The sequence below is a fragment of the Mustela nigripes genome, chromosome 4 (genome assembly GCF_022355385.1).
Source record: "Mustela nigripes isolate SB6536 chromosome 4, MUSNIG.SB6536, whole genome shotgun sequence".
NCBI classification, from domain to species: domain Eukaryota; kingdom Metazoa; phylum Chordata; class Mammalia; order Carnivora; family Mustelidae; genus Mustela; species Mustela nigripes.
Genome location: NC_081560.1, coordinates 91413660 through 91485748, shown reverse-complemented (window position 1 = coordinate 91485748; position 72089 = coordinate 91413660). Strand labels below are relative to the sequence as shown.

At 38.5% G+C, this 72089-nt stretch overlaps 1 long non-coding RNA gene across 1 annotated transcript; it reads left to right on the top strand.

The window, feature by feature from the left end:
* The first annotated feature begins 29242 nt into the window (after window positions 1-29242).
* On the top strand, window positions 29243-50525 carry LOC132016058 (uncharacterized). Its single transcript, XR_009403880.1, has 3 exons — window positions 29243-29311; window positions 38919-39075; window positions 50023-50525. It is a non-coding gene; the product is annotated as an uncharacterized LOC132016058 (long non-coding RNA).
* Window positions 50526-72089: the final 21564 nt, after the last annotated feature.

The following is a 72089-nucleotide window of genomic DNA, read 5'->3' as shown; positions in this document are numbered from 1 at the left end:
TGTCACCTATTGAAGGACATCTTGGCTGCTGCCAGCTTCTGCTGATTTTTAATAAAGCTGCTATAAACATTCATGTGCACATTTTTGTATGGACATAGTTTTTAAGGACATTTTTAATTTGAATTCGATTAAATAACATATAATGTATTATTGATTATAAATGTACAGGACTGTGATTTATCAGCCTTGTATAATACATAATGCCCATTACATCACATGCCCTCCTTAATGTCCATCATTCAGTTACCTCATCTCCCCACTTCCCTCCTCTCCAGCAATCCTCAATTTGTTTTCTATGATTAAGAGTCTCTTATGATTTGTCTCCCTCTTTGGTTTTATCTTGTTTTATTTTTTTTTTCTCTCTTCCTCTATGATCCTCAGTTTTGTTTCTAAATTCCACATATCAGTGAGATTATATAATAATTGTCTTTCTCTGATTGATTTATTTCACTTAGCATACATAATAACCTCTAGTTCCACCCATGTCATTTCAAATGGAAATATTTCATTTTTGATGACTTTGTAATATTCCATTACATATATTTATATGTAATATAAATGTATCATATATATCATATCTTCTGCCACATATAATATTCATACATTATTTCCCCACATCTTCTTTATCCATTTATCTATCCATGGACATCTGGACTCTTTCCATACTTTGGCTACTGTGGACACTGCTGCTAATATTACCTCATATTGGGGTGCAGGTGCCCTTTGGTCACTACATTTGTATCTTTGGGATAAATATCCAGAAGTGCAAAGGCTTGGTTGTAGGGTAGCTCTATTTTCAACTTCTTGAGAAACCTCCATACTGTTTTCCAGAGTGCTTGCACCAGCTTGCATTCCCACCAACAATGAGGGAGGATTCCCCTTTCTCAGCATCCTCGCCAACATCTGTCATTTCCTGACATGTAGATTTTAGCCATTCTGACTGTGTGAAGTGGTATCACACTATTATTTTTATTTGTATTTTCCTGATGCCAAGTGATGTTGAGCATTTTCTCATGTATTTGTTGGTCATTTGGATGTCTTTTCAGGAGAAATGTCTGTTCATGTCTTCTGCCCATTTCTTGAATAGATTATTTGTTCTTTGGGTGTTGAGTTTGGTAAGTTCTTCATAGACTTTGGATACTAGTGTGTTATCTGATATACCATTTAAAAATATTTTCTTTTAATCTATTGGTTGTCTTTTGGTTTTGTTGACTTCCTTTGCAGTGCAAAATCTATTTGCCTTGGAGGAACTTTTCTAAAGATTGTTCAGGACAGCATTTCTGAAGCATTTGGAGGAGAATCTGTGCTGTTCAATGCAGTAGTCATGAGCCATTCATCATATGTGGTTAGCGAGCAGTAGTTCAAGCTGAGATAGGCTCCTTATGTGACATACAAGTCATATTATGGAGACTATAAAATAAGATGAAATATCTCCTACATAATTTCTATATTAATTACCATTGAAACTCTACTTTGGATATACACAGTAAATAAAAATAATCCTAGAATTTTATTTGTTTAACTTTTTTAAAAAGTAGAACAGTTAGAAAATGTGCCTCCAATTGTGACTTATATATTAATTTCTACTAAGTAGAGCTGTGACACTGGTGATTGAAGATTCTGGCCAGAACCAATGAAGAATGTAGGAATAAAATATTGTGTAAATCATTCCAGAGAGAGATTTACCATAGAATGATTAAAAACTGCGGAAGATTGGAAGTCACCTCCTGATTCTAATTTCTCAGTTGCTGCCCCACCCACTGCTAGTTACTTTTCAGTGGAGAGTCAGTGAGCAGAAATATAGCAAATATAGGGCTAACTTCTCAGCACCCCATGCACTGATATGCCTGGCATTCAATGCCTGTTGGGGGACATGATCCTCAGACAGGTTGATGCACCAAACCTAGATGAGACTGGGGCCCTTTCTTGAATGTTACTCCATCTGGGATTTTGTGACCAGGTTCCCTGGACCTTTGTTCTTTCCTCTGTAAATAAGTTGATTCGACTGCCACAATTATGGAATTGATTTCTGTAATGAAGAAAAAAATCCCAATAAGATATTCCTATGTTTACTAACTTCTTGTAAAGTTAGTCAACTTCTTGACCAGAAAGAAAGAAAAGAAAAGAAAAAAGAAAAGAAAAGCTATATTACTGATCCTCCAGCCCCAAATAGGAAAACACTTGCTGCCATATGTTGGGAAGAAGAAAAAGCTCTCTGAGGAGGTCTAAGCTGAATTAAATCCATTTTCAAGTGAAAATTCAAATTTTATGTACAACTTAATAGTATTCATAAACATGATTATTGAAAGGAAAGTCCAAATCATCTATAGGAAATTGATTCCGCAGGATCATTAATTCCTCCTCTGTCTCCCTGAATTTTTGTTTTTGCAGTATGAGAGTTTATATTTAACACATGCTTGACTGTGAAAAAGCCCAACACCCTTACTTTCTACTGAAACCGGTGTCAAGACTAAAATCTCCAGCATGTGCAGGAAGGAGGGGAGTAGGAAGGGCAGAAATTTACCTTCACTCTGTTTTGAAGATGTTTCTTCATTTGTCTTTCTCATGTCCTAATACAAATGAACCCTTTTCTCTCAGTGCCTGATTCCACAGAGGGGTGACTCTGAGATCTGATTTAATAGAGAAGTCAGCTAAATATGAAGACACTGTCATGAAAAGTCATGCCAGGTCAATGTAAATCTCAGTTTTCAACATGGGTCCATAGTGCCTTTGTGTTACAGACCGAGAGAACAGTGGTCTTGTGCATGGAGAAAATAACCCTTATGTGGAGAGAACAAGTAATATTTGGAGTCCTTCTTTTTGTGGGTAAGGTGAACTTCACCATGGACACTTCGGCCACACACAGTAAAACCAAATCAGCCAGCCACCAACCAGCCCTCTTGTCCTAAGTAAATGATTCTAATTAAATGGTTATTTAAATGGGTAATTCTAACAACATTGAAAACATCTTGTTGGAATGTACAGGACCAGTTGATGTCTGTTGAAGTGAGATTGACATTCTGACTATGAAAGGGGGCTCAAATTACCTCATGGGTTGGAGATTTTGCATAGATGGATTGTTGAAATATCCTAATGATTTGGTCTCAACTCATTTATTTCATTTCTGAGGTGAGTGAGACACAATGATTTTGACACATAGAAGCAACATTATATTATGAAATTAATTGTGAATAGTGTCTAAGAACATCTCATAAAATCATAGTTTCCATAGTTCTATTATCCATTCCCAACTGATTACACACACTAGTACTGTGGGAAAAAATCATGTCTGTCACATAAGAGTCATCTTCTAAAAATCACAATTCTGAAAATTTCTGGGCACATTTGAAAATCTATGCTGTTTTACGTTGTGTGTTCTTCGTGTTCCACCCCCAGAATGGGTTCAGGAACACAGTCTTGGGTAGAGGAAAAGGCACAACTTGGAGACGTCACTTCTAAACATTGGGAACAAGAGAGTTTTTACTATGGCACTTCCATACCCTTATTGTCTCTTAGAAAATCCTTATGACTTTTGATTATTATCTTAAAATTTATTGTTTGAAAGAATTCACATATTACCTCATATTAAAAAACATGGATATTATTGAGCATGTAGATACACCCTGTGAAATTTGATTATTACAAATTTGTGTAATAATTTGTCTTGACCATTTTTTCTCCCCTCTTCTCCATCAGCCTTTGTTTTATTTACTAAACAAAAATCTTGATTTCTCTGCTGATTCCTGCTGACTCTATCTGCCAAGTTAGAGACAAGTTTCATGCTTGGAGAGCTCAGAGTAGTCTCTTGGGTTGGGTGTGTCTTTTCCCCAGTGAAGGACAGATACCAAGTACTACAGAGAGGGCCATAAATACTTAGTCTTCCTATTTACACTATAGTATGATTTCCTTGGTTTCTTTACATCTCTTGTGTCCACATGCGGATACGGGAATGAGATAATCTCAAACAGAGTTGCATAGTATCATAGTTTTGTTCAATTAAGTTGTTTGGCACTTTGATTGCCTGAAAACATGATCTGCTACCTCTCACAGAAAGTTGCTAGAAAATCAGCCTCCTATGGTCATCTAGAGACAGAGAAGAAGGACTTAGTGCGCCCCCTACTGTAGGGACACAGATTTCTTCTCTAGGCAAAGAACAAGCATGGATGCTGAGGGACACAAAGGGTGGAATCTGTGAAATCTTCTGTTTCCTCTTCATATCAATGCTCCATTTTTCTCCTCATTGCTCTTTACCCCAGGAACCAAACCCCTTTAGATCACACTCATGGGAATCTTTGTTCTGGTTTCTAAAGGAAATTTGGCCAACGGAAACTGAAGCTCAAAGAACAATAAACTGAAAAAAGCATTTCTTCTCGGGCACTAGATTTCCAAGCTTGGAGATCCAGGGCTCTGAGAAAAAAAGAAATAAGTTTCTCCCGTGGGTTGACTGGTATAAAAGCGAATGACTTCTCCTACATGTACTTCTTGTTTCTTGAGCATGGACCTCTGGGTATGGTGGGAGCTGGCACTTTAAGTTAACACCTACAAGGATGCAGGCCCTCTTCAGGGTGGAAACCCTAAGCTCACTCTCCCCCACATCCCAGTCTCTTGCTGATGCTTCCATTGGTACTCCCAAACAGCAACCAGAGAATAAGGAAAACCATCCATGCAATCCCTGAGGGTCCACCTCGTAGTGGCCAGGGCACAGTAAAGAGAGGTAGTTGTCCATGTGGAGATGCAAAAAATGAAGTCAAGCAGAAATTCATATACGTGAATTATATTTACCCTCCCAAAATTAAAAAAAAAAAGTTTCAGAGTTGGGAAATTTTATCTAATTCCTTTCATTCCACTTTCCACAGGACCACTCTAACAGAGTAGGATGTGCTCTGTTCCTTCAGGAACAAAACAGAAAACTGGACCAGTGTTGAGAGATGGTCAGTAAATTTTGTGCTTTTCTAGTTAATTAACTTAGCAGAGGGGAACATGCAGATTATTTTTTATGTTTTTATTGTTTTGGTATATCAGGGATCCCAGGTATTTGTCAAGTTATTAAATCATCATCATCTAAGTTGAATAAAATAAAGATATCTCTGTTGACAAATGGTTATAGGGCTTTATGCACCAGTATTATGATGAATCCAGTTCTGTGTTTTTCATATTCTTTAATAAAATAAGCCAAGGTACAGTAGTGAAACAATCCTAACTCTCAAGAAAAAAAGAGAGAGAGAGAGAGAGACCTTCTTTTTTTAAATTTTATTTTATTTTTTCAGTGTTCCAAGATTCATTGTGTATGTCCCATACCTAGTGCTCCATGCAATATATACCCTCCTTAATACCCACCACCAGGCTCATCAATCCTCCCACCCCCCCCGCCCCTCAAAACTGTTTGTTTGTCAGAGTCAGTAGTCTCTCATTGTTCATTTCCCTCTCCGATTTACCCCCTTTCAGTTTTCCTTCCCTTCTCCTAATGTCCTCCTTTATTCCTTATGCTTCATAAGTAAGTGAAGCTGAATGATAATTTACTTTCTCTGCTTAACTTATTTCACTCAGCATAATCTCCTCTAGTCCTGTGCATGTTGATAAAAAAGTTGGGTATTTAGCCTTTCTGATAGCTGAGTAATATTCCATTGTTTATATGGACCACATCTCCCCCCTTCCCCAGGGGATTCTTTTTTTAAAATTAAAAAATATATATATTAACATATGATATATTATTAGCCCAGGGGTACAGGTCTGTGAATCACCAGGTTTACACACTTCACTGCACTCAAAATAGCACATACCCTCCCCAGTGTCCATAACCCAACCACCCTCTCCCTACCCACCTCCCACCAGCAACCCACAGTTTGTTTTGTGAGAGTAAGAGTCTCTTATGGCTGTCTCCCTCCCAATCCCATCTTGTCTCATTTTTTCCTTCCCTAGCCCACAAGTCCCCCACGTTGCCTCTCAAATTCTTCATATCAGGGAGATCATATGATAATTGTCTTTCTCTGACTGACTTATTTCACTCAGCATAATACCCTCTAGTTCCATCCACATCATTGTAAATGGCAAGATTTCATTTCTTTTGATGGCTGCATAGTATTCCATTGCATTTATACACATCACATCTTCTTTATCCATTCATCCATTGATGGACATCTAGATTCTTGCCATAGTTTGGCTATTGTGAACATTGCTGCTATAAACATTTGGATGCACATGCCCCTTCGGATCACTACATTTGTATCTTTATGGTAATTACTCAGTAGTGCAATTTCTGGGTCATAGCGTAGCTCTGTTTTTCAGCTTTTTGAGGAACCTCCATGCTGTTTTCCAGAGTGGTTGCACCAGCTTGCATTCCCACCAACGTGTAGGAGGGTTCCCCTTTCTCCACATCCTCGCCAGCATCTGTCATTTCCTGACTTGTTAATTTTAGCCATTCTGACTGGTGTGAGGTGGTATCTCATTGTGGTTTTGATTTGTATTTCCCTGATGCCAAGTGATGTTGAGTACTTTTTCATGTGTCTGCTGGCCATCTGGATGTCTCCTTTACAGAAATGTCTGTTCATGTCCTCTGCCCATTTCTTGATTGGATTATTTGTTCTTTGGGTGTTGAGTTTGCTAAGTTCTTTATAGATTCTGGACACTAGCCCTTTATCTGGTATGTTGTTTGCAAACATCTTCTCCCATTCTGTCAGTTTCCTTTTGGTTTTGTTGACAGTTTCCTTTGTTGGGTAAAAGTTTTTGATCTTGATGAAATCCCAATATTTCATTTTTGTCCTTGCTTCCTTTGCTTTTGGCGATGTTTCTAGGAAGAAGTTGCTGTGGCTGAGGTCAAAGAAGTTACTACCTGTGTTCCCCTCAAGAATTTTGATGGATTCCTTTCTTACATTGAGGTCTTTTATCCATTTTGAGTCTATTTTTGTGTCTGGTATAAGGAAAAGGTCCAGTTTTATTTTTCTGCACATGGCTGTCCAATTTTCCCAACACCATTTGTTGAAGAGGCTGTCTTTTTTCATTTGGACATTCTTTCTTGCTTTGTCGAAGATTAGTTGACCATAGAGTTGAAGGTCTATTTCTGGGCTCTCTTTTCTGTTCCGCTGATCTATGTGTCTGTTTTTGTGCCAGTACCATACTGTCTTGATGATGACAGCTTTGCAATAGAGCTTGAAGTCTGGAATTGTGATGCCACCAACTTTGGCTTTCTTTTTCAACATTCCTCTGGCTATTCAAAGTCCTTTCTGTTTCCATATAAATTGTATGATTATTTGTTCCATTTCTTTGAAAACAATTGATGGGATTTTGATAGAGGTTGCATTAAACATGTAGATTGCTTTAGGTAGCATAGATATTGTCACAATTTTTCTTCTTCCAATCCAGGAGCATGGAACATTTTTCCATTTCTTTGTGTCTTTCTCAATTTATTTCATGAGTCCTTTATTGTTTTCTGAGTATAGATTCCTTGCCTCTTTGGTTAGGTTTATTTCTAGGAATCTTTGGTTTGAGGTGTAATTGTAAATGAAATTGACTCCTTAATTTCTCTTTCTTCTGTCTTGTTGTTGGTGTATAGAAATGAAACTGATTTCTGTGGATTGATTTTATATCCTGACACTTTACTGAATTCCTGTATAAGTTCTAGGAGATTTGGAGTGGAGTCTTTTGGGTTTCCCACATGAAGTATCATATCATCTTCAAAGACTGGGGGTTTGACTTCTTCTTTGCCAATTCGGATGCCTTTAATTTCTTTTTATTGTCTGATTGCTGAGGCTAGGACTTCTAGTACTATGTTGAGTAGTAGTGGTGATAACGGACATCCCTGCCGTGTTTCTGACCTTAACAGAAAAGCTCAGTTTTTCTCCATTGAGAATGATATTCGCTGTGGGTTTTTCATAGATGGCTTTGATGATATTGAGGTAAGCACCCTCTACCCCTACACTTTGAAGAGTTTTGATCAGGAAAGGATGCTGTACTTTGTTTCAGCATCTATTGGGAGTATTATATTGTTCTTATTCTTTCTTTTATTAATGTATTGTATCACATTGATTGATTTGCAGATGTTAACCCAACCTTGTAGCCCAAGAATAAATCCCACTTGTTCATGGTGAATAATCATTTTCATGTACTGTTGGATCCTACTGGCTATTATTTTGGTGAGAATTTTTGCATTGTGTTCATCAAAGTTATCGGTCTGTAATTCTCTTTATTGATGGGGTCTTTGTCTGGTTTTGGGATCAAGATAATGCTGGCCTCATAAAATGAGTTTGGAAGTTTTCCTTCCATTTCTAATTTATGGAACAGTTTCAGGAGAATAGGAATTAATTCTTCTTTAAATGCTTGGTAGAATTTCCCTGGGAAACTGTCTGGCCCTGGGCTCTTGTTTGTTGGGAGAGTTTTGATGACTGTTTCAATCTCCTTACTGGTTATGGGTCTGTTCAGGTTTTCTATTTTTTCCTGGTTCAGTTATGGTACATTATATGTCTCTAAGAATGCATCCATTACTTCCAGATTGTCAAATTTGTTGGTGTATATTTGCTCATAATATGTTCTTATAAATTTTTTTTTTTTTAGTGTTGGTTGTGATCTCTCCTCTTTCATTCATGGTTTTATTTATTTGTGTCCTTTCTCTCTCTCTCTCTCTCTCTTTTTTTTTTTTTTTTTTGATAAGTCTGGCCAGGGGTCTATTGATATTATTAACTCATTCAAAGAACAAGCTCTTAGTTTCATTGATTTTTCTATTTTGTTTGTTTCTATGTCATTGATTTCTGCTCTGATCTTTATGATTTCTCTTCTCCTGATGGGTTTAGGCTTTCATTGCTGTTTAATATTACTCCTTTAGGTGTAGGGTTAAATTGTATACCTGAGACTTTTCTTGTTTCTTGAGAAAGGCTTATATGATTATATACTTTCCTCTCAGGACCACCTTTGCTGCATCCCACAGATCTTGAACAGTTTTGTTTTCATTATCATTTGTTTCCATGAATTTTTTTTCAATTTTTCTTTAATTTCCTGGTTAACCCATTCATTCTTTAGAAGGATGCTGTTTACTCTCTATGTATTTGGGTTCTTTCCAACTTTCCTCTTGTCATTGAGTTGAAGCTTCAGAGCATTGTGGTCTGAAAATATGCAGGGAATGATCCCAATCTTTTGGTACCAGTTGAAACCTGATTTGTGACCCAGGACGTGATCTATTCTGGAGAATGTTCTCTGTGCACTAGAGAAGGATATGTATTCTATTGCTTTGGGCTGGAACGTTCTGAATATATCTGTAATGTCCATCTGGTCCAGTGTGTCATTTAAAGCTTTTATTTCCTTGTTCATCTTTTTTGCCTGGATCATCTGTCCATTTCAGTGAGGGGGGTGTTAAAGACCCCTACTATTATTGTATTATTGTTGATGTGTTTCTTTGATTTTGTTTATATAGTTGGCTTCTTCCATGTTAGGGGCTTGGATATTTAAAATTGTTAGATCTTCTTGTTGGACTGACCCTTTGGGTATGATATAGTGTCCTTCCTCACCTCTAATTATAGTCTTTAGCTTAAAGTCTAATTTATCTAATAAAGTCTATATATCTAATATCTAATATTATCTAATAATATCTAAAAATAATATCTAATAATAAAGTCTATATATCTAATATCTAATAATGTCTAATTTATCTGATATAAGGAGTGCCACTCCCACTTTCTTTTGATGTCCATTAGCATGGTAAATTGTTTTTCATGCCCTCACTTTAAACCTGGAGGTGTCTTTGGGTCTAAAACGAGTTTCTTGTAGACAGCATATTGATTTTTTTTTTTTTTAAATCCATTCTGTTGTCTTTCGATTGGGGAATTTAGCCCATTTGCATTCAGAGTAACTATTGAGAGTTATGAATTTAGTGTCATTGTATTGCCTGTAAGGTGACTGTTACTGTATATTGTCTCTGTTCCTATCTGGTCTACTACTTTTAGGCTCTCTCCTTGCTTAGAGGACCCCTTTCAATATTTCCTGTAGAGCTGTTTTGGTGTTTACAAATTCTTTTAGTTTTTGTTTGTCCTGGAAGCCTTTTATCTCTCCTTCTATTTTCAATGATAGCCTAGCTGGATATAGTATTCTTGGTTGCATATTATTCTCATCTAGTGTTCTGAATATATCATGCCAATTCTTTCTGGCCAGCCAGGTCTCTTTGGATAAGTTTGCTGCCAATTTAATATTTTTGTCATTGTATATTACAGACCTCTTGTCCTGGTCTGCTTTCAGGATTTTCTGTTTGTTAGTAAGACTTGTAAGTTTTACTATTAGATGATGGGGTGTGGAACTATTCTTATTGATTTTGAGGGGGTTTCTCTGCACCTCCTGGATTTTTATGTTTGTTCCCTTTGCCACATTAGGGAAATTCTCTACAATAATTTGCTCCAATATACCTTCTGCCCCCCCCCTTTCCCTTTCTTCTTCTGGAATCCAAATTATTCTAATATTGTTTTGTCTATGGTATCATGTATCTCTCAAATTCTCCCCTCATGGTACAGTAGTTGTTTCTCTCTCTTTTGCTCAACTTCTTTATTTTCTGTCATTTGGTCTTCTATATCACTAATTCTCTCTTCTGCCTCATTTTCCTAGCAGTAAGAGGCTCCATTTTTTTATTGAACCTCATTAATAGTTTTTTAAATTTCAATTTGGTTATATTTTAGTTCTTTTATTTTCCAGAAAGGGCTTTTATTTCTCCATACAGGGCTTTTCTAATATCTTCCATGACTTTTTCGAGCCCAGTTAGCACCATGAGAATTGTCATTCTTAATTCTAGATCTGACATATTACCAATGTCTGTATTAATTAGGTCCCTAGCCTTCATTTCTGCCTCTTGTTTCTTTCTATCTTTTATTTTTTTGTGGTGAGTTTTTCCACCTTGTCATTTTATCCAGATAAGAATATATGAATGAGAGAATTAAATACTAAAAGAATGGAAAAGACCCCAGAAAAATTTGTGTTAACCAAATCAGAAGAGAACCCAAATTGTGGGGAGAAGAAGGGGTAAAAAGAAGTTAAAAAATTTTAAAAATTGGGGCACCTGGGTGGCTCAGTGGGTTAAAGCCTCTGCCTTTGGCTCAGGTCATGATCCCAGGGTCCTGAGATCAAGCCCCACATCGGGCTCTCTGCTCAGCAGGGAGCCTGCTTCCTCCTCTGTCTCCCTGCCTACCTTTTGGCCTACTTGTGATCTCTGTCAAATAAATAAATAAAGTCCTTTTAAAAAATTAAATATATATATATATATGTATATGTATATATATATATGTATATGTGTGTATATATATATATATATATATATTAGACTGGTGAATAAAAGAGAGCCACCCACTTGCTTTTTGGTGTATTTTGGTCTCTTAGAAGAAACTATCTCCCAAAATTTTAAAGAAAGAAAAACCTATATCTATCTATCTATCTATCTATACACAAAAATAAGGGTAAACACGATGAAGGTTTGGAATGTAAAGATGAAAATTTAAAAAATATCTAAACAAGGAGTTGGTACTTTGGTTGGGAAAAGAAAGAAAAAGAAAGTGGAAAGAATTTGCTCAGGCTGGAGACTAGAACAAAGCCCTGTGCTAGATTTAGGGTATATTTTGATCTATTAGAAGAAATTGTATCCCAAAAATTTTTAGAAGAAAAAACCCTATATGTATATAAAACATAAAGTTAGATACAATGAAGGGTAAAATATGACTATAGTAATGAAGGTTCAAAAAGATGTTTTTTAAGAAAGGTATTGTTAAGATAAACTAGTTAAAAATGTTAAAAAAAAAAGAAAGAGTAAAAGTTAAAAAAAAGAATAAGAAAAAATAAAATAAAACAAAAATTAATTACCTTTGCAAGACTAAAGAATCATGGGGAAAAAGCCAAGAATTCCATGCCTTGCTTTCCCCTCCTCTGGAATTCCACTGTTCTTCTTGATCAGTGAGCTTGGTCTTGACTGGATGTTCTTGCTGATCTTCTGGGCAGAGGGGCCTGTTATAGTGATTCTCAAGTGTCTTTGCTTGAGGTGGAATTGTGCCACCCTTGCCAGGGGTTGGGCTAAGTAATCTTCTCAGGTTCACTCTCAGGAGCTTTTGTTCCCTGAACGCTTTCCATAGAGCTCTGGAGGATGGGATTGAAAATGGCAGCTTCCCAGTCTCTGGCCCCTGGGAGCCAAGAGCTCAGGACCCACTCCTCAGTGCACCCTCAGAGAAAAGTGCTCAATCACTCCCATCTCCCTGGTCTCTGGCCACACTCTGAGCTCATCCAGCCTATGACCAAGCATTTCTGTCTCTGGCACGCAGCCCATTTGTGTCTCCAAACCCAGAAGATTCCTGTTGTTCTGCTCTTCTGGTGGCTCTCCCCAGATCTGCCACTTGTTGGGTCCCTGTTCAAAGAGCAGTGGCCTGATCATGGCACAGATCACAGTTTTAGGCCAGAACTGTTTCAAGTTTTAATACATGTAAACATTTAGAGAAAGACATATGGAAATCATAAAAGGCAAGCTAAAAAGCTTTGCTGAAGAGAAGATGGAGGAAAAGATGAATATGGAAAAATAAATGCAGAGAAATGAAATACTAATAATATGTGACTGGTTTTCAAGGTTACTACTTCAAAATGATCACCAAATCTTCTTCATAAGAAAAGTTGGTGTAGATAATAATAGTTGACAGTATGGGGACATTAAATTTGAGAAATGATAGTACTAGAAATCAAATGTAATTATTATAAAAATTTGCTATATTTCAGAACCTGGACTAGCAATTATTAGATTGAAATACTCTCAGTTTTTTAATATACACTAACTTCTGTGATAAGATTGTTATCACACCTATTTTCAGATGAGGATTTTGAGACAGAAAGAAATTAATAAATTTGCATAGTTTCAGGCAGCTCCTGGGTAACAGATATAAAAAATTCATAGTCTCTGGCATGAAAAAATTCTTTAGTGGCTTGGGGAGTTCCTCAGAATATGAAGTGAACTAAAACAAAAATATAAAACCCTGTTCATATGGAACTGTGACTCATCAATGTATTTGTAGTCCACAAAATAATGTTTATGTCCATTTATCTGCAAAGAAGAAATCTAGAAATCCAGACACTATAATGGAGAGAGTTCCAGCTCCTGGTGAGATGCTCATGCAGATTTTTAACTTTGTCTTTATCATTTTCTTTAACTTTCTTCAAGAATGATGTTTACTATCATGCCCTACTTAGCATGTGACTTACCTTGAATCTCATGTCACTCCTCTGTACCTCCCTGTTCTAATCTATGAAAAATGAACTAGAAGCATTCATATCATGTGATTGCTCTGAAGATAGAAAAGGTGAAGAATATTTAAGAAAAAAACCCTAACAATAAAAAATACTAATTAAATGTTAGCTCACTTCATTTTTTGGAGGAGCAGAGAGAGAGACTTTTAAGCTCCATGCTCAGTACAAGCCCAATGTGGGGCTCAGTCTTAGGACTCTAAACTGGGGTCCTAAGTTCATGAGTTGAAATTAACAGTTAAACACTTAACCAACTGAGCTACCAAGGTATCCCAAGTATTTGCTCTTCTGAAAGTTGAGGTTTTTTAAACATGAACTATTTTAAAACATTATACTGATAAATTATAAAATAGCTCCTGGCAAGTAGAAACCATTCTCATTTCCACAGAAATCAAGATTAAGCCACTAAACAAACGACTTCATCACTGCAGGACAATAAAAGGAACAAGATATTGTCTACCACAGTGTGGACAGAACCAATACTGAACATTAACTGTCACAAATCATTACAATGTGCTGCAGGACCTGAGTGATTAAGTCTCTTCAGAGACTAAATAAAATGCCAGTAAATCATCCATTGACTTTTCAATATAAAACAATAAAAAAACTCTATTTCTAATAGTAGAATCTACAGTGCAGTTCTTGTTGGAATATAGAGATCTCCTTACAACTTCCCTATGAACTCCTAACATTAATGATAAATTTCCTCACTAGCATCAATATTCATTCACTCTATCACCTACTTGAAGACCCCAGAGGCTATTCAAGTTTGAGATCTGCTGGGAGAAAGAAGGATTTGCAGGCCAGAAACATAAAAGAGATGGAATTACATATGATCCTTCAGCCCTTCTTCTTCCACTTCAGTTGGGCTCATGTTCTTTGATTGTCATTTTAACCCATGCCATTTCTGACTGTGATAGATTTCTAATAGGAGCACCACTGTCTTCTTGAGCCTGATTAGAGCCTTCCTAGTCCCATATATTTTTTATGGAAGAAAACTGGAGGCCAGAATCTAAGTGGAACATATGAATGGGTAAGATGAATCTTTTCCAAAAGAAATGAATGAAAAGTATGGATTCTGCTTCTTTTTTTTAAGATTTTATTTATTTTATTTGACAGACAGAGATTACAAGTAGGCAGAGAGGCAGGCAGAGAGAGGAGGAAGCAGGCTTCCTGCTGAGCAAAGAGCCCAATGTGGGGCTCAATCTCAGGACCCTGGGATCATGACCTGAGCCGAAGGCAGAGGCTTAACCCACTGAACCACCCAGGCACCCCAAGGTATGGATTCTGCTTCTTAACAAAGGAATATTACTCAGCAACAGAAAGGATGAATACACCCCCCCCCATTTACATCAACATAGATTGAACTGGAGGGCATTATGCTAAGTGAAATAAGTCAAGTAGAGAAAGACAATATCATTGTCTTTCACTTATATGTGGAACATAAGGAATAGAGTGGAGGACCATAGGGGAAGGGATTGAGAACTAAATGGTAAGAAATCAGAAGGAAGAAAAAATTTGACAGACTCTGGACTCTGGGAACCAAACACAGGGTTACAGAAAGAAAGGGGTAGTTAGATGGGTAACCTGGTGATGGGTATTAAGAAGGGCATGTGTTGTGATGAGCACTGGGTGTTACACTCAACTTATGAATCAATGAACATTACATCAAAAGTAATGATGTACTGTATGCTGGATAACTGAACACAATAAAAAGAAAGGAATCTTTCGTACATTACTATTTTCCTGTTCAAAATATCTTTGCTAAGTGTGGTTTTTCATGTCACTTATGGAAGAGCAGCATACTTTGCTAATATAGTATCTTTAGATAAAAGCCCTCAGGAGATAAAAGTTATATATATCAGCTTTTCAATATGAGCCCTAGAATAGCAAGTGAAAAATTTACTGGAATATTATGAAGCCATTAAAAAGACATTTTAAAATTAATTAATAAAAGTGAAAATGTTTACATCAAAAATTTTAAAAACTACATAAAGTTCATACTCATACACTAAATTTCAATCACAGAAATGTTTCTCCTGGTGGAAAGAAAATTAATAGAAATATCTAAGTTTTAAGACACCATTTTGCCTGACAGAGAGGATGGGTTTTTCTTCCTTATTCATTTATGATTTTATACATTTAAGAAAAGTAAAAACAATAATTTTCACAATGAAGATTTTTTTCACAAGGTCACTTTTTCTTCTGTTCCAATAATAATAAAAATACAACTTGAAAACTTTAGGAAGGACATAATATTGCTATTCACAAAATATAACTTGTGTTTATTATTAGGTACATATTATTTTTCATATACATTTTATATTTATTCTCATTTTTAGGTTGATAATGTAACTTTCTCAATTTTTGAAAGGTATTTATTTTGGCATTTACAGATGTAGAAACAGACAAAAAGAGATTAAATACCTTAGTTCACAGTCAAAAGGGTAAGAAGTATAGGAAGGTTTGATTTTCATAGGCCATTAATAATGATTTTCACAAAAAGTTAGTAAGGTCCTGACAAAGTTTCAGTATATGAAGGTAAGTGGGTTATATGGTAGAGGAGGCTGTTTAATTATATGTAGTCATGGAAAAATACTATTCTCATAGATTATTATATCTTGAATATTGCTCACAAAATAATTTAACCAAAAGAAGATGAAATGCAACAAATATGTGAATCTTACTTAAAAACATATAATTATATATAAAATAAAAACAAACCTATTTCTAGTCACAAATACAGAGAGAAAATTCCAAGTTAAAGTAAAAGATGGATGCCTTGTATTCTTACTTTTTATCTCATTTTACTCAGATTTTCTTGTAGAATTACTGTCTGTTGGGACATCATGATCATGAGACAGTTGCAAGGCCCCAGGCCAGTAGAAGTTGGTTTCCAGAAAGTGCTCTGACCCATGTAACACCAGTAGTTCCAGCCTAGTCCCTTCCTGGAAGTAACTAGATTATAACTGAAATTTGACTTCTCTGAGTCCTGATCGGCATGGTGACATCTCAATTAACTTTAAAAAACACAAAAATTCTAAGGGGCTTGTGCACATGGCACATTCAATAATGTCAATGAGATATTTCAGGGTCTGACTGTTGTTTTGTTGCGCTGTGTTATAGAAGAGTAAGGTCAGGTTTTGTATCTGAGTCCTGAATCATAGCACATCAGAGACAGATAGACATAGGGGCTAAATCCAGGAGGTTAGTCTTTATGCTTCTGAGCAATGTTTCTGTAGTACAGGATTCCTGGGGGAATGGCTGAGTGGGTATAAGAAACACCCAGCCTCACCCAGACAGACATATTTACCAGGAATTTCTTTCCAGATTGGGGGAGCCCTCTTACCCCATCTGCCCAGCACTCATGTGGCACAGGAAGACCCAGAACTGCTCAGATCTGTACCAACATGAACAACTCCAGGGAAATACCTAAGTCAGCACTTCTTCTGAGAAACCTGAACCAGCCCTGACCTTCTCTCCTGCCACTAGCCTGTCACGTCATGTTAAAAGGGACCTAATGCCTTATCTTGTCACTGAAGAGCCATCCAGGCCAATGGGATGCCAATGTTGGAAATGGTCATTGTCTTATACTTCTGGGCCTGTGGTTTGTCTTCCAGTCACTTCAGTCTACAGAAGAAACTCAAGAAAATTATTTGTTACCTTTTTTCTATATCACTTTTTTTTTCCCATGGGAATTTCTCTGCTTCCAGTTGGCCTTGGATGGATGAAGATGGAGCAACACACAACATCAATTTCCAGAGCAAGAGATGAGTGTGCCCATATATCTTGCAAGGTTACCATTGAGGACATTAACAAAGGAGCCATATATTGGTACTGACAGAAACCAGTCCAGGGATAGAATATCTAACATTTGCCTCAATAAATCTTATCTAGGTTTACATAAGTGGGAAGAGCAACAAACTTTCACTTCAACCTTAAAAATAAATTTCTTAAAGAAACAAGATGGGACCATGTGGCTGCTGGATTTGGACCCACAGTATCAGAGTTACCAAAATAAGCTGGACGTTCAGAACCATCTTCAGGTCTGATCCACCCATATCCTTCTCAATATGGGCAACCACAGAGACTGCACAACTGGGTGCCCAGCCTGAGTCTCTCTCTCTGTTGTATTTCCTGAGGTTAGCAGGAAAACATCTTAGATTCTATTCACACAGTGAGCCCATATGATGTCAACAATTATGATGCAAATTAAAGCAATTTTAACATATCCTATTAAATTAAGATGTCCGGTAACTCTGAAAATATATGCTGAATGGTACAAAGGAAAACCCATTTGTTTGTCAATGCACTGTAGAGAGATATTTCTAGTACCCAGAGGGTTCAAAATGAAGACAAGAAAGGGGTATACAGATTACATAATTATTTCTTATTATTACTTTTCAATTTTATTCATGGGCATTATAGACTTTTTGAGATAAAATGATGTGTGAAACATAAAAATTTCATGCCTTTATTACCATCCTGTGGCCATACTGAAGGGATATACTAATTTTTATATCCCTAAGTACATGGCAGTTGTTTGGTTTATAGGAGACACCAAGGTATAAATCCTGTATCCTAGAGGTAGAAGCAGCACCTCACACAAAATTTAGGGCCAATTATAGGACACAAGGAGCACTACTCCAATGGAACAACCCCCTGAGCACATCAGGTGTCTACAACATTGTGGTTAATACTGTAATACCAAGTTCTCCAGGGTTCTGCAAAGAACATTAAAAATACTGAATATAGATCAGATGGTTAAAAAGAAGGATAACACATGTTCCCTTTATTGGTTAAGAAAAGATGGCAAAAGTCTACCAAAAATTAATAAAATTAAAAATCATGACTGAGACTAAAATTCTATAATTAGTAGTTGGTGGTTGCCAGTTTCAACAAATAGTGATACATACAAGTAATGTGTGAAATTACAAAATCTCCTTCCCCATCTCCTTAGAGTTCACTTTTAAATGTAAAGGGTAGATCTATACTTCAGAAAAACTTGGTAGTTTTGGTAAATGGACATCTTACCACATGGTCACCATGCATACAGTTTTCTTCTGGTTCCCTGAGATCATGACAACAACTTCATTCTCTGTTTCTCCTCCTAAGAATCATATGGTGCTATCAAGTGCAGATATGCTATGAAAGCAGCATAAATTCCTGCCACAACAGTGTCAGGCCCTTCTCAGGGGCAAACAGAACTTTGTGTCCCATACTCTATCCATCATGATTCTTGACTGGTGTGGGTTCCAGGGGAAGGGACTTGAGGGCCTGGGTCTCAACAAGGCCTCACTTGTCCCCTAACAGAACTCTGGATAAAAGGTAAGAAGACCCCTGAATGAAATATGGGGTCAGAGAACAATGAACCCTTTCAAGAAAGAAGTGAATGAAAAGAGGGATTAAGCATCTCAGAATATCTGTTCTAAATATTTTACACAGGTTATTTTATTTAATCTTCAAAAGATGAGTGCAGAATGTATTAAATTGACTACATTGGGAGATGGAGCCACTGTGTCTTTTCAACACACAACAACAATGAAAGGCTACAGTGATGAATAGGAAGGAAAAGACATCTTTATCTATGTGGCTTTGAAGTGACAAGATACTATGTAGCCATTAAAAACCCATTTTTAGAAGAATTATACATAAAGTTTACATATTTATAAGGGACAGGGCAAATTTCCTCTGATTGAAAGACTCATAAGTATAAGATGTCAAAAGTCCCCCCAAAGGGTAAATATATTCAATGTAATCCCAGTGAAAATCCCAGGAGAACCTTTCTAAGAAATCAGTAAACTGGTTGCAAAATTCGTATGGAAAGGCAACGGGTATACCATTGCCAAACCAGTTTTGTAAAGCGTTTTAAGATTTACTCTTAAGCCTCAATGATCAAGAGAGTGGAGTATTGGTGAATTCATATATGCATAGATAACAGGAAAAGAATTTTGGACTAAGGCAACACTTAAGTAGTTGACTAATTTCTAACATGGTGCCAAGGAAATCCAATGAGCAGAGAATAGACTTTTCAATAAATGGTATTAGAACAATTGTCCATCTATGTGAAAAAGCAAAACAAAACAAGAACAACTCAATTAATACCAACCACCATATACACAAACTAATTAAATGTTTTCTAATGGGGGTGCATGGGTGGCATAGTTATTAAGCATCTGACTTCGGTTCAGGTCATGATCCCAGGGTCCTGGGATAAAGCCCAGCATCAGGCTCCCTGCTTGGTGGGAAGCCTGCTTCTTTATCTCCTACTCCCCCAGCTTGTGTTCCCTCTATTCCTGCATTTCTTTCTGTAAAAATGTTTCCTAGGTTGTAAATGTATAACCTAAAAAATAAAACTTCTAGATGAAAATACAAAAGAAAATATTTGTGACCTTGGGTTAAGAATAGATTCTTTATCTAGAGCACTAAAAGCAAGATTATAAAAGAAAAATTTAATAAATGGCACTTCCTCAAATTTGACATTTCTGTTTTTGCAAGACTGAAAAAAAAAAAAAAAAAGAAAAATGGAAAATGTCAGGTTAAGTCAGAGTAGAAAAAGATACTTTCACAAGATAAATCAGGGTAAAGCCTGAGTACTAAGAGAAATATCACTACTCAATAATAAAAGAAATGCAATTAAAAAATAGGAAAGACAAATAGTAGAATTTAGGCAGAAGTCACCTGAAATTTACTTTTCTTCTCTTTTTGGTAGAATTTTATTTTATTTTAATATTTTTTATTTATCTTTTAAAAAAATATTTTTTAATATATTCATGAGAGAAGGAAAGAAAGAGAGAAGCAGAGGCAGACTCCCTATGGAGCAGGGAGCCCAATGCAGGACTTAATCCCAAAACCTGAGATTCACAATCTGAGTGATAGGCAGATGCTTAAGCAACTGAGCCAACCAGGTGCTCAGTATTTGGTAGAATTTTAATATAATAAAAAACAGAAAAGCAAAAACAAAAAAGTGGCAGAAGACCCACAATTGCTCAGAGATGTAGAAGTTGGAAATGGCACTGCTGCCATTTTACAATAATATATAAAAAAAAAAAAAGCAGGAATGAAACATAATACTTTGAGTCCATCAGGGAAATGAGGTTGTAGGGTATGTGACTTAAAAATCTGGAGGTAGGATGCCTGGGTGGCTCAGTGGGCTAAGCCTCTGTCTTCGGCTTGTGTCATGATCTCAGGGTCCTGGGATCAAGGCCCGCACTGGGCTCTCTGCTCAGTGGGGAGCCTGTTCCCCCACCCCCCAACCTGCCTGCCTCTCTGTCCACTTGTGACCTCTCTCTCTCTCTCTGTCAAATGAATAAATAAAATCTTTTTTAAAAATCTGGAGATAGACAATCCTTTGCAAGGGGAAACAGAAGGTGAGCATTTGCTCACCCTGGACAGACGTTGTCAAACACATTCACCTGGTCACAAAATTAAAATAGAATTTCTTTAATGCAATAATGAGAACTCAGTTATCTAGTGGGAGATTGTAAGCCTTTGGGAATATACAGATGGTATTTTCCTTCAACTTTTAAGTGTCTTCTCCAGGAAACTCACGAAATTCTTGCAGGGGAGATCAGAGACAATTCAGTGAAAGCTTCCCTTGTTGCTATAGGAGGGGAAAAATGTCTACTGGTGAAATCCACTCTCCTAATCTACCCCATCACCACTGTAGAAAAAAAGTGACTTCATCTACAGGGGAAGGACCTTGTGGAATCTCACTGCAGTTAAGGGAAGGTAAAGAAGGCAACCACTGAAACTTTCCACAGAACATCTCCCCTGGGTCCAAAAGTAACATGTATACATCTGCAGAAGGGTGGGCATCAAAACCATGGTCTGAAGTAGGGAGGGTATCTACAGTAACTGGAGGAGGAAGAAAGGATTGAAAAATTCCACCTCTGTAAAAGAGGCAGGAATACTTGTAAAGGCTATGTCCTTATGAACCAGTTTCATTCTGTCTGCTTAAAATTGAAATTTAATTAAAATACCAGAGAATGTCTACTTCCCTGACCTTTCACCAACATGCTAGCAAGTCTTGAGTAAATATCACAGTGGAATAGAACTCAGATAGTTCAAGAGACAGACTGTCTCTGGGGAGCAGAACAAGGAGAAGACTCAAGAGGGGGGAAAGATGGTGGAAGAATAGGGGACCCTATTTCAACCAGTCCCCTGAATTAAGCAGGATATCTGCCAGACCATTCTGAACAGCCTGAAATCAGCCTAAGATGTAAGTAGATATGTCAGGATCTATAGAAACAGAATACCTCCTGTGGCCAGTTTTGACGTATAAATTGGGGAGCCATGATCGTGTGGACAGGTATCAAAAGATAAATGAAAGAGAGAGGGAGCGGTTATAAGCACTGGCACTGGGAAGATGAAATAACACAGGAGCACAAAGGCATCCCAGACTGGGGCAGACACATGAAAAAATGTCCATCACTAGCTAGGAGGACGAAGATTAACAAGGCAGGAAACAACAAATGTTGGAGAGGATGTGGAGAAAGAGGAATGTTCTTACAATACTGTTGTTGCTTTTTAATTTATTTTTTTTCAGTGTTCCAAGATTCATTTTTAATGCACCACACCCAGTGCTCCATGCAATACATGCCCTCCTTAATACCCATCACCAGACTCACCCACTGAGATGACTCAATGAAGCAGTTCAGTTGTAATGGGAAAGGCCACTGTGATGTGTTGACCCTCTCCTACTGAACTGTTTCACTGAGTCATCTCAACTCATATAGGAACTCAGGGACTCTTTAAGTTACATCTTACATTGCCCTCAAACAACACGACCATTTCCTTTATTTTGAAAAGCTAAGAATGGTGAATAGGAAAAGAATCCAGAGTAATAAAACAACAGATTTTTTCCTCCAAGATTTTTTCTTACTCACAGAAGAATTTTGCATCATCATAACACCTAAAGCAATAAGTATGGTAAGTTTTAACATTCCCCCAAATCTGTGAACTTTCTTCAAACTGCTGATCTATAAAATGTTTGCATTTCTGCATAAAGGTGTGGGATTATTATTTCATTGTTATTATATACATAAGTCTTTTCTTCCAATTTTCATGATGGCCTTATACTTCTCCACACTCTTGCCAAATACAGTGAAAAATATGTAACTCAGGAGGAGGAGTCAAGATGGCGGAGAAGTAGCAGGCTGAGACTACTTCAGGTAGCAGGAGATCAGCTAGATAGCTTATCTAAAGATTGAAAACACCTACAAATCGATCGGGAGATCAAAGAGAGGAAGAACAGCAATTCTAGAAACAGAAAATCAACCACTTTCTGAAAGGTAGGATTGGCGGAGAAGTGAATCCAAAGGGAGGAGAAGATAGACTGCAGGGGGGAGGGGCCAACTCCTGGCAAGCAGTGGAGCAACGGAGCACTAAATCAGGACTTTTAAAAGTCTGTTCTGCTGAGGGACATCGCTCGAGGGGCTAAACTGGGGTGAAGTGCACGCGGGGTCAGTGTGGCCTCAGGTCCCGCAGGGTCATAGAAATATCAGGGGTGTCTGAGTGTCACACAGCTTGCAGGTATTAGAACAGGGAAGCCGGCTACAGAGACAAAGCCAAGGAGTGAGCTCACAGTTCGGGGTTACCTTGAACCAGTAGCAGGCTGGGTGAGTTCAGAGTGTGGCCAGAGGCCAGGGAGATGGGAGTAACTGGGCACTATTCTCTGAGGGCTCATTGAGGAGTGGGGCCCTGAGCTCTCAGCTCCTCTGGGCTGGAGACTGGGAGGCTGCCATTTTCATTCCCATCCTCCAGAACTCTATGGAAAGCATTCAGGGAACAAAAGCTCCTGAAAGCAAACCCGAGCTGATTAGTCAGCCTGGCCCCTGGTAAGGGTGGTGCAATTCCACCTGGGGCAAGGACACTTGAGAATCACTACAACAGGCCCCTGCCCCAGAAGATTAACAAGAAATCCAGCCAGGACCAAGTTACCTACCAAGGAGTGCAGTTTCAATACCAAGGAGAGCAGCGGAATTCCAGAGGAGGAGAAAGCAAAGCACAGAACTCATGGCTTTCTCCCCATGATTCTTTAGTCTAGAAGTTAATTTAATTTTTTTCAATCCTTTTTCTTCTTCTGCTAATATTTTTTAACTTTTACCCTTTTCTTTTTTAACGTTTTTAAAACTAGTTTATATTTTTATATTTTTTCTTTATTTATTTTCTTTTTTTAATTGTTTCTTTTTTTTTCCTGAACCTCTTTTTATCCCCTAGTTCCCCCCATGATTTGGGGTCTCTTCTGATTTGGTTAAAGTGCATTTTCCTGGGGTCTTTGCCACCCTTCTAGTATTTTACTTGCTCCTTCATAGGCTCTTACCTGGAAAAAATGACAAGGTGGAAAAATTCACCACAAAAAAAGAACAAGAGGCAGTACTGAAGACTAGGGACCTAATCAATATACGACATTGGTAATATGTCAGATCTAGAGCTCAGAACAATGATTCTCAAGGTTCTAGCTGGACTCAAAAAAGGCATAGAAGATATTAGAGAAACTCTCTCGGGAGATATAAAAGCCCTTTCTGGAGAAATAAAAGGACTAAAATCTAACCAAGTTGAAATCAAAAAAGCTATTAATGAGGTGCAATAAAAAATGGATGCTCTCACTGCTGGGATAAATGAGGCAGAAGAAAGAATTAGCGATGTGGAAGACCAAATGACAGAGAATAAAGAAGCTGAGCAAAAGAGGGACAAACAGCTACTGGACCATGAGGGGAGAATTTGAGAGATAAGTGACACCATAAGACATAACAACATTAGAATAACTGGGATGCCAGAAGAAGAAGAAAGAGAGAGGGGAGCAGAAGGTATATTGGAAAGCATTATTGGAGAGAATTTCCCTAATATGGCAAAGGGAACAAGCATCAAAATCCAGGAGGTGCAGAGAACCTCCCTCAAAATCAGTAAGAATAGGTCTACACCCTGTCACCTAATAGTAAAATTTACAAGTCTTAGTAACAAAGAGAAAATCCTGAAAGCAGCCTGGGAAAAGAAGTCTGTAACATACAATGGTAAAAATATTAGATTGGCAGCAGACTTATCCACAGAGACCTGGCAGGCCAGAAAGAGCTGGCATGATATATTCAGAGCACTAAACGAGAAAAACATGCAGCCAAGAATACTATATCCAGCTAAGCTATCACTGAGAATAGAAGGAGAGATAAAAAGCTTCCAGGACAAACAAAAACTGAAAGAATTTGCAAACACCAAACCAGCTCTACAGGAAATATTGAAAGGGGTCCTCTAAGCAAAGAGAGAGTCTAAAAGTAGTAGATCAGAAAGGAACAGAGACAATATACAGTAACAGTCACCTTACAGGCAATACAATGGCACTAAATTCATATCTCTCAATAGTTACCCTGAATGTTAATGAGCTAAGAGCCCCAATCAAAAGACAAAGGGTATCAGAATGGATACAAAAACAAAACCCATCTATATGTTGCCTCCAAGAAACTCATTTTAAGCCCGAAGACACCTCCAGATTTAAAGTGAGGGGGTGGAAAACAATTTACCATGCTAATGGACATCAGAAAAAAGCAGGAGTGGCAATCCTTATATCAGATCAATTAGATTTTAAGCCAAAGACTATAATAAGAGATGAGGAAGGACACTGTATCATACTCAAAGGATCTGTCCAACAAGAAGATCTAACAATTTTAAATATCTATGCCCCTAACGTGGGAGCAGCCAATTATACAAACCAATGAATAACGGAATCAAAGAAACACATCAACAATAATATAATAATAGTAGGGGACTTTAACACTCCCCTCACTGAAATGGACAGATCATCCAAGCAAAAGATCAACAAGGAAATAAAGGCCTTAAATGACACACTGGACCAGATGGACATCACAGATATATTTAGAACATTTCATCCCAAAGCAACAGAATACACATTCTTCTCCAGTGCACATGGAGCATTCTCCAGAATAGATCACATCCTCGGTCCTAAATCAGGTCTCAACTGGTATCAAAAGATTGGGATCATTCCCTGCATATTTTCAGACCACAATGCTCTGAAGCTAGAACTCAATCACAAGAGGAAATTTGGAAAGAACCCAAATACATGGAGACTAAACAGCATCCTTCTAAAGAATGAATGGGTTAACCAGGAAATTAAAGAAGAATTGAAAAAATTCATGGAAACAAATGATAATGAAAACACAATGGTTCAAAATCTGTGGGACACAACAAAGGCAGTCCTGAGAGGAAAATATATAGTGGTACAAGCCTTTCTTAAGAAACAAGAAAGGTCTCAAGTACACAACCTAACCCTACACCTAAAGGAGCTGGAGAAAGAACAAGAAAGAAACCCTAAACCCAGCAAGAGAAGAGAAATATAAATATCAGAGCAGAAATCAATGAAATAGAAACCAAAAGAACAATAGAACAAATCAACGAAAATAGGAGCTGGTTCTCTGAAAGAATTAATAAGATTGATAAATCCTTGGCCAGACTGATCAAAAAGAAAATAGAAAGGACCCAAATAAATAAAATCATGAATGAAACACAGACAATTATAAGAACATACTATGAGCAACTCTATGGCAACAAATTTGACAATCTGGAAGAAACGGATGCATTCTTAGAGACATATAAACTACCACAACTGAACCAGGAAGAAATAGAAAGCCTGAACAGACCCATAACCAGTAAGGAGATTGAAATAGTCATCAAAAATCTCCAAACAACCAAAAGCCCAGGGCCAGACGGCTTCCCCGGGGAATTCTACCAAACATTTAAAGAAGAACTAGTTCCTATTCTCCTGAAACTGATTCAAAAAATAGAAATGGAAGGAAAACTTCCAAACTCATTTTTTGAGGCCAGCATCACCTTGATCCCAAAACCAGACAAGAATCCCATCAAAAAAGAGAACTACAAACCAATATCCTTGATGAACACAGATGCGAAAATTCTCACCAAAATACTAGCCATAGGATTCAACAGTACATTAAAAGGATTATTCACCACGACCAAGTGGTATTTATTCCAGAGCTGCAAGGTTGGTTCAACATCCACAAATCAATCAATGTGATACAACACATTAATAAAAGAAAGAACAAGAACCATATCATATTCTCAATAGATGCTGAAAAAGCATTTGACAGAGTACAGCATCCGTTCCTGATCAAAACTCTTCAAAGTGTAGGGATAGAGGGCACAAACCTCAATATTATCAAAGCCATCTATGAAAAACCCACTGCAAATCTCATTCTCAATAGAGAAAAACTGAAAGCTTTTCTGCTTAGGTCAGGAACAGGGCAGGGATGTCCATTATCAGCACTGCTATTCAACATAGTACTAGAAGTCGTAGCCTCAGCAATCAGACAACAAAAGGAAATTAAAGGCATCCAAATCAGCAAAGAAGAAGTCAAACTATCAGTCTTTGCAGATGATATGATACTGTATGTGGAATTCCCAAAAGACTCCACTCCAAAACTGCTAGAACTTGTACAGGAATTCAGTAAAGTGTCAGGAAATAAAATCAATGCACAAAAATCAGTTGCATTTCTCTACACCAACAACAAGACAGAAGAAATGGAAATTAAGGAGTCAATCCCATTTACAATTGCACCCAAAACTATAAGATACCTAGGAATAAACCTAACCAAAAAGGCTAAGAATCTATACTCAGAAAACTATAAAGTACTCATGAAAGAAATTGAGAAAGACACAAAAAATTGGAAAAATGTTCCATGCTCCTGGATTGGAAGAACAAATATTGTGAAAATGCCTATGCTACCTAAAGCAATCTACACACTTAATGCAATTTCTATCAAAATACCATCCATTTCTTTTCAAAGAAATGGAACAAATAATCCTAAAATTTATATGGAACCAGAAAAGACCTCGAATAGCCAAAGGAATGTTGAAAAAGAAAGCCAAAGTTGGTGGCATCACAATTCCGGACTTCAAGCTCTATTACAAAGCTGTCATCATCAAGACAGCATGGTACTGGCACAAAAACATAGATCAATGGAAAAGAATAGAGAGCCCAGAAATAAACCCTCAACTCTATGATCAACTAATCTTCGACAAAGCAGGAAAGAAAGTCCAATGGAAATTTCTCCTTTTATTCCAAGAAAATATTGTCATCACGAAAAGTATTTTCTCACTTTGCTTTCCCTGATAAAGATTAGTGTGGCTTTCTAAAAATGGAGATGATTTTTCACATTTCTCAAATGTATTTCTGTTGGTATGTTCACTTTTTCAGTTAGAGAAGCATAACCTCTTTCAGAAACACAATCCTAAATTTCTGACACAGTAGCCCTGGTGTTGGTGAGAACAGGAGAGGTTTTTCTTTGATGCATATCTGAGCAGTTTCACACACTCAAGCACCTGGAAAACAAAATCTCTTTATTCTCTGAATACTGTTCCTGGTAATTCATTTGTTGACCAGTCAGTTCTGATCTTCTTTTTCTCTTCTTTCTTTAGTGAGAGTCAGACACCATACTGCCTTGTTTCTTGCCTTATCTCAATCCTTAAGAGCATTATACAGGGGATGTTCTTTTTTTTTTATAATTTTTTTTTTATTGACAGACAGAGATCACAAGCAGGCAGAGAGGCATGCAGAGAGAGAGGGGGAAGCAGGCTCCCCGCTAAGCAGAGAGCCCGACTCGGGGCTCGATCCCAGGACTCTGGGATCATGACCAGAGCTGAAGGCAGAGGCTTTAGCCCACTGAGCCACCCAGCTGCCCCACAGGGGATGTTCTTATTCCAATTTCTCTGATGGGAAGCTGAGACTTAGAGAGTTCATTATTTGCTTACATTCACATGGCTAGTTACTATGGCAAAGTTTGGGACCCAGTAGATACTTGTTTGTTCCTTAGTGCATGGTCTATACCATTATATGCTATGAGAAACATTAAGCCATAAGTGTATTCTGAATATATAGTCTTTTGTAGTCTGACGTTTTAAACAGACTATGTAGTTGAATGTGTAATAGTAATAGCTCAAAATTTGTATGACTCCTCATGCAGAAAACAATGCTTCCATTTCTAATCATGGCACTAAAATTGCTTCTATTCCTCCCAAGACATCAAGGAAGTCTTGTTGAATCTGCATTTATTAAATTTTCACAATGTGAAATTTAGGGTATTTTTATAAAAGGGCAAGTCCTTTTAACACCATTTCATTCAGTCTTTCTGTATTGGGATCAAATCTGCTGGGACTATGGAAGGAGCAGTTGTACTACATGCAGGTCTCAGTTGCAGAACTCAGAGCTGCCTTTGCACTCCTGCTGGGACATCTGCAGAAAGACCAATAGAGAGGATCTTCTGATGAGCAGCTCAGGGTATTAAATCAATATCCTGGAACTTGTTAGGGTAATTTGGAGTTCAAAGGAACAGTTTTTCAGGAATAAATGGGTTAAGAGATCATCATTAATATTTCATACTCTAAAAACTCATCTGTTCTTGTATCAGAGAGAACTGAATTCTGGAAAGAAATTACTTTATAATCAAACCAGATATCCATCCCCTCAATATGTAGAGATACAAAAATATATACCTATAAAATATTGAACATTCATATTTTGAATATTAAAATACATATTTCTATTTTGTTCCTCTGTAAAATCATAGAAGTAGTAACTCTAAGTTGCAGAAACAGAGGGAACGCATCTCCTGGAAAAGGAGATCTAGGAAAAGAACTGGTACGTCTAGGAATGGCATCTAGAAACTGGCATCTAGGAAAAGAACTGGTCCAATACATGATAATCTTTTAAGAGAAAAGATTTAGAAGTTTCCAAAACATAGTGAGAAAAGGTAAAATCAGACTCTCCAATGTGTGTGAGTGAGTTGGGAAAGACAGACACAATCTGTCCAGGCAGAGAGGGGTCAGGTCACCCATTCTTGACTATGTTCATATCTAATGTGATTTTGCTTGAGATTCATCTTTGTTTAATGTTAACAGTGTCTGTTTACATATAAATATTGAAAAAATACAAACACATTTTAAAAGAGGTGCACAGGGAAATTTCTGTAAAAAATTTTCAGACGGTTTACCTGGAATAGCTGGAAGAGCAGCAAAGTGCTTGGTCCTGGCACAATTCTCAGGGTTACAGGTAAAATATTTTTTAATTCTTCCCTGTAGTTGGGGAGGGGAGGCAGTGATGCTGGGGTGTGGGTAGAGTGGGGGCAGGCTATGTGCTGGTGCTAGCTCAGAATTGTAGGATTGGTCCCAGTTTGGTCATAAATAGCAGTGGGATCCTTGGAGAGGTAGTTGCTGTCTGAGCTAGCATGGAAGACAGTAACAAGGAGCTAACTAGCTAGAGTATCTGAGATTCTCTACAGGGTGGAGCTGTTGGGCCCCTTAGAGATTTCTGTGTTGAAAAATTGTATAGAAATTTGTGTATTTTATTTATGTGATTCCAAAAATAACTAAAAGAAAATATTAACAAAAATTTATAAGCTTGTCTTTTTGTCTAAGGCAATTTGTATCAGATATCAACATACTCAACTGCACAAACATATCCAAGAATGTCTTTTTTTTATTAATTTTTTATTTTTTATAAATATATATTTTTATCCCCAGGGGTACAGGTCTGTGAATCACCAGGTTTACACACTTCACAGCACTCACCAAAGCACCTACCCTCCCCAATGTCCATAATCCCACCCCCTTCTCCCAAACCCCCTCCCCCCAGCAACCCTCAGTTTTTTTTTTTGTGAGATTAAGAGTCACTTATGGTTTGTCTCCCTCCCAATCCCATCTTGTTTCATTTATTCTTCTCCTACCCACTTAAGCCCCCATGTTGCATCACCACTTCCTCATAAGCTGGGTTTGTTTTTTCTAAATTCAGTCTAGTAAATTTGTTCATTCTTCATTAGACTTAGAGATAAAATTTTGCTTGATGAGGGAAAACATCTACAGGGATGTATCTACCCTAAAGGATCTAGTCAAATAAATGTTTTCAAAGAATTTTCACAAGGCTGTTGAAACTTTGGAAAAGTGAAAGAAATATTTTTGTACTTTTCTGGTTTTGATCATAGGCACACATGAATTGATAAACTGAAAAGCAAATTTCTAGTCCCATTTTTCCCCCCAACTTACTTCAATATAAATTGAATTATATATATATATATATATATATATATATATATATATATATTGATAAATATATATATATATAAATCGATAAATAAACCTAATTAAATAGATGTAATTCATGAGGTCTTGAAAATTTTATTTTTAGGAGACTGAGGTGCAGAGAAGATGTGGACTATGTTTCTGGATCTTTTGCTTTCTGTATCCTCAACCTTCAGCAAATAAATTTTCATTCACCAATCTTTGCTTTCTTAGAGGTATAAAAATAATACATGCCCATGTATTATTTGGAAGTTTGGAAAAAAATTAAAAATTAAAAAATTATGACACTTACTCTGTTAGCATTTGCTATATTTCCACCCATTCACTCTGTCAATGTAACAACCATCTCAAGTGGATGCTGTAGAACTAAATGATATTCGATATGAAAATATCTACTGCATAGGTTGGTACATGGTCAATCATTAAAAAGTCAGTTCTACAAATTCCAATTATCACCCAGTGGAGTTTTTAAAATCAGGAGTATCGAAAAATATATTAATTTTGATCTATTCCACAGGTCACTTTAGAACAATTGTTCAGTATTTGTAGAATACTTTCAATTTCTAAGACTCATTTTGGATGTTTATAAAAATGAGTAGAATGTAGTAATATTGTTAGCCTCAATTAAGTTGATCTCTCCCTTTTCAGTGGAAACATCTGGATATAAACAAGGAAGAGGTTTTATAATTGAATATATAAAAATTATACTAATACAAATAAAAAGTCAAAAATTCACTTTTTAAATAAAACTTTTTATTTACTGTTTATTTGAGAAAGCACGCATACCAGAGAGAGAGGGGCGGGGGGAGCACACAAAAGCTGAGATGAGAGGCAGACAGAAAGGGAGAAGCAGACTCCCAGCTGAGCATGGAGATCAGTGTGGTGAGCTCTGTCCCAGGACCTGGGATCATGACCTGAGCCAAAGACAGATACTTAAAAGACTGAGCCACCCAGGCATCCCTCACATATTCATTTTTAATAATGTATATCTTCATTAGATTATATCTACAAATTAAAAATTATATTATTATAAATAGCATGAGAAATACCACTTTTTTCAAACCTCACATTTCATTAAAAATCTAGTTCAGATTCTTCAACTCTATCTAAAATGTATATATTAGAGCAAATTTTGAAAGTCACCTTAGGCTTTGAGTTTCTGGGGATACCTTAATGATGATGTCTTTGGATATGTTATTGAAAGACACATTTATCCACTTAAAAAATAAAAGCCTTTTTTTCATTTTTTTAAAATTATTTATTTTCAGCATAACAGTATTCATTGTTCTGGCACCACACCCAGTGCTCCATGCAATCCATGCCCTCTCTAATACCCACCACCTGGTTCCCCCAACCTCCCACCCTCCCGCCCCCGCTGCTTCAAACCCATGACCAGGTGGGATTCATTCCTGGGCTACAAGGATGGTTCAACATTCACAAATCAATCAATGTGATAGAACAAATTAATAAGAGAAGAAGAGAAGAACCACATGGTCCTCTCAATTGATGCAGAAAAAGCATTTGACAAAATCCAGCATCTGTTCCTGATTAAAACGGTTCAAAGTATAGGGATAGAGGGAACATTCCTGAACTTCATCAAATCTATCTATGAAAGACCCACAGCAAATATCATCCTCAATGGGAAAAAGCTTGCAGCCTTCCCTTTGAGATCAGGAACACGACAAGGATGCCCACTCTCACCACTCTTGTTCAACATAGTATTAGAAGTCCTAGCAACAGCAATCTGACAACAAAGAGAAATAGAAGGTATCCAAATTGGCAATGAATAAGTCAAACTCTCTCTCTTCCCTTTTTTTTTCATCTATTTTGTTATTATGTGTATGTACAATGTAAGCATAGAGTATAGAGACTTTAATTCCATGTAAAATTTACCAAATCCATATTAAACTTATTTATTTATGTATTTATTTTTTACTGATACTTCCTTTAAACTTACTTTAATTGAGTCTATTTCAGGTTGATATGTTGTCCAAGTGCATTGTTTAATCAAAGAAGAGTATTGGAAGACCATCTTTTAAAATGAGAGGTTGCCCAGACTAAAACATAAGGCGACCTCTATTTTATGAGGTTTAATTTTGGAGTGAAAGCTTCATCTTCTGCTCTGGCATTTCAGCTTGTTTGAATTCTAAATGTTTTGCATCTATATCACAGAGCAGGATTTGCAAATATCTTCTCCCATTTTTCATGCCACCTTTGATATAGACCTCACCAAAATATCAAGCTCTAGGGCTGAAAAAGAAAAAGCTCTAGTGCACAAACGATTTCTTATTTATTTATTTATTTATTTTTCAGGTCTTGAAAATGTTTATTTATATACATTTAACTTTTTACTAGAAGTTTTAAAAGTAGGTAGACCAAGATATTGTGGAATTTTTTTTAACTTTATTTTTTCAGTGTTCCAAGATTCATTGTTTATGCATCAGACCCAGTGCTCCATGCAATATATGCCCTCCTTAATACCAGGCTCACCCAACTCCCCACAACCTCCCTTCCAAAACCCTCAGTTTGTTTCTCAGAGTCTACATTCTCTCATGGTTCATCTCCTCCTCCAATTTCCCCCAACTCCCTTCTCCTCTCCTTCTCCCAATGTCCTCCATGTTATTCCTTATGCTCCACAAGTAAGTGAGACCATATGATAATTGAATCTCTCTGTTTCACTTATTTCACTCAGCATAATCTCATTTATTTATACTCCCTATTTTCAAAATATATTTGAAAAGCACTAAGATAAAATATGAAATAGGGTTAGGCAATGGAATGAAAATAGAAGAAAAGAACTAAGGAAATGAAAACAGAAGAAGGAAGTCCTGTGATTATCTAGCATGAAGCATAGGGTACAATTTTATGTTCAAAGGTAAGAGAAAAATGTATTAGAGTACATACTTTTTATTAACTGAGAAAATGAAGCACACCAAATTTTGAAATATGTTTTTCCCACCATAAAATGAGAAAAGGACTTCAATGCCTGAATCATTTAAGATCAATGTGAAGTGACGAAGTACACATTGCCTTCCATATACATTTTTAAAAATGGTCTTTAACAAATGCACTTCATGTTACCACTGCATCCTTATAATAGGCCCCATGATATTTAATGTTATTCACAGATAGTGACCTTCAGCAGACTTGGTCAGGCAGGTGACAGTCTAGGAATCTAATGTGAGAATAGGAAGCTTGGAGGTCAAGGCAACCAGACACTGATTTAATTGTTCATCATGAAGGCCCACTGTAGAGTTTGAACCCAAACTTTGAACATGAACTAGAAGAAAATCATTTTGAGGTAGATTTTTCTGATGAGAGCTTGGAATGCTCAGAGATTGTGCTGTTGGTGGGGGAAAATGCCATTTGCTCTGGACAGCACAGGTGAATCTGTTCCATGAAGTGACCCCTTATTACTAGACTTTACTAACTTCTTTCCTTTACTTTACTAATTTTACTAACTTTGATTTTCTTATCACTGGAAAGGCATCGGAAGACACATTTTCAGTGACCATGGTTCGGATAATTCCCGACCTAGTAGAGCAAAGAGAGATGCAAACAAAGGAATAAATCTTGGTGCTCAATTTACATAGGTCCAATTGTTATCCCCAAATACTGCATTCCCATTAGTAAGTGAAGGTTTGGTCTCATGAGATTAAAATGTCATGTTGGAGAACACAGTCATCACAAACAAATTGCTAATAATAATGGTAATAATAATTATGATTTCTCATTTTCATAGCATGTCTAGATGTGGTTATCTTAGGAAAGATTTCTATACCAGTATGAATCTTTCCAGTAAAGGTCAGCATAGATAACATTGTGCAAACACTGTAATAGCCTCTGACCTTGTGTCTTAGTAGACTTGCATGAAGTGTTCATGCACTACATGTGTAATTGTCTTGAAAACATCTGGCCCAAGAACAAAGTTGATCATGACAGATAATTTATGTGAGTTGACACATTGCCTTTTCTGGTGGTGAAAGGAAGTTGGCAGAAAGCCTGCACTTTGGACTCAGGCTGACCTCGAGATCTGACTCCACCACTTATTGCTTATGTGAACTTGGGTGATTATTCTCTGGCCTCAGTTTTCTAATCCAAAAGATGGGATAACAGGATGTATGAGGGAGGCATATGAAAATCAAATGAAAGACTGTAAATCAGGTACTTGGCACATTGTCTAACACATAACAGGTGCTACATAGATGTTGCCCCATTTCAAACCTAAAGGAATAATTGTATCCAGTATGGAGAGTGGTTTGTAGGGAATCATACTGACAGAGCAGAAATTCTTCTGAAGATTTGGCTCTACTTCTAACCACTCTAGTGGAAAGTTACCTTACTGTAAAATGATACACAAAACCCCTGAATTTAGAGGTATTTGTTTAATGGACTTCTCCCTAATTTGACACAAAAATGAAATTAAAATTAAAAATTATTTTTTTAAATTTTTAAGTTGTTATACATACTTCAATCTTAGTCCCTTAATTTATGATACCATGTCTAACACAAAAAAGTTTGGGCTTCATACTGGTATTTAGTAGAAAAAAAATTAAAATTTTGAATTTTATGTAGAAAATACTTAGGAATACATTTAGAAATACAGTTACTACTTTTAAATATAGTTTAAAATGTCATAACTTTGAAATTTGTATTTATATAAGAAATAGCTTTAAGCATTTTTTAAATTTAATTTTATTTTTTCAGTGTTCCAAGATTCATTGTTTATGCACCACACCAGCGCTCCATACAATACATGCCCAAATTAATACCCATCACCAGTTCACCTAACTCCCTGCCCCTTCCCCTCCAAAGCCCTCAGTTTTTTTTTTTAACAAAAATGAGGAGAATAAAAATAGAGGAATTTTGAATCAATATTAATATGCAGATACAAAATACCATACTTAATTGAAAATGTCATTGTACTTGGTTAATTTATATAGAATTCATACTGCTTTATATCCATCAAATATAGACAACTAAGGCAACTTACCTAAAAATTTTTCTGATTATGAATATTAAAATATAAATATATTATATTTCATATATTTATAAATATTATATTTTTATATTTATGTTATATTAATAATATAAATATATTATAAAAATATTTATTTTATAAACTGGTTTCTCATCTTACACTGTTGGTGGGAATGCAAGTTGGTGCAACCACTTTGGAAAACAGTGTGGAGATTCCTTAAGAAATTAAATATAGAGCTACTCTATGACCCTGAAATTGCACTATTGGGTATTTACCCCAAAGATACAGATGTAGTGAAAAGAAGGGCCATCTGTACCCCAATGTTCATAGCAGCAGCAATGACTACAGTCACCAGACTCTGAAAAGAACCAAGATGCCCTTCAGCGGATGAATGGATAAAGAAGATATGGTTTCTATATACTATGGAATATTGTGCCTCCATCAGAAAGGATGAATACCTACTTTTGTATCAACATGGACGGGACTGGAAGAGATTATGTTAGTGAAATAAGTCAAGCAGAATGAATCAGTTATCATATGGTTTCACTTATTTGTGAAGGAATAATACAGAGGACATGGGGAGATGGAGAGGAGAAGTGAGTTGGGGGAAACTGGAGGGGGAGACGAACCACAAGAGACTGTGGATTCTGAGAAACAAACTGAGGGTTTGGGAGGGGGAGGGGTGGAAGGTTGGGTGAGCCTGGTGGTAGGTATTATGGAGGGCACATATTGCATGGAGCACTGGGTGTGGTCTATAAACAATGAATTCCAGAACACTGAAAAGAAATTTAAAAAATAAAAATTTAAAAAAATAGACCAGTTTCTATTTTATAAATGAATGAAAATGATTATGGCCATTAAAAAAACACTCTTAATAAGTTTAGTTAAGAATGTTGAGGGACACCTGGGTGGCTCTTCAATTAAGCATCTGCTCATGAACTCAGGGTAGTGGGACTGAGCCCTGAGCTTAATGTTGGGCTCCAGGCTGAGCATAGAGTGGGCTCTGGATTCTTACTCTGTCGCTCTCCCCCTACTCTCTCTCTAAAATAAATAAATAAGGTATTTTTAGAAAAAGGAATACTGAATGAAAAATCATGTAACATAATTCCATAAAATATAAGCACAAACCATATGTAATCAAGAATACTGTTTAATGCTCAGTTAGCTATCACATTGAAAAAATTATGGAAGTTCAAGATTCCTTCTTATCCTGACAAGAATGAAACTTCAGGAATCTAACTAAGGCAAAGTGACAGGAGGTAAATGTAGTGTCTTATCATCCAGATTATTCCAAGTTCATTATTTGATTTTCAAGTGATTTATTATAGTGAATCAGAAGTATTCCTATGAAAACCAAACTTTTTAAGGTGAAAACTAGATTCTTTACTATATTCACTTGAGGCAAAAATGATGTAAATACTGTGTACTTTGAAAAATAAATTTTGCTTTATAAAATGAGCTTTTAAAATTAAAAGCAAAGTATATGATTGATGAAATATACAGTGTCTTACTATTATAATCAATAAAATACTATTTGTACTATAAAGAAGATGTACAAAATTAAAACAAGTACATTATGACCTAATTTCTACTTATGGTATGAATAAAAAGCCTCATTGTTTGCTTGCTCATTTAGTATAAAAATAAGGAGCTTTTATGCACAGGCAAAAATTCTGAAGAATTCTTTTTCCTTTCCTCTCAAAGGAGAAATCCAACTCTTCTTTTCTTAGGAAATGGTCCATGAAATTATTATTCTAATTCCAAACTAGTGGAAAGAGAAAATTACTAAAGTATTTGAGTTCCAGTTGGAATCAAATTGGAAAGGGTTCTACTGTTTGTAACTTAAATCATTAATTAATAATACATGTGTAACAAAGAAATAATCCAAGCTTCAAAGGACATGCCCTTGAGAACCATGATGTTTCATTATAATTTGGCATTATATCTGCAAGAAATTCTGATCATGACTGTTAACATGACACCATTAGATAGAACTTTATTCAGCAGTCAAAATGAAATAAAACTGAGGGGTACTACAACAGGTTCAGCAGTCTTGTAGGACAGATTCATATTTGGAGAGACATGCTAAAAGTCAAAATATGGTGTCTTCCTAGCCAAGGTGACTTCAAATGAAATTCCAATATAGATTGTACTTTTAGTGAATATTTCCTAAGGCAGGACAAAATTCCTGCATTACTTGATTAGGTTACTCTAAGAACATTTCTGAAAATAATCAATATTTTTTTAAATACAAGTTTTGGAAATATAGTCATTTTGTTTCTAAATTTCAGGCATTGTAAATAATTTGGAGGTGCAGCATTAAACATTGCCCTACTCAAAATCCTGAAGTGGTTCAGATGTGAGGAGTTGTTCTATAAAATCAAAAACCAAGGAGAAGAATTACAGTATTAGAAATGGGCATGGTGGGGGGGCACCTGGGTGGCTCAGTGGGTTAAAGCCTCTGCCTTTGGCTCAGGTCATGATCCTGGGGTCCTGGGATTGAGCCTCGCGTCGGGCTCTCTGCTTGGCAGGGAGCCTGCTTCCTCCTCTCTCTCTGCCTACCTCTCTGCCTACTTGTGATCTCTCTTTCTGTCAAATAAATAAATAAATAATCTTTTTTTGACAAGGTGGATACACTTCACTAATTTAAAATTAAATACACTACCAAATAAAAGACTTGTCTTTAAAAAAAAAAAAAGGAAAAGAAAGAAATGGGCATGGGATCCATATTTATAACTAAAATATCAACTTGATGGATTCCCATTCGAAGAAGTGACTATGTTTTATTTTTAAATATTCCATATTTTGATCTAGTCTCTTTACAACTGTAACTTTGGGCAAGTTACACACCTCTAGAATCTCTTTTTCCATGGAAACTAAGAAAATAAGCATGTCGTAACCCTCTGTGGATGAAAAGCCACAGTAAGCACTAATCCTATAGCAACTTTTCTTCCTTTAATTATTTCTGGGTGTAACCACACCATGTTTGTGTTTCTCTAATTATTTCTTTAATGTTTTATTTATTTATTTGACAAAGAGAGAGGAAGCACCAGTAGCCAAAGCAGTGGACAGAGAGATAGGGGGAGGCAGCCTCCCCCTTAAGCAGAAAGCCTGTTGTGAAGCTCCATCCCAAGACCCTGGATCCAAAGACGCTTAACTGACTGAGCCACTCAGATGCCCTCTAATTATGTTTTAATTGTTATTCCACTTTCTTCAACATATAAAAGTCCTGATGAAGGGCACCTGGGTGGCTCAGTGGGTTAAGCCGCTGCCTTCGGCTTGGGTCATGATCGCAGGGTCCTTTGATCGAGCCCCGCATCAGGCTCTCTGCTCAGCCGGGAGCCTGCTTCCTTCTCTCTCTCTGCCTGCCTCTTTGCCTGCTTCTGATCTCTCTCTGTCAAATAAATAAATAAAATCTTAAAAAAAAAAAAAAAGTCCTGATGAAAATATTTCTCCCAAGCCCACAATTTGTCTTCCTTCAATTACTGAAATAAAAGTCCATAGGGCTGGAACATATCTTTGTTTTCTTGAGGATTTTCCCCCTAATGTTATCAAGATAGATTGGGGAGAAAAGGATGACAAAACAAATCTGAAATCCCAGCAGGGAGACACCGTGAAGACTAATGACACACACATGAAATTCAGCTGACTGACCGTGACTGGAGCATCAATGGATGAAAAACACAAATGTATCGTCAACCATGAGAGTGATAGAAGAAAAATTGATCAAGGGATTCCTTTTCCTTCTATATACAAAGGTATGTGCATATAAACATGAATATAACCTCCCAGAACTCTTTGTTTCAAAGGGATGACCCTCCATTTTCTGTCAAGTATTAATGAAAACAAGCAAATAGAAATTTTTCTCTAATGTTGTTCCATTTATGTTAATAAATGTCATGCTATTTCTCAATAGAATTCAAATAGTATGGGCTTTGGGAGCACCTGGGTGGCTCCTTATTCAGCTTAGGTCATGATATCAGGCTCTTGAGATCAAGGTGTGGCATTGGGCTCGATGCTCAGCATGGAGTCTGCTTGAGTCTTCTTCCATCTGCCTCTTTCCCCTGTGCTCATTCTCTCTCTTTCTCTCTCTCTCTCAAAATAAATAATAAATCTTAAAAATAAATAGCATGGCCTATGGAACATACAGAGAAAAAATGAAAGGCAAATTCACTTAGCTTTTCTCATGTCAGTTTGATCATCATAAATATTAATGTCATGGTGATATTTTTTATAGTCATTTTATGGATTAAATGAAACAATACACATGAGAGCACCTAGAAACTTCACACAAAAGAAATGTTCAGTGTCCACTTTTGATGATTTTACTTGATCAAGAAATAAGAGCATAACAACAATCTTTCAAGAATGTACTTCTCAGCATCACAGTCCTTCTCACTCCCATCTTGCTCTACTCAAAGTGTAACCCATAAACAATGAGTTATAGGAGACAAAATGTTCATTTGATGGAGCCAAATCACAGATCAACCAGAGATAGTAATTTGGCTACTGAGGTTTTAGTATTGATGAGAGAACAGAAGGCAAGCTGACATAGCAGAAGCTGACACCCTGCAATAAAGATTTGATGAGGCTTACGTGTTTAAAAGTTCTTACATTCTACACAATGAATATATTTCTTACCATTGGTAAACCTGCTCAGCAAACATTATTGCAGTCCTAGTGAATGCCAGACCTGCAGGATGAACTACTCTCCCAAAAAGGATCACTATAGTAATGCAAATTTATTTTTCGTAATCACTCAGGGTACCTATGATTTAGGCATGATTCGAGCATGGTGTCCCAAAAGAGCTCCATTGGTGTAGACACTGGTCATATTCATACAGTGTCAGCAGACAGAAGAATGTGCTCTGGCCCCACTGTGACCCAGTAATTCATTAGACTCAGTCAAGTCCTGGCATTAACAGTACAGAACAAGGCCACAGAGGGCACATAAAGAAGGAATCAGTTTGTGCTTTTCCCTGTGATTCACAAGCACCTTTTTTAAAAAAAAAATTTTATTTTTTATAAACATATACTTTTATCCCCAGGGGTACAGGTCTGTGAATCACCAGGTTTAACACTTCACAGCACTCACCAAAGCACATACCCTCCCCAATGACCATAACCCCACCCCCCTTCCCCCAACCCCCCTCCCCCCAGCAATCCTCAATTTGTTTTGTGAGATTAAGAGTCACTTATGGTTTGTCTCCCTCCCAATCCCATCTTGTTTCATTGATTCTTCTCCTACCCACTTAAGCCCCCATGTTGCATCACCACTTCCTCATATAAGGGAGATCATATGATAGTTGTCTTTCTCCGCTTGACTTATTTCGCTGAGCATGATACACTCTAGTTCCATCCATGTTGTCGCAAATGGCAAGATTTCATTTCTTTTGATGGCTACATAGTATTCCATTGTGTATATATACCTCATCTTCTTTATCCATTCATCTGTTGATGGACATCTAGGTTCTTTCCATAGTTTGGCTATTGTGGACATTGCTGCTATAAACATTCGGGTGCACGTGCCCCTTTGGATCACTATGTTTGTATCTTTAGGGTAAATACCCAGTAGTGCAATTGCTGGGTCATAGGGCAGTTCTATTTTCAACATTTTGAGGAACCTCCATGCTGTTTTCCAGAGTGGTTGCACCAGCTTGCATTCCCACCAACAGTGTAGGAGGGTTCCCCTTTCTCCGCATCCTCGCCAGCATCTGTCATTTCCTGACTTGTTGATTTTAGCCATTCTGACTGGTGTGAGGTGATATCTCATTGTGGTTTTGATTTGTATTTCCCTGAGGCCGAGTGATATGGAGCACTTTTTCATGTGTCTGTTGGCCATCTGGATGTCTTCTTTGCAGAAATGTCTGTTCATGTCCTCTGCCCATTTCTTGATTGGATTATTTGTTCTTTGGGTGTTGAGTTTGCTAAGTTCTTTATAGATTCTGAACACTAGTCCTTTATCTGATATGTCGTTTGCAAATATCTTCTCCCATTCTGTCAGTTGTCTTTTGATTTTGTTAACTGTTTCCTTCGCTGTGCAAAAGCTTTTGATCTTGATGAAATCCCAATTGTTCATTTTTGCCCTTGCTTCCCTTGCCTTTGGCGATGTTCCTAGGAAGATGTTGCTGCAGCTGAGGTCGAAGAGGTTGCTGCCTGTGTTCTCCTCAAGGATTTTGATGGATTCCTTTCGCACATTGAGGTCCTTCATCCATTTTGAGTCTATTTTTGTGTGTGGTGTAAGGAAATGGTCCAATTTCATTTTTCTGCATGTGGCTGTCCAATTTTCCCAACACCATTTATTGAAGAGGCTGTCTTTTTTCCATTGGACATTCTTTCCTGTTTGTCAAAGATTAGTTGACCATAGAGTTGAGGGTCTATTTCTGGGCTCTCTATTCTGTTCCATTGATATATGTGTCTGTTTTTGTGCCAGTACCATGCTGTCTTGATGATGACAGCTTTGTAATAGAGCTTGAAGTCCGGAATTGTGATGCCACCAACATTGGCTTTCTTTTTCAATATCCCTTTGGCTATTCGAGGTCTTTTCTGGTTCCATATAAATTTTAGAATTATTTGTTCCATTTCTTTGAAAAACATGGATGGTACTTTGATAGGAATTGCATTAAATGTGTAGATTGCTTTAGGTAGCATAGACATTTTCACAATATTTATTCTTCCAATCCAGGAGCATGGAACATTTTTCCATTTCTTTGTGTCTTCCTCAATTTCTTGTACTCTTTCATGAGTACTTTATAGTTTTCTGAGTATAGATTCTGTGCCTCTTTGGTTAGGTTTATTCCTAGGTATCTTATGGTTTGGGGTGCAATTGTAAATGGGATTGACTCCTTAATTTCTCTTTCTTCTGTCCTCACAAGCACCTTTTAAGCAGTGGTGAACAAGCACATAACAACAACTGTGAAGAGTTTTCTATATGCAAGTTGAAATTTCTGAAGTAAAACTTTGTCTTCTTGGAGCATTGAAAAAACAAAAATAAAAATAAAAACAAAAAAACTCACATACCCAAAATGACAACACTTAGTTTAAGGTTGCAAGTCACTAAACCAGGACTTAACACCTAACCCCAGTGCAATTTCAACCCCCCAGAATAGTAACATTTACCCAGTCAACATGGGAATTTCCTGGTCAGTACCAAGAGTTTTCCTGAGGACCCCTTCCATTCCTCTCAGGAGGCTGACCTTACCTAAAGCAATGAATTCTTTGTTAAGAATTTTCTTTTTTCTTCTCGCTCTCTGAGTTCTCATCTCCTTCCTAGATGGGATGCTGTGTGATTCATTGACTGATTGAATAATAGTACCATTAGATCTTTAACATTTATGTAGTTGAATTTTTGTTCTTTTTTTTAAAAAAAGATATTTATTTATTTGACAGAGAGAGAGATCACAAGTAGACAGAGAGGCACAGAGTCTTAGCTAATGGGTTCCATAAATTCTACAGAGAGTAGCTCACCATTTTCTGATATACCTGTTTATTTTTCTTTTTTAAATTTTCATTTATTATTTTTCATGACACATCTGTTTATTTCCACCTAGATTACAGATATAAAGCAAAATTACAAAATCTTTATTTTTAAAAGTTTTATTTAATTGACAGAGAGAGATAAAATAAGTGGGAGAGACGAAGAGAGAAAAGCAGACTTCCTGCTGAGCAGAGAGCCTGATGCAGGGCTCCATCCCAGCACCTTGGGATCAGGACCTTAGCTGAATGCAGTTGTTTAACTGACAGAGCCATGGAGGTGGGTCCAAAATTGCAAAATCTTGGGACGCCTGGGTGGCTCAGTTGGTTAAGCAGCTGCCTTCGGCTCAGGTCATGATCCCAGCGTCCTGGGATCGAGTCCCACATCGGGCTCCTTTCTCTGCAGGGAGCCTGCTTCTCCCTCTGACTCTGCCTTCCACTCTGTCTGCCTATGCTCGCTCTCGCTCGCTCTCTCTCTGACAAATAAATAAATAAAATCTTAAAAAAAAAATTGCAAAATCTTAAAAGCTTCTTTTTGAATTTTGGGGAAATGGCATGGTAACCACCAATTGGAGACCTCCAAAGTATGAAACAGTTTACCATCAATGTCTAATTTATCAGGTCTATAATCCCCAGAACACCTGTTTACTCTTGGGAGGCTTCATGCTTCCTCCCTCTGGACTCTCTGAACACCTGCAGTTGGACTTCATTCCACTGGCAGTATGTGTTGTTAATATGCCCTTGTCATTGTTTGTGTATTTTCTGGATGGGTTTAAGCCTTTCCTTGCCAAGGGGCTGATGCTCTCATTGTGGAAAAGACATGGTTAAAAATGGGTTTCCCCTTGGGGCACACCTTCTGTGATCTCCAGTGATCAAGGCCCCTATTTCACAGGGAAAATCTTAGGAATCTTTAGGAAAACCTTGCAAACTTTCTGAAATTGTCTCTATACAACCTTCGGCTGATCCTTTGTGTCACCTGCTAGTCTGACCAGCTAATATAAGTCTCTAACATTTGATGTTCAAGCCTGTCATCACCAGGTTACAGAAACCTTCTTAGAAAACAATTAAAATTGTCCTCTCAGTCACAGGTTGGAGCCTGGTGATTAGGTATTTTACACACATTGTCAGAGGAAGACACCCCTCGAATCCCAGTAGAAGAGGGATCATACCTAGTGCTCTTCCTGTCAAACAAAAGGTATTAAGCCTCAGGTGCACATCACACAGCTACAGAAGTCTCCATCTGATATCTGGTTCTGCCTAGACTGTGGAGTTTCTGAATCAAATTGAGAGAAAGAAAAGTAGTTGATATCCAAGTAGATTGCTTTCACCTAAACAAGGGTTCAAGATTTCATACTTTAACTGAATACGAAATCCTTTCTCCCTCTTTTCTTTTACTCTGGCAATAGCCTATATCTCCCAGGTGATTGTTAAAGGGGTTAAACTCTGAACTTTAGAGCAAATTTTTATTTTGGGATAGCAGAAAACCTAACCTTGGTTCTAATTTTTCTCAAGGTAAATAAGACATCTCAATGGTTGACTCCGTTAAAGATATAGCCTGAGTTAGTATGACTACCAAGAAGCCATCAGGATTCATTCCTTTGGCTGGTACCTACTTCCATGGTTAGGGATAATTGGAAGTGAGGAATGATCAAGATCTTCTCCTCCATTTTAAAAATTGTTGCAGAATCCCTCCTGAAGCAATGGGTACCCAGAAGAAGTCCATAGGCTCTGGACAAAGCAATTCTTAAAAGCAAGATAGCCCTTGATTATGACTTAGCTGAGCAAGACTAGATCTGTGCTATAGGCAATGATACATGCTATACTCAGGTGAACATTATTGGGGAAGTTAAAGACCAATAACATCAGTTCATGTTGTGAGCCAAGCCATTTGGCTTAACAGAGTGATTCCTTCAGCAGGGGCTTTCTCACTTACTTGATTTTAATTGCTTTGAGCCTTGGGGCCAATGACATCAAATAGCTCTTCAAACATGGGGAATTATCCTGTTTACAGACATCAAAATAATCTGCCTAGTGCTTTATGTTCTCTCAGAAGCTTGACACGCAAATTCAAAGCCAGTAATCTCCAAGCAAATGATCTTTCTAAGACTGGAACATCACAAAGAATGAAGAGAATGACTAACTTAAAAATGGTAAAGCTGAAGTGGTAACCTGTGACTATCACAAGGGTTAAGCAAAAATGTCAAGACATGTGAATATCACCCAGGAGAACATCAACTACTGTGAGAACTTCAGAGAAGTTGCTGAGAGTGGTGTTAATACATTCAGCCTAGTATCCAGCTCTCAGTTAAGCTGAGAGATGATCAAAAGGCAGTGTTGGTAAAAAGGAAGACCACTCAAAATGCACTCACTTAGCTTAAGGCCACAAGTCATTAAAGTCTTCATACCTACCCAGCTGCAGTTTCAACACCTAGAATTGCAGCCTTTAACCAGTTGACATGGGAATTTCTTGGTCAGCACTAGGATGTTTACTCATTGGCCCCATCTATTCCCCTGAGGAGAATGGCCTTGCCTAAAGAAACGGATTCCTTGCTGATAATTTCTTTTTCACTACTATTTTGACAAACCTCTCTTGTAGGTTTATGGAGTTTCCCTCTACTTGCTGATAGGATGATGCTCAATTCATGAATAGTTTGATAAATACAGACAATTAGATTTTTAAAATTTACTCAGTTGAATTTTTGTTATTTCACATATTCTTAGTTAGTCCAATGATCAAAGTAGAGTTAAACATTTACCTTTGCTTTCACCTAAACTGTGATGAAGAGGAGATGAAATTATTTTAGTGAAAATGTTTGCTGTTGAAGACATAACATGGATGGACTTATTCCTATATTTATTGTATTTATTTATATCCTTTCCTAAAACTAACCAGAGTAAGATTATACAGACAGTCGTAATTTTTTTGAGTGCGGGGGTTCATTTTTTAATTTAAATTCAATTAATCATCATATAGTATATTATTCATTTTATGAGGTAGAGTTCAGTGATTCATTAGTTGTATATAACACCCAATGCTCATTCCATCCAGTGCTCTCCTTAATGCCCATCACTCAGCTACCTGATCCTCTCACTCCCTTCCTCTCCAGCAACCTTCAGTTTGTTTCCTATGATTAAGAGTCTCTCTGATTTCATCTTGTTTTATTTTTCTAGTCTTATTTTATTTTTCCCAGTTTCATTTCTTTTACTAACCAGAATCATGCTGTATGTATTATTCTTTGATATGCTTGTTGGAGATATTTTCAGCCTAGCAATCTCTTTTTATCTGCTATGTATTGCACAGAATTGTCATTATTTGGGTTTCTTCATTCTGCTGTTATAATTATGCACACTCTTGTGCACAAACTTGAGCACAGGGCTGGAATTTAGGTGGAAGTGTGTCACTTTGGGCCCTTGTCAATCTGAGGTGAAGGTATGTTCACTTGGCATTGAGCAGGTGGCAGGCCATGCCTACTGACTCAGGCAGGAGGGTGGCTGGATTGTGGGACTCATAGGCTGATGGCATTATGTGTGATGGGGATGTGGCTGGTTTTGCATTTAACTTATGTTTTCTGGGAAACTCTATCTCTCCTTCTATTCTGAATGAAAGTCTTGCTGGATAGTGTATTCTTGGCTATAGGTAGTTTCCTTTTAGCATTTTCAATATATCTTTGCCACCTTCTTCTGGCCTGTAAAGTTTCTGCTGAAAAACCCACAACAGCCTAAGAGGGTTCCCTTATATGTAACTGCTTTCATCTCTCTTGCTTCTTTTAAAATTCTCTCTTTATCACTACTTTTGGCCATCTTATTTACTTTGTGTCTTGGTACAGACCTCTTTGGGTTGGTTTTGTTGGGGGCTCTTTGTACCTCCTGGATCTGGATTTCTCTTTCCCTCTCCAGATTCAGGAAATTCTCAGCTATTATTTATTCAAATAAATCTTTCATCCCCTTTTCTCACTCTTCTCCTTCTGGGATCTGTATCATACAACTGTTATGCCTGACAGTGTCACTGAGTTCCTTGGATCTATTCTCATTTATATACTTTTCTTCCCTCATCTGCTCAGCTGGATTACTTCCCTTTACTCTGTCCTCCAGGTTGCTGATCTCTTCTACTTCCACTTATTTGCTATGTATTTCAGTGAACTTTTATTTTCATTTAATGAAAATCCATGATCTCTAACTGGTTCTTTTTTAGGTCTCCTATCTCTTTGTGGAGGGTCTCATGGCAAGTATCTTCATAAGAATTACTTTAGCTCACTATCAGACATGTTAACTTATTTCCATTTTTGGTGGTTTTTTTTTAGGTCTATTGTTATGATTTTGCTCTACTCTTTCATTTGGGACATATTCCTCTGTCTCCCCACTTTTCCTAGTGCTGTGTATGTTTCTATGTATTAGGAAAGTCAGCTATGTCTCCCACACTGAAGTAGTGACTTTATGAAGAAGAGGTCCTGGAGTGCCTGGCAATGCAATGTCTCCTTTTCACCAGAAAATGGTGCTTCTGGGGTGTCTCTTCTGTGTGTTGTGTGCACCCTCCTGTTGTGGCTGAGAAGTGTTTGCCTTCAGACCAGCTTGCAATGACTCTTCGCCTGTTGTAGGCAGAGTCCAGTGCCTATAGTGTTAGTGAGTTGGTCTGGGGCTGCCTTGGGCTTGAATTGGTTGAGGTGTTTGCCAGAAATGAAGTAGCACCAAACTGCAGGGCACTTTCTTATGTTGTCCTCTGAGAAGCTTTTGTTGGTATGTGGGGCCAGCAGTTAGACCAGCTGCCTATCTCCAGCCCACTGCTGGGGCCACAGAGTGGTGTGTCGTTGTCTTCCCCTCTCTCTGGAGCAGGACTCACTGTGGAGTGCTGTTGGCCCTTGTCTGTACAGCTTGTGTGTTGCCAGGCTTGTGGTACTGCTTTAATGGGATCTTGCCAAGAATGATCAGAGGAGGTGGATCTGCTTCACTGGCCTCTTACCTATGTTGGGCTGCAGAGGATCCCAGCAACCCTAATTTATTATTTCTACAACTATCTATCTATCTATCTATCTATCTATCATCATCATGTATCTATCTATCATCTACCATCCATCTACCCATATAGCCACAACAGAGACAATGTCAAAGAAAGATATAAACAATGGAATACTTGTTCTCATTTCTTTTAGAGCTTGCTGCTATTAACTCCAAAAAAGCTTCTCTGAATGATGAAAATGGTTTGTTTTTAATCTATGTTTGCCTTTATGTTATGCTATAACATTTTCCCATCTGATCAGCATAACTGTTGAACTTCCCTGGTCAGGGAGAAAACTCAGAATGGCAGGATCTTGCAAAATACACTGAGTGATATTTAAAGTCAAACCATCATTTTTCAGGAGTGTCCTTTACAAATGTTGGTTTAAATGTGTTCTGAATTCCTTCAGCAATGAACTTCATTCATTTTTGTAGCTTTTGTTTCTACTGACTGAGGAAAACACATTATCAAGTTGCTTCTAAATTTAAAAGAAAAAAAAATGTTCTTGCTGGTAGTTAATAACATGAACTGACAGAGAGCTTCTTGTACAGAAGGTGTTGTGTTGAACTGCATTTGTTTAGTTCCTTAATACTCGCTATGAATAATTTTATTCCCACTTTACACATGAGGTCACTGAACTGAAATTATTTAAGTCTCCACACCATACAGTGAGATCTATGGCTTCATCCCAGACCATCCAAATCTAGAGTTCATATACTACCTTAGTTTTTATTCTTCCTGAAATCCCAAAACCAAGGTCCTAAGACAGGTGCACACATGAAGAGGGGATGTGAGTTTAGGGCTTCAAGTGCCACAGATTGGACTTAAAATCCACTCTTTTAATTATAAGTTGCATGAATATGGTTAAACTATTTACATTTCCTGAACCCATCAAAAATGACACAAATAACACCTAACTCAGTCATAGAAGATATAATGTGACATATGTGAAATGTCTAGCATAGGTATCTCACTTAGCTGCTACATCATTAAGTACTAGCTCCTGGCTCTTTCTCCCCACATAGGAACAAAGGTAGTGATGAAGAGCTTTGGTTCTAGCTCTGCTGATCCACTCTCCTTGTTCAATATCAAGAAACTTCTGGGCTCTGATCTTCATCATCACCATCATCCAACTTTATAGTTTTGCTTAATCATTTTGATGTCTTGGTTATTTATTGCACATGGAGGTGCAGAATTAAAGAGCAGTTGAGAAAGTGCTTTTGAATATGGTGTTGCTGAAATTGAAATCTGGATTCTAGTACTTACTAGTTACATGAAATCAGGCAAATGGCTTCTCTCCTGGTCCTGAGTTTATTGTAATATGGGAATGAAAATAATAATCTCATAGGTTATTGAAAAATTAAATATGGTTTAAGCTTTGCATTAAAAGTTCTCAAAATTAGTGACATTTTAAAAATTTTTTAAAAATTTATTTTCAGTGTAACAGTATTCATTGTTTTTGCACCACACCCAGTAATCCATGCAATCCGTGCTCTCTCCAATACCCACCACCTGGTTCCCCCAACCTCCCACCCCCCCACACCCCTTCAAAACCCTCAGATTGTTTTTTAGAGTCCATAGTCTCTCATGGTTCACCTCCCCTTCCAATTTCCCTCAACTCCCTTCTCCTCTCTATCTCCCCTTGTCCTCCATGGTATTTGTTATGCTCCACATAAGTGAAACCATATGATAACGGTTGTCAAACTGTGGAAAGAACCAAGATGCCCTTCAACAGACAAATGAATAAGGAAGATGTGGTCCATATACACTATGGAGTATTATGCCTCCATCAGAAAGGATGAATACCCAACTTTTGTAGCAACATGGACAGGACTGGAAGAGATTATGCTGAGTGAAATAAGTCAAGCAGAGAGAGTCAAAATTAGTGACATTTAATTTGTACTTATTCTTATTTAGAGACATGGTGGGGACAAAGAAATATTAAAAGCTCTTTATTGCCAATGCCTTTTTCCCAATGGATTCATTCATTATAAACAAAAAAGGTTGTGTTTTTTAACTTTTTAGGACTTTGGAAATCCCAGGTGAATTTCACAAGTGTTTGACTGACTTGACCTGAAAAGTTGGTTCTGAGTTGTCTTGGTGGTGGTGATGGTGGTGGTGGTAATGGTGATAGAGTTTTTTATTACCCAGTTGTGCTGGTGTGAGAGTGTCACTTCAATCTAAGTCATCTGAAATGTATACTAAACAACACATGAAATTAATAAAATGTTCCTTTTAGAGCAGCTGCAGCTCATGAACACATCTGCCTACTACACGTACCTCCTCCTCTTCCTAAAGAGCCTGGTCTACTAACCAGCATGGTCATCTATCTACTTGGGAGACCAGCAATCTATGCCAATGAGAAGAGTTCCTAACACAATGCTTCCCATTGGCTATTGTCCTTAAAAGTGTCTGCTGAGGATCTAGTGGGACTTCTTTTGGAGACTGGGCATTTCAGTTCACCTGTGTCTTTTTCTACTGTGTCACTGTTGCATTACCGGTTTACAAACCACTAGGCATACAGAAGCTTTCAGTCTGCATCAAGAACAAATTCCGCCATGACTCAGCGTTTGGACCAGGGGGCAGCCACAGGGGCTTCAACACTGCTCTCTCTCCTTAATGTCCACCAGTTCCTCAGCCACCCTGTCCCCATGCCTCTGAGTACAGCCAACATGCATCTTCTTGTCATGTCCTCGAGGGGCTCTTTAACCACATGATTGCCTGTAAGTCTTTTATTTTATATACCTGGAAGCCACCATACTTGTTACCTGAAGTTTGTAGTATTTTTCATAATAGGAAAAATAAAAACAATCAAAAGTCTACTTTGGTCTCTGTGTACTTGTATTTGGTGCAATCTAATTGAGAGTCCAATGTAAGGGACAGCGTGACAACTGAGGCTTCCAATTCAGCATTGGTTGTAGGAATGGTCAATTCTACATTTCTAATTCTTGGCCTGAGATAGTCCTTATGATGTCTCCTTTGAGGCATTGGCCCCAGGGAAGCCACAGCCAGTGAAGGTGCCCAGGTTATTTTTCCTTCAAAGGTCAGGAGATTCAGACTCATTTGGTTAAGATGCTCTGGTGGTGACAGTATAACATGTCCTATGAATGGTGGCTGTGCTCTGACCTAGCTCAATGTTTCACAGGCATTGTGTTTCCTGATATTACAAGAATCCCATGAGAGCTGCACTAACACAGGAAAAATAGGGTGTTGGAGGGGTTAAGTGCTTGGACTCTAAACCCCATGTGCCTGAGCTTAAATCGTGGTTCTATAGCTACCTGAACTCTCTGTGACATAATTTCTCATCTGTAAAATGGAGTTACAGTGATTAATTTCCTGGAGTTGTGTGGATGAGATGAGGTAATTTTGTTGGGTGCATGCCAGTCTCAACAGCATTAGCATCTACTCTTGGCAACTCTACTTTAGAACTAATAGAAATATACATGTGTACACACTACAAGTTGGACACTTATTTACATGTATGTGTATTTCTAAAAGCATGGGTATAAAACAAAATGTTCCGTGTGTGGGAAGTTGGTAAAAAAAAAAAAAGTATTGCTTGTTTATTTTTCTACTTTTGTTAATGAACGCACTTAAAGATATGCATTTTATATATTAGAATTCAAACAATATCTCATCTAAAAATAGGAAGGATTTTTGGTTTATTTATAATCAATTTCAGCTCCTGTGAAATAGGTGCTTTTGGAAACCAAGTAGATGTTCCCTTTGGAAACAACAAAGACATAGCAAATAAAGGAAGAGGAAATTTAATTTTGATCTACTTCTTGATTTCTCAAAAATTTGTTCAGACTTCTTTGGACAAATGCCTGGGTCTCTACTTAGAGATCTGGAACTATTTCTACAGGTGGGAAACATGGAGGCGAGGAAGGAAAAACTAGAAAATGAAGGGAAACTGTGTGTGCTGATGTCACTGTTGGGGTTCAGTAAGCTGTGTCACCTGTGGTTTCCAACTCTTAGCACCTTCCTTCCCCAAATGGACCTGGGCTGCCTGGACTGGGAGGTACAGAGAGGGGGAGGGTGGTGGTGCAGGAGATTGTGTTGGCGGCAGGAGGACACTAGTGTGGTGATGGCATTTTATTTTCTCAGGCTTTTTTGTTGACATGTTCTGTCAACTGTGGTTGATTTGTGGGAAATGCTTGAAATAAAACCGGCCTCTGCTGGGTGGGGCTGTGTAAGCAGTGGCTCAGGTATTGAACGATAAAATAGAGACAGTTAAACCACAGCCAGCTTTGTTCACTTCCAAAAGGCCACAGGAAGTTTAAAGAATATATCCATCTGCACATGCATGCTCCTGCTGTCAAACATACTCTCAGGCTGTGGGTGAGAGGTCCCCATACTTTATACCAAAGTTCACTCATAGCTGCTATGTGAGTTAAGATCATATGCCCAGGACTGCTGAGACACTGCACACTAAGTCCACTCGGAGGGTCTCTTTTGTCAGTGTAGGCAGGGTAACACCAGACCTGTGCCCAAGCACACCTGAAGCTACAAGCTTAGGTCAACTATTGACATCACAACAGCAGGTCCTTCTTTCCTCACAAGAACACAGACATATGGAAGCTCTGAGTTCAACTGTGTCATTGAGTATTATAGACTGAGTCATCTCAGTCTATCTACAGGGAGAAGTGACTGTAGAGTGATCTGAGCAAGCCTCAGTTATAGACATGCACATTAGGTAAGTGTGCTAGAGGTAGAACAGAGGACGGCTACTCGTGATGTGAGCAGAAAGGGCATGGGTCACTGCCGTCACTCCATCCAAGTACTACAGAGATAAGGTGTCCACTCCTGTATCCAGTCTGTCCAGTACTTGGGGAAACAAAACCCTATTGCTGAGATCACCACCCTAGGATTTCACAGTCTGACTTCACAGCACATTCTCATCATAGACTTCACTTCTCTTGTTCTATACTGAGAACCAACTTCTGGGTGAGCCTTAGCTTATATGAGCATGGGCCCCATGCTACTGGTTTAGCCCACTATGTGTGGGAGAGAGGTCTATCTCAAGATAAATTATACACTCACATCCAGTTTAGGCATCATCTGTGGGCCTAGTGTACATGTGACTCCCCTCCTGACACAGGATATTCTAACTGACCATATCACTGAGTTCTTGGGATTTTGGTGCCAAGGCCAGAAACTTCAGACCCTCCTTGTCCTTTTCTCCACCTTAAGAAACTCCTGGTTAAACCTCAGCTTCCCACAGCCCTCCTGGGGTCACTTCTGTATTTAGTCCATTCTCAGCAAAGCACAGATGGAACTGATCTGAAATGCACAAATGTACATTTGACCCTGTCATTAAATTCTCTGATTATCTCTTCAGGAAATATGTCTGAGGAAATAATACTTGTTTTCCATTAGGTACATTTTTTTCTCTAAAATCAGAAAATATCTAAATGTCTGAGAGTGGAAGAAAAGTTGAATATTTATTATTTATTATATTTCCAAGTAATATTTTCCATCCACTTAAAATTACATTTATGTAGTATACAACAACTTGGTAAATCCTTTGCTATCAAGCAAAAGCAAATACATAACAAAAAAACTATATATCCCATGGGACCATATTTATTAAAATAAAAACCTAATACATGTTTGCAAATCAGAAAGAAAAGAAGAAAATAGCCAGATGATTTCAATCATTTCTGGATATTCTAGAATTTCTACAGCAAACTGACTTTATTACCTTTACATTATAATTTTTTTTAAAGATTTTATTTATTTATTTGACAGAGAGAGATCACAAGTAGGCAGAGAGGCAGCCAGAGAGAGAGGAAAGGAAGCAGGCCCCCTGCTGAGCAGAGAGCCCGATGTGGGACTCGATCCCAGGACCCTGAGATCATGACCTGAGCCGAAGGCAGCGGCTTAACCCACTGAGCCACCCAGGTGCCCCTACATTATAATTTTTAAGTATTGGCCATATGGCCACAATTATATGAACATATAGAAACAAAATGAGAAGGAGACAAACTGTTAACAGCGATGTGGTCACAGAGTTTGAAGGAAAGGTTCTCTGATTATTGTTCTATGCACATTTTTACAAAAAGCATGTGTTACTCTCACAGTCAAAGAACATAAAAAGGGTAGCCATGGGACAACCAAAGTAGCAGGTGAGGGATAGAGTCTGCTCACACACAAAAGCAGCAGCCTGCTTCACAGTTGCTTTCCTCTCGTCAGGTGATACACCTTGCCTGCATTAAAGCCAAGAGCCTATCAGGTACAGGAGAATAAACAGCAAAGAGTCTTTTTTTTTTTTTTTAAAGATTTTATTTATTTATTTGACAGACAGAGATCACAAGTAGGCAGAGAGGCAGGCAGAGAGAGAGAGGAGGAAGCAGGCTCCCTGCAGAGCAGAGAGCCTGATGCGGGACTTGATCCCAGGACCCTGAGATCATGACCTGAGCCGAAGGCAGCGCTTAACCCACTGAGCCACCCAGGCGCCCCAACAGCAAAGAGTCTTAAGAAAAGATTACATCCCATATCTTATCCTCATAAATGACACACAGTTCAGATGAAGTCTGTGGTAACATATATAGATAAAGTCCTCACTGTTGGGAGGCTTCAAGTTCCAGTTTATTAAACTGCTGTAGAGACACTGGGGGAGATTAAATATATTCTCACTTGGAAATGAGTCTGAGGAAGATGATCATACCACATCTTCATATTTCTGGCCTTATTTTTCATCTGTCAAGCTAATGGCATTGAGCCACAAGGAGTTGACATGCCTTTGGATTATTTGGGAATCCTCAATAAAGCCAAACATTTAAATAAAACATAGTAATATGTATACTTTGCATAATTTAAAAGTGAATGTTAGCAAGGCTCTCTGGCTATGGTCAAGAAATCTTCTAAAAGACACCAACTATAAAACTGGACTAAATCAACAAAACTAACCATTTTAGTGGTTGGAAATGCCCAAATACATACAAAAACTGAGAATTATTTATGCTTAAAAAGCTGCAGAATTCACAGAACAATAGTAGTGTACTTGCCTACAGTGGCTCCCATTCTTCCCCCTCCCAACACCCAACATCATAGGCAAAAAGGGTTTTCTAAGATAGGACAGGCCGTGAGAACTGGCAGGAGAGGTACACAGTGTAAAACCTGAGTTAATCTGGGGTGAGAAGTGATGTGAAGGGGAGCAGACAAGCTGTGTGCTGTACAAACAGGAAGGCTAGCAGCTCTGCTGGTCCATGATTGTGGTCATTCCTGCAGCAAGCATGTGTTTGGCTGAAGCTGTGTGCGTTCTTAGAGAGACTCAAAGAAACCCAAGCCAGACACACACTGATGGTTGAGATTGAAGTGACTGGGACATGTGGAGGATCCATGAAAAGACTCAGAAAAAGTATAAGCTGAGAAGACTTACACTTTAGCATGAACAATCTATTGCTAATTGCATAAAATATGAATGTGCTACTCAAGACCTACAACACAACCATTTGCCAGAAGCGAAGACTTAAGTTGATGGGACACACCCCTAAGTAATCTTGGCAACCATAAAGCTATGTAGATGCAGGGTGATTCCCAGGAAGCTAGGCTGAAAACTAAAATAACTAAGAAAGAAAACAGGAGAGGCATGAGCAGTCACATACCACAGGAGATAGACAATCACAGATCAAGTCCAGGCAACTTTCTCAGCATGCAAACAGCAATGAAAGCAACCTTCTGGAGAAAAGTCACAATCTCAAGTTGCCACAATATATTTTCAACAAAATATTTTTCAATAAACAATAATAAGACCATCAAAGAATCACGAAAGTGTGACAATTGTTTGGGCGAGGGGGAACCCTACAACTCAATACAAACTGTTTCGTTGAGGTGTGCAGTTACTCTCTTTAGCAGACAAATACTTCGAAGTGGCTGTAACAAATGTGTTAAAAAATATAGAAAACCATGTTTAAAATACTAAAGGAAAATATAACAAAACATCAACAAATAGATATTCTAATGAAAGATACCAAAATCACAAAACACAACATATATTTAAAAAAATAAAATCTGGAATAGAAAAACTTTTAAGCTGAAGTGAAATATTCACTAGAGGACTTCAAGAAAATATTTCCATTGACAGAGGAAATAATCTCAATACAGGGAACATCTTCAAACTGATAAAGGGCATCTGTGAAAATCCATAGCTGACATCATACTTAGTGTTGAAAGACTGAATGCTTTTTCCATAAGACAAGAAACAGAACAGGGATGTCTGCTCTTGACAATTTTATTTAATGTGGTATTAAAGGTTCTAGACAGTGCAACCAGAAAAGATATAAAGATTTTTAGCAGATTGAAAAGGATGACATCACCCACAGGTGACATCACCCTGTATGTAGATAATTCCATAGAACCTACATGCACACAAAACCAAAAAGAGAACTCATAAACATGGTTAGTATCATCACAAGGCAAACACTTGAAGTACAAAATAGGAGCTGTATTTTTCCATACTAGCATGAACAACTTGAAAATAAAATTTAGAAAACAATTCCATTTATAACAGAACCAAAAAGAATAAAACATTTAGGAATTAATTTAACAAAAGAAGAGTGGGGCTCCTGGATGGGTCAACTGGTTTAGCGTCTAGCTTGGTCTGCTCAGGTCATGATCCCAGGGTCCCAGGATCCAGTTCTGCACTGGGCTCCCTCCTCAGCAGGGAGCCTGCTTCTCCTTTTCCCTCTGCCTTCCACTCCCCTTGCCTGTGCTCTCTTTCTGTGTCAAAACAAAACAAACAAAACAAAAACAAAGACTTTAAAAACAAAACAAAAGAAGAGCAAATCTTATAAGTTGGAAATTACAAAACAGCACAGAGAAAAATTAAAGAATATCTGAATAAATGCAGAGATAGTTCACTCTTTGGATTAGAAGATTCAATATTGTCATGATGGCAACTCTTACCAAATTCACTAAAGATTCAATGCAGCAACCATTCGAGCATAATTTAACAAGCTTGCAGTAAAATTAACATGAAAACCTGAACACCTAGAATAGACAAAATAATTTTGAAAAAGAACAAAGTTGGGGAACTAATGTGGTCACTCTGCAGAAGCAGTGGGGGGAGGAGTGCACCCAAGGTTTAATTTGGATGATGAGACTGATGATGCCGCACACACAGAGGGTGTGGAAAGCTTCATCACTGACACATGAGATCCTGGGGGCAGGAGGGTGGGCCTTTCAAGCAAGGTCTCACAGCACCTGATTTCAAAGCTACAGAAAGATTCAGTTACAAAATTTAGCCAGTGTTCTGTTGGCACAAAGAAACATAGAAGTCACTGGAAGAGAACTGAGAACCCAGAAATAATCTCTTGTGTTTATATGGTCAACTGTGATAACTGTGCTGAGTTAATTCAGTGCAAGATGAAATAGTATTTTCAACAAATGGCTCAGCTACAACTAGATAATTGAAGGCAGAAGAATGAACTAATTTCCTTACCTACTCCATATATAAAAATTATTTACCATGGACCATAAACTCAGTGGTAGAGGTAACACTATAAAATCTCCTAGAAGAAAACATGGAATCTTTGTGATACAGGATCAAGGCAAAGAATTCTTCGATATGATCCCCAACACATTATCCATCAAAGAATACATTTTGACAAACTGGACATCATCAAAATTCAAAACATGTGTTTCAAAAGTCTCCACAAAGAACATGAAAAGACTCTTGCCTGAGACAAAAAAATTGTGCATCTGATAAAAGACTTTTACTTAGAATGTATAAAGAACTCCCACAAATCAGTAAGAATGAACATACTTAAAAATAATAAAAAGATTTGGGACGCCTGGGTAGCTCAGTTGGTTAAGCTGCTGCCTTCGGCTCAGGTCATGATCCCAGCGTCCTGGGATCGAGTCCCACATCGGGCTCCTTGCTCAGCAGGGAGCTTGCTTCTCCCTCTGCCTCTGCCTTCCACTCTGTCTGCCTGTGCTCGCTCTCGCTCGCTCTCTCTGACAAATAAATAAATAAAATCTTTTTAAAAAATAAATAAATAAATAAATAATGATAAAAAGATTAAAATACACACTTCTCCAAAGAACATGAATTACTAATAAGTACATGAAAGTATTCTCAACATTCAGTTCCTGAAAACCACAAGGAGACACCACTTCACACCTGCTATAATGTCTGTCATCAAAGAGACAACCCTCAGTGAGAAGAGGGAGAAACAAGCTCTTTGTGTACCTTTTAAAGTATAAATAGCATAGTGTTCTATTAGTTTCAGGTGTACATTGTAATAATTCAACAGTTCCATGAATTACTCAGTGCTCAACACAATGACTGCCCTTAATCCCCTTTACTATTTTCCCTATCCCCCCACCCACCACCCCTCTGGCAACCACCAGTTTGTTCTCTGTGAGTCTGTTTTTGTCTCTCCTTCTTTTTCTTCTCCTCCTCCTCCTCCTCTTCTTCTTCTTCTTTTTAAGGTTTTATTTATTTATTTGACACAGAGCACAAGTAGGGGGAGTGGGAGAGTGAGAAGGAAGTTCCCTTCTCAGGCATCCTGATGTGGGACCTGATCCGAGGACACTGGAATCATGACCTGAGCTGAAGGCAGACTCTTAACTGACTAAGCCACCCAGGCATCCCTTTCTTTGTTTCTTCTTTTGTTTCTTACCTTCCACATATCAGTGAAATCATATGATAGTTGTCTTTCTCTGTCTGAATGATTTCACTTAGCATTATACTTTCTTAGCCACTAATGTTGTTGCAAATGGAAAAATCTCATTCTCTTTTACAGTTGAGTAACGGTCCATCCTATATATACACTAAGAGGAAAGAAAGTCTCACACATGGCTGGAAGGTATGTAAAATGGTATGACAACTTTGGAGAACAAAGATCTTTGACAGCTACTTGAAACATTAAACAGAAACTGACCAAAAGACCTAGTGAATCCTTTGCTAGGGATCTCTTTAAGATAAAAACAAATGTCCCCCCAAAGACATGCACATCAAAAGTCAGAGTAAGACTAACCATAATAGCAAAAATTGGTAACAATTCTAACGTCCACCCACTGCTGAAAAAACGAACTGCTGATATCCATGCACTGGAATAGTATTCAACAACACAAAGGAACAAACCACTTATATATGCCAAAACATGAATTATCCCCCCAAACATTAACATTACGCTACATAGAAGAAGCAAGATGTCAAAAAAAAAAAATCTATCTACTGTATGATTTAATTTCTATTAATTGCCCAATAGGGCAAATTTACAAAACAGAAAGCTGATCAGTGGTTTATCTAGGACTGAGGAACAGGGATCAACCGCAAGTAAATAAATTTTTTGGTTAATAAAATTATTCTAAAATTGTATTGTCATGTTGGTTTAATAGTATAAATTAACTAAAGTCATGTAATTACAAATATACAATGGATGAATTTCATGATATGCAAATGATGCCTCACTAAATTTGTTTTTCTTAAATTCAGCTTAAGTAATACCTTTATCAGTGATGCCTCCAGACTTGACAAAATTTTTACTAAAAAATAGAAAAACTGCATTTCAACTCTACTGACTATTTGTAAGGTGACTTTATAATTGTTCATTTAAGCAAGAACACTTCAGTAAGATTAGAGGCATTCTGATAATAATTACATAGGGCCACAGAAGTTAGCCAGACTAACCGAAGCAAACCAGCATGTGTGACTGATCACTTTTAGAAGTAGTCAAATTCAAATTTCAGTGCTTTCATTGACATTTGCTTAGCACAGTTTACATTTTGTAATTGAGCTATTCTTTTAAATCAGTCTTCCCACAGCTCAGGACGTGACAGACTAACTTTTTCTCAGCATCACGAGTGGTTCACTTCAGCTGTCTGACCCCATATAACACCTTCAGCCAATCGTCTGATAGAGGATTGTGCTTCCTCCTTCCTTCCGTTGAAAACATGGGGAAGCAGGACATGGTCAGACCGACATACGAACCTGCAAACAGACTCTCTTCATGTTCTTTCAAAGTATGTATACAAAAAAGGTGCTAATTTTCCAAATCCCAGTAATAAAACTCAACCCTTTCCTTTACAAGGACAAATGCTAACATTCTAATTTTAACCGTTGGTGCCTTTGATGTTTTTCCTTCTCTTCTCATCCCTTCCTTCCACAGCTATCCATCTACTCCCTGCCATTGCTGCACTCACTAGGTGCAGGAGAAAGAAGATCAGGAGAAGGCCAGCAGCCCCCAGAGGCCCTCTCCTCCACCAAGGGCCCAACAGCGCTGGATCTGTCCCAAGGCAGCAGGAGCCCAGACCCCTGTCCTGTTTCATTTGTAGCCACTGGCTGAACGAGCCTGCTGTACTTTAGAGTCGAATCTTGCCTTCTTGGAACCTTATTCCAATAATAGTTTTAATTTTAATAACTTCATAATTTTAATGTTCACACAATGAAAATATAATACAGTAAAGTCAGTTGAATGAGCTTGAACACTCATTCTCTGCCTGCTACTTACCTGCTTTTTGTCTTGAACAAAGAACAACACCCTGACAATGTTTCTTCTAGCTCAGCTCCACGATCCATCGAAATGGTAATGCTGCCAACCACCACTAGGTGGGGGTAAAAGTCAGAGGCTGGAAGGCAATCATGGATTCAGAACTGGAAGCTTGATGAAGAATGTCTAAGGAGATACTCCTCACATTATTATTACCCTGCTGCTCTGAACTTCTAATTTAGTAAATAGATTGCTACTGAGAAATTTTATTACTCTTAGGAAAATAAAACCTGTGCAAAAGCATGAACTATATGTGAACTTCCATTTTTCAAAAAGAAAAATCTTGGAACATACAAAATAATATCTCCAAACAATAACCCTTATAGTGAAGTATGCTAAAGTTTAATACTATCTGAGATTGTGCTGGCGGAGAAAGAGATTTTCTGCTGGCTCATATCTGTATTTCTTATGACTCTGTTGCTTTCATGTTTAAAACATGTAAGTTAAACATACTTTTAGATCTAATACAAATAGTCCAGAATACCAAGTCAAATGGAGTTTCCCTGATTTGCTGTCCCATGGCTGTGCCTGTGATCACTCACATGAGTCTTTCTGCCTGGAATCTGCTGCACTATCGTGTGTGTGTGTGTGTGTGTGTGTGTGTGTGTGTGTGTGTTTCATTACTTACTGAGCTCAATGCTGGGAATAACATAACGCAGTCTCTAACCCAGTTTACTATCCCAGTGGTGGAAACAGGCCAGGTCAGTGCTGAGGGCAGTGCAGTCGGCACACATGACAGGGCTGGGGGAGAGTTCCTAAGGAAATGCAGAGAAAACCCTCCCAGCAGCCAGAGGGTGGGGGTGGGGTGGGAGAAGCCTTCTCTCCTGGCAGTGGAGAGTAGGATTGCAGAGGAAAGGTGTGAAAAACAAACTGCATGGTGGCCTGATGGGTGAGGGTGTGTAACATTTTTAGGAAAGCTAAAAAGACAACACAAGGAGACAGTACTGGGAGGTTGGACAGCTGGGTTAGGTTGGTGAAAATGGTGCTTGCTGCCAGACCAAGGACCCATCACTTCCTTTATCCTTTCTGCCACTGAAGGATTTCAGGCAGGAGGAGATGGAATCAGTGCTGCATTTCCATAAATACTGAGAGCCCCCACATGGATTAGTTGTGAGTGTGGACTCTAGCACTGAGCCGGAGTTCAAATCCTAGCTCCACCTCTCGCTCTTGTATGGCCTTGCACAAATTATTCCCTTCCCTGTGCCTCAATCTGCTCATCACTGAAACAGGCTGATGAGACTTTCACCTCCTACAGTGGATTGTGGATCCCGTGGAACAATGCAGGGTTCTATGTCCTATGGCGCTCTGGTGGGGCAGGGAGAGGCTGACTGAGGCAGGGAGACAGGAGCTGGTGCAGGAACCACAGCAGGAAGAGCTGGATGGAAGGTGGAGGAAACAGGACGTGGTACAAAGCAGGAGACACAGAAGGCAGGAACACAGAGGATGGAAATGGCAGGTGACCAGTGGGATGGGGGCCTGAAAAAGGGCAGCTCCCCAGGGAGGCTCTGGTCTCTGTCATGGGCAACCTGGAGGACAGCGCTTCCGCCTCACACAGGGGGTCCTGGAGAATGGTCAGGTGAGGGGATGACAGGGAATAAGAGAGCATCAAGACCCTTCCCCTGCTCTGCTCTGTCTTCTGAGATGCAGATCACACATCGCAGAGTCTTTGACCCTCGGTTACATTTATTTTACACTCTGGGTCTCACCATGTCCCATAGAAAGACCTCATCTCACTTATTTTCTTATCCTCAATGCCTGCTGTGTGTTGAGGAGTAGAGGGAAGTACGGAAGGGGAGGGAGGGCTGAGTTTTTGAGTGATGGATGGAAACAAAATGATAATCACATATTTTATCTGCTTCAGATGTAAGAAGAGAAAAAGAACTCAACAAAAAGTGGTATTTTGAAATCTCTTGACTAAAAAGCATTTTGTTAATACACTGTGAAAGAGCTCTAGAAGGAGAGATTCCTTCTAGTTTAAAGACTTGCCTGTTAGTCATGTGATTGACACCTATTTATAGCATCTTTCCCTGGGGCATACCTTCCTCCCTGCAGAAATCAACATCAACAAAACCAAAGCAAATCAAAAAACCAGGTTAAGTCAGACAAATGGCCTAAAGAATGCATTATTTTTTTTTACAGAAATGTCAATTGCGAAACATAATAAATGGGATTCCTTTTATAAATGTATAAAATGTTATTCAGGTGGTGAAGAAATACTTATTCAATAAAACGGTCCCTGCCCAAAAAGAAAGAATTACAAGAGGATAAAAGGAGGAGGAAGCTGGATGTGGGAGCTCAGCACACTGGCACAGGATGAGAAGGACCATCACAGTAAGCCTCACGGCCCCAGCGGGGGTGACACTGGGAGATGCTGGAGGAAGCATCTGGCCTACTGCACTATAGACCATGAAAATACAGGCTGTTGTATCTTGTTTCATTCATCCTGTGTTCTGCTGTATTTGTTCCCTTAAATTTGGTTGAATCACAAAAGCATTCAAGCCTCAGTCACATTAATAGTTGATATGTTTACAACCAAGCTCAATTTGATGTTTGCACACGATTACAGAAGCAACTTCCGTTAGGTCTCTCTGCCGCTGCTCCAGAACAGGTTTTCACAGAAGAACAGAGAGTGCAGAATAGAAGATTTACCTTGATCTGAGTCTGGTGATTTACAATCACTCTTCAATAATAATTCTGTGTTTGTAGATTTCTGCCCTATAGATGAGATGACCCAAAGTAAAAGCATTTACAAGGTAATTTTCCTTCAATGTAACTTGAGGTTTTAACCACGCTGAAGATTCTCTAGGATGTGAGACCTTCTTTTCCTATTAAGCAGGGAAAAATGAGCCAGATGCTGACAGAGCGTAACCACAGCATGTGTGGAAACGGCCTGGGTCTCTGCATTGAGCCTTGATCATGTCAGAGCAAGAAGGCGGGGGTGGCCCCTGGGCTTCCACTCAGGCCATCATGCGAGCAGAATTGCAGCCCAGTAATGCACCAGGCAGCTCAGTCCATCATGGGGCTTCCTAGTCTACGTCCAGGTGTCTCAAAGCCCACTGGTGATGATAACAGTCCGGCAGGGCTTAGGATCCCACAGCACTAAGAATCCCTCCACTCCTCACAGGAGGATGGGGAAGGCCTGAGGTGACTGAGCATTTGTCTGGCTGGCTCTCTCCCTCCTCCCTTTATGTTCCTCCCTCACCCACCACTCGTCACCTCCAGGCACCACCTGTGCTAATGGCGGCTCCACGAAGCCACTGCCTGCTCTATGGAAGCCACGAGAGACTCTGGAGAGTCACTGACTCTTACAGTTGCTGCCTCAGCTCAGCCTGCCTGGTTTCCCTCTCTCTGTCCTTGAGGAACAGGGCTTTGAAGATGCACAGAGGGTGAAGTGTCCTAGGACTGGGGTCATAGGACAGAGAAGTGCTGGATGTTTTAGGTGTTGGAATGTCCTTTCCCCCCAGGGCTCACACTGTTTTTTGGGAAGCCTGGCCTGACAGCTGGAGAGAGGAGCCATGTTCTCTCCTCATCCTGTTTTCCATCTGTTCTGGGTTTCTGCTGGGTTGGATGAAGGATGGAGACCTGAGAGCCAACACACCCCCCTGAATATGGAATTAAATGATGGGGGAAAAAAGCCGAAAGCCCCTGAGAGAAAAGCTGGAAGGACAGTCGTGACCAGGAGAGAGAATTGCAGTCTCCAGGAACTCACACTGGAAAACGAGGCTTCACCATTATAGACGGTGATGGTACAGAACATGTGGGAAGCTGGACCTGTGACAGGATCACTTGGGGAGTAAAAGGCACTGGTCACATCTGTTGTCAGCTGACAGTCACATAATCCAGCATCATCTGAATTAGACATTTGACATTGGGAAGGCACCTGTGGCCAAAAGACACCTGTCTGAGCCAGAAGCTCCTAATGCCTGGAAAAGCTCTTCCAGGCTGGATTCCTGCCCACATCACTCTGTCCTCTGTCTCCAGCCCTTGAAAATGCCCCAGGCCAATGTGGGCTTCTCCGTGGTGCTCCATCCCTCCCTGGATGTTGGTGCTCTCCCTCCTCCCAGGGTCCAGCAGGCTATTATGTTGGCAAGCTAACTTTGTCACCTACAAGGTCCAGCTTGGAAAGGCAGTCTCCCCACAGAAGGGACCACTGAAATGCAGAGGCCAGGCTCCCTTATTTGTTGGGGAGACCAGAAATCATCCCACAGGACTTTGACCCTCCATCCCCCAGCTAAGATTCCCAATAACATGACACCTGGCCAGAGTCATGTCAACAGTAGACTGACTGACAGCATGAGGGCCAGGGGACTCCCAGTGTACAGAGCCCCTGAGCTGTCAGGGACAGCCTTGCTGGTGACAGCCAGTCTGGGCAGCAGCACGAATGTCTGTCACTGTCGATGGATGAATTAATGCAGTGTCTGCAACCAGGGGCACCAAGAGCAGCACCGAGGGGCAATGAACTGGGGGGATAGACAGATGGACAGACATGGATTGACAGGAAAGCTCTTCCCTGTATATGAATGCAAATATGCATATTCACAGGCAAATCTCTGTAGTTTTTACAGGTACGTATGACACCAAGCCTATCAGTCTATTTTCTCATTTGAGGCTAGCAAAATGGGGCATTGCAAGGACGAGCCACTCACCGAAAACTACCACTCACACTAAGTACACAGTTGGAAAAAAAGAGTTTTCCTGCTTTGTATTTCTGGGCCCTTCCACTCCTAAGTGACTGTTTGCTGTAAGAGACTTCACTGACCTGGTGAGCAATACTGAAGATGATCAGGTGCAGGACATACCTGCAATGGCCAGGAGGGGGTGGTAGAAGTCAGTGTAAGTAATAAGAAAACAATGCAGTTCTTAAAAGGGAAGCACATTATTTTTGGGTGGGGGGCACATTATTTAAAACAAATAAGAAACCTATCTAACCTATTAGGTTATATCACAATTCGCATTCAAAGCAACAACTCAGAGAGAACATAATTAATATCCAGTGAAAAACATCCAAGGAGATTACACAGCGCATGTGCTTCATTAACCTATTAACCTGGCTGACTTGAAGTTCTGGGTGAGCTCTTCTTAGTGGGGCTACTCAACCTCCTGAAAACTCTGTCATCTTCAGAATGGGATGAATTACACCTACTTTAGACTTGCAAGGAAGGAATCCATATGTACCATGTATGTCATTCAATAAAGTGTATTTGACATTATTTAATGAATCAATGATTACTGTTAACAAACTTTAAAAAAAAATAGTCTCTCTAAAAGGCAAGCAACTACTAATGCATCAGTGCTAGAAGAATTTCTACTGTGTTCTGAGGTCTAGCACTGTTACCGGTATGACTGCTCTTCAAGAACAGCTTCTGGTCTTTGCTCCCTTGACATGTGAGAGATATTGCTCAGTTCTGCAACCTCTCTAAAATCTTTCTCATGACCTTACTTACTGTTAATCTTTAGAGCTTAAACATAACTCTCTCTGTCTCTGTGTATGTGTATACATATATATATAGAGAGAGAACTCTACATCTATAGAATGGATGCTGTGACAGGTTTTGCATTTGTTAGACTTGTGTTTAAATCAAGGATCCATTACTTATGTGACTGCAGAGATGAAATATTTTAAGATTTCAATGAGCTGCTCTGCCAGATGTGGTTGTTATAACTATGTTGGTGTGTTATTATAAAAAACAAGTGTTTATAAGAATCACATCGTACTTCAGACTGGCTGATAATATTGATTTACAAAGCAACCAACTCGGCCCAATCCTAGGCCCATGGTGGATGGTGTCTGGAAAGTGAGCTTTATTATTCCCATTTACAGGGGCACACATCCTCAGGTGGCAGGGCGTGGACTGGAGCCGTCATTCTATCCTTGTCAGTGCAGTAAATCCTCCCAGGGTTAGGAGGTATCATTCAGACTCTCCCAAGTGTCCCATTTGATAGCTCTGAACTTAGAAGTACGTCCCCCCTCAGCACATCATTGATCAGATGACATTGTGGGCTGTGGAGGGAACCGGGCTCTCAGACTGAGCTCCATGGCTGGGCATTCCCGAGGTCAGCAGATCTGGAAAGCTGCCAGGCACATGGAGTCAGTCTGAACTTGCTGTTCCCTGCAGACCGCGAGCACTGGCAGCCTCAGATCCTGTGGGAAAAGCAGGCAGACGGGAAGCTTTGGCTGAAGTTCTGAAGTCGATTCCTCTTATTACCATTTTGTTTTAAGAATACTCTTGCTGCTCTAGTGTGATGACAATTTTATATTTTTCTAATTTTGAAACCACAAGTTGGAAGGACCTCCAGGGCTGTAAGACACTGAGATTGTCCGGAAGAGTCTGCTCTCAGAGCTGCTCCTGGGGCAGCCTCCTGTCCCTGACACATGGGGTCCCTGAGGAGGGGATGGTCAGCCAGAGACTCTTCCCTTCCCCCTTCCCAGCTTCTGTGACCACACCTGTTATTCTCCTACCAGAGAATAAGGAAAACCATCTATGCAGTCCCTGAAGGTCCACCTCGTAATGCCCAGGGCAAGGTAAGGAGAGGACCACTGTCTACGTGGAGGAGCAAAAGAATAATAATCAAGTAGTAGTCAAATAACTGGGTTATATTTGCCCCAAAATAAGTAAAACAAATTGCAGAGTTGGGAGATTTTATATGGTTCCTTTCATTTCACCTTCCACAAAGTCACCAAAGTCCCATCTTTAACAGAACAGGATGTGCCCTATTCTCTCAGTAAGAAAACAGGAAACTGGACAAGTGTTGAGAAATTATCATTAAATGTTGTGCTTTTCTAGTTGACCAGCTTAATAAAGAGGAACGTATAGATTATTTTTAATGCTTTTGTTTTTCAGTTAAATGAGGGATTCTGAGGTATTTGTGGAGTTATTACATAAGTCATCACCACCTAAGTAGCAAAAAAAATAAAGAGATCTCTATTTCTGTGTCAATAAATGATTACAGGGCTTTATGAACCAGTATTATGATGAATTCAATTCAGTGTTCTTGATGTTCTTTAATACAATAAACAAGTGTACACTAGTGAACCAATCCTAACTCTTACAAAAAGAAAGTAGAGAAATGCCTGCCACTTTTAAAATGTCAACAAAAATCTCACATTGGTTATAATTGATGTATCTTTTCTGTCCTTCCTTCATATAACTTTGTGTCATGTATGAGTTAACATTTAATTGTTTGATCACAAACTGATCATCCCTACCTACTGTGAGTTCTGTCCCTTTGATTTTTTTTAACTTTTTTTTTTTTAAAGATTTTATTTATTTACTTGAGAGAGAGACAGTGAGAGAGAGCATGAATGAGGAGAAGGTCAGAGAGCGAAGCAGACTCCCCATGGAGCTGGGAGTCCAATGCGGGACTCCATCCCGGGACTCCAGGATCATGACCTGAGCCGAAGGCAGTCGTCCAACCAACTGAGCCACCCAGGCGTCCCTGATTTTTTTTTAACTTTAAAGTTGAAGTTACCAAACAGTTACCAAAAATCTAGCTTTATTCTGGTAGTAGTAGAATTAGTATTTATAATCCATAGGTCAATAGATTTCTTTGATTCTTTCCTTTGTTCATTCAAAGAAAAAGAGTCAAGCTCTTTATGAAATTTAATAAACATAATGTTCCAGATAAGATGTTAATAATAGCTATTTTTTACTGAAAATTCCTTATATACTAGGTAGGCATTATATTAAGCAGTTTATACACGTCTTGCTGTGTAATGCCTCAGTATCAGAGGAAAGAGAAAAGGGACTCTGATGGATATCAATGTACCCCCCACAAATGTCACTAACCCTGTCCTAAGTGTCTGGTTTGACATAATTTCCCATTTACTTGCATTCCTAGTTATAGACTATTTTGTGAAATGGTATGATTATCTCAGAGAGAAGTAAGCTATTCAGAGATTTTCAGTAGTTGTGAAAAGCTCATTCTGAAGGTGCTGGCAATGAACAAAATGCAATTCCACCCATTTAGCTGCCAGATAATATGTTTGATGGTCAGTCTCTGGAGGAAATCTCATGATAACCATGATAATCCTACAAATGTTCATATATCATGGCAGAAAGTACTGATGCTTCAATAAGAACAGAAGCTGCAGGGTGGCAACTCTACATCTCATGGCATGATGTGAGTCAGTGGTGGTGGGTTCAGGGGTGGTTGTTGCACAAGAAGGTTCTGATGAAGAGACCGATCCCAAAGACCGGCAGGGAAAAGGGCTGGAAGAGGGTGGGAGCAAGACTGGAAGAAGGAAGTCTCTCCCCGTGCATAGTGATGTCATCATGAGAATGAGCAGGGGATGGACAGAGAAACAGAAACGATGAGCAATGTGCAAAAGGAGATTGTCCTAACTTGAAAGAAGCTGTTCCAAACCAGAGGAAACTATTTTCAATTGGTAAGGTTAGCACCTCCCTCCAAAATCAGAATGAGGAAGAAATGACATGTATATGTTATCAACAATAATGACACTTCTTTCCTTGTAAGGATCCCGGAGTTGCAGCCTCTGTTTGGTGTTACCAGTGTGCCCTGCTCATATATGCCTAAGTGAGGGGGCACGATGGGGGTCAAAACCCATCCCATGGCCACCCTCCTCTATACCCTGAGCAGGGCTGTGTCAACCTGGAGCAAAAGTGCCTTTTTCTAATAATTCTGCAAAGGATGTGGCCCGTTTTATTTTCTGAAAAAAGGAAACATATGTACTACAGAGACTGTTCAGAAGGTAGTAACTACATAGAACTATGTAGACAAGATACAGCATTATAAAAACCTTAATCTGTGAAGCTTTCTGACTCTAAAAATAAACTAATTTACAAAAAAGTATTGTCAAAGAACCAATTAAAATACTATTGTTTGAATCTAGGAACCAAATTTTACAATTTAAAGCCTTGAGAAAAAAATGACCATCATGAGCAATACAGTAAAACAGCAACAACAACAAAAGTCAGTGTTTGATAGACCCCATGGGTCCTGGACTGTGGAGTCAGAGTAGATCAGCTGGAGCATCTCCAGTTGTCTTCTGTGGAGGAGATGCTCCCTCCCCAGTAACTGCTTTGAGATTAAGAGATGAGAAATCCAAGAACTAAGCATACACCCTAAAGGAGGACTCAGTATTATCACTGGTACTTCTTTTAAATATTACATCTGTCTCTACTCCTTACCATGAAATAATTGGGACAATTAATTTAGAAAAGTCTTCCTTGACACCCATTTGCAATATTTCTATCTATTCTAGACATACCTGTGTCTGCATATCTGTCAGTGTCTGTCTCCATATCTGTCTCTATGTACATATATGTGTCTATATCTGTCTCACTCTCTCTCTTTCCAGTTAGTAGCCAAAATGATACAACCAGAAATATCTATATCTATATCCACAGTAGAAAAAAAAGATAATTACTCAATGCTGTACCTACCAAAAAAAAAAAAAAGTGATTTATTGGTACAAAAAAAAAATGTATCAGGCTTTGGGTATCTGATGTGTCAGATTTATTTGGTCTCTTAAGACACATGCTTAGAGACAATATGATGAGAACAAGGAATAGGTAGCACTGAGACATCCTGTCCCCTCTACTGAAATTCTTTGCATACAGTCCAGAGAACACAGTAGATGAAGCCACATGCAAATGTACAAAGTATTAGAGGAGCCCAACAGTCAGCCCTAGGAACCTCTCTTCAATTCTGGACTCTCATTATTTCTACAGGACAACTTAGCCCCAGTGTCAGTCTCAGCCTCAGCCCCGACCCTGTGCTCCCTGACAGGTACCCCAGTTCTAGAATCAAGGGGAAAAGAAACAGAGAGTCACCAGCTGTGCCTTCAGGATGCCAGGCTTTCTGCTACAACTTCCCATTGACCTGATTGCCTACTGTGGAGAGCTTCTGCCTGGAGTTGCTGAAAAGTGCTTAAGAGTCAGGACATACCAGTTCTTTTCCTGAGATTTCCAGGGAATATCTGTGGTTCAGGTGGCCTGAGAAGGGGCTTGAAATGGAGAGAGGGCAAAGACTTAGGTCATAGACATGACAATGAGATCCAGGTGTGGTGCCAAATGAAGGAAGATGAAGACCAGTGCTTCTGGGATACAAGTGCTCCCAAGTAGGACCCTTTTCTCTGTGTCTGTGACCTTCCCAGGGTCTGTGCAAGCCTTGTCTCTAGTGCAGCCTCAATACACACTTGCTGAATTAATCTGTGAATCAGTGAATCCCAGGAAGCATTATTGAGGAAGAACATTGAGAGTGTTTCCTGTAATGAATCCTAAGCACACATTCTGGTACATTGAGAGAAACATATAGACCCCTCTGTAAATACATACATACCTATGTACATATACATGTATATTCTTATTACATAGTGGTATATAATATATTATATATTAAAAGTACATATAGAAGAAATAGAATATCTTATTTAAGATTGTGGGTGCTAGATATAGATCCTCTGGTACAGATTATTGCTCTGCCCTTACTCATTTCAGACCTTTGATAAAATAACTGGTGTGACCAAAGCCTCCATTTTCTCATATGAAATATGGAACCAATAATAAAATCACCCACTTAGTAGGCTTTGTGAAGATTAAATGAGAAAACGGAACCAATGTGTTCACCTATCATGGGGAAAATGCCTTCAATATCGAAAGCTATTAAAGTTATGAAAAATAAAGAAAATTAAATCTCTGTTTGTGAAAATGTTTAAAATAATAAACAAAAGATAAATTCTGTCTTCGTTTACATCCATGTTTGAAATAATTCAAGATGAGAAAACACATTTTTCCATGAATGTGTCTGAAATGACCATTTATCTCCCTTCTAGGTTCCTAGCATCTGAAACCCTCGTCTATGTCCAGGAAATACCACATCTTATGAATCTGAGTGAAAGAAAGAGTTTGTTCATAGTATAGGAAGGAAAAAAGATACTGTTTCTCAGCCTTCCTTAAGCTATAGTCAGCTAGAAGGTGTGGTCTCCCCCAATTAGAGACATTCACACAACTGCTACCTCTTCATACAACACATACACAGAGACACACACATGCACAAACACACAGGACAGAGAGCGATGCAAATGCATATGCACACTCACGCATGCACACACACACACACACAGATGCATGCAGACATAAACATAAATACAGACACAGGGACTGTAAGGAAATGCCTAGCAGCCATGGTGGACCAGGGGACCTCTCTCCAGAGTGACCATGAGTGCCTTCCTTCGGTATCCTAGTCCTTTTCATTCCCAGGATGAAGCTTCCTGCATAAGAAGAGTCAGTCTTCTTAGTTGCAGACCATTGGCCTTCTGGTTCTCCACCTCCACAACATTCAACTACCCAGTATGGATCACTTCAGAAATGGTATTTATTGGAAAAGAGGGAAAATAGAACAGCTGCCTCAGGAGGAAATCTCAGCCATCCTGGCTTCTTCCTCTCTTTTCTCCTCAGGCAGGACTCAAGCCGGAGTTCACATCAACTCCACATAGCATGTGACAGAGCCACACACAAGTTTTAGGCAGAACTATTGCAAGTTTTAAGACATGCATACATTTAGAGAAAACCATATGGAAATCATAAAAGGCAAGCTAAAAAGCTTTGCTGAAGAAAAGATGGAGGAAAACAGGAATATGGAAAAATAAATGCATAAACATAAAGTACTAATAATATGTGACTGATTTTCAAGGATAGTACTTCAAAGGGGTCACCAAAGATTTTTCACATGAAAATTTTGTGTAAATAATAATGGTTGACAGTATGAGGATATTGAATTTGTGGAATGATAATAGTAGAAAACATATGTAATTATTATCAAAAGTTTACTGTATTTCAAAACC